We start from the raw sequence: 72,089 nt of genomic DNA on the forward strand, positions 1-72,089 counted from the left end.
AGTGTTGAACACATAGACAGAAACACATTCGTGTTTGGTGTTTTTACAACACATGTCAGAGAGCACGGGGAGAGATAATTAAAATAGTCATGAATGAAATAAGAATGTTAAGAAAAGTATATTCTATATGTTATTTTCAATGTCATTCTGTAACATTTCATTAAACTAGTTTTCCTTTCAGATCTCTGGAAGGAACCAGAATTGAATAAAGCTCCTGTTTAGATGCAGTACAGATGAAAAAGAAAAAAGATTGTTGTATATTCCGGGAGCTGCTATTGTAACAAATTTCTTTCTTTTAAATTTTCTAGTTTCTAACGAAGTTATGATTGTAAAAGGTTGGCCTCGCGTTAGATTCTAGAGCTAAAAGTTTTCAACAAGGTCGTTTTAGACCTCAGTTTCAAACTAATTAACTCTGGTGGGAAGTATGTAAGGATCTTAAGTTTTACTAACGTTTATTTTATTTTAAATCTTTACTATCACTTCTTATTTTCTACTTCCGGCCAGAATTATAAGCGTTAAGGATTTTATGCAAAGTTTGTCTGGCGAACGCCAAGTATTTAAGTGTGGCCTTTTTGCCAAGCGAAAGAGAGGAAGCAGTAAGTCAACGCAGGCCGCTTACCTTAGAAGTTACGCAGTTGCTGTTCGCCTTACAGGCCAGAGGTTTTAATCCTCTTGATAAATTAAACGTATTGTAGTGTTCACAGTCTCTGTGCTACATACGCTTCCTGTTATTATAAGGCCAATCTTCCACGTGTATTATTCTAAAGTTAAATTAGAGTCTAGTTTTATTTTGATATCTTTTGCGTTAGACCCCGAGTGGAGGGTCATTGTATTCCGAAGTACGGAAGTCATTGTATATAAAGAAAAAAAATAAAGGGTTTTGTATACCCTTCGTCTGTATCCTGTCTACTTACTACAATTAGTGAACATAGCTTTAGTAAGCTCTCTGTTCTAGTCAGGTCATTGTATGTTTCCGAAGAAGGTTAGAAGAAACATTGAACCTGATAACAGTGTTTAATACAATTCTGTCAGAGGCTTATTTAAAATAGTAGCATAATTCAACATAGCGTATTTAACGTATGCGTGTTTAATACGATAACGCAAACAGTTTATTTAAAGTAACAACCTATATAAACATACGGTAAAATTCATTTGACACAGATTATTTCTATGGTTTGAGACAGTTTTTCTTAGAAAATCCTCCACGAAACGTATCCCTCCCCTTAGGCAGACAGCCCTAGTGTGATTGGCCATAATGAACTAAACCTAAATCCTTTTTGGTGGCCACAGTTTAGCAATTGCTGCTAATGCCCAAACTTCACCTATAAGTTCTTCTTCCGCTGATAAAAGATTGAAAATAGCAAGCATAATGGGCATTTTACAATGAAAAACCGATATAGTGACATAATTGCAATTATGGAAAACCAGTTTAATGGTTAACCCATTGGTCCTAGCACATCCACAGAGAGATAACCATTTATTTTTCGTCACTGCAGAAACGCGCCAAATATCAAGACCATTATACAAATTAAGTACTGTTGGTGCCTTCATGGAGGACGTCTTAAGGAAACAGTCTCGAATTCATATTACACATGGAGAAAACTAACCACACAGCAATCCCGCTGGCCTGGGATCGGACACAAGTCGAATTCCTAGAATTTTTAGCGGTCTTAACCACTCGACCACTTGTGGCCCGTAATGCTGAAGTACGTCATTGAAAAGTTCAGTGGCCTAAGAACCAGAAAGAAGCTTCTTCAAGGATTATTATCCTTTACTGAATTTTTTTAGTAATTAGTAAGTAAATTAAGGGAAAAAAAGTCTTTTTTTTAGCATTATTGAATATATTAAACAGCATCCTTTAATAAAAACCAATTTTAAATAAAAAAAAATAACTGTTTCATTTGAATTGTTTTCTTTAACAGCTAATCAATTCCTTATTCCGCCCTTAGTATACATAAAGAATTACAACAAATATAGTGTACGACTCTTAATGAAAGTAATTTAGAAAGTTATTTTTTCACCGCACCCCAAGAGAAGTAGTCTCTTGTGGCGCAGTTGACGAGTGTTTCTCGTGACTAAAGGAATTACTTTCTTTGCTTTTTTTCTGATGGTGCGTAAAAACCTCTTCGCGTCTAGTGACAATGCTCTAAAGCGACTGAATGGGCAACGCTTCTATTAATATACTTTCCATCCGATCGGTTCCTTCTAAGTAAATCTTTGGTCCGAAGCGAGACCTTTACCACCTGCTTGCATCGATTTTCGGCAGGAAAATTCTCTTCTCTACAGAATCGCGGATTCCGTGGACTTTCGCAAGCAACGGATTACTTCTGCGAGGCTGCGAAGGTCAGTGAAAAACTTCCCGCTCTTTTAGTAAGGATGGGAAGGGAGAAATCCGACGCGACGTATTTCTTCTGGTGCTGAAACCAAAATTAGGAGATAAACCTCTATGGATGCAACCTGCTGCTTTTGTGATGGTTATCGATTGGAAGAGCCAGCCAGGTGCAAAATCTTGAGCGCCAACGTAACTCTATTTTATTCGCTTTTTCGCAACGCTAGCGCTCCTTTGGCGGGCGCTAAGCAGAAATTGCTTGTTAAACATAAACTTTATTGTTAAAGACTCTGTGTTATATTTTTGTATGCTGTGTTGAGTATTTACTTAGCAAAAGCATAAAAGTTTTGAAATAAATGCAAACCCCATACAGGTAGGGGTTTCAACTATAAGATAAGAACTGAAACCATAGAAAAAAAATTTGAAATAGGATTAAACTCTGTACTCTTGCCATCTTAAACGTTTAATAATTAGAAGTTATGACCTTTCATTTAACAGTGCTTATTATGGCTCTGGGTTTTTAAAACGAATTAAAACCAGAACCTAGTACATAAAGTGTTAGTTAAACTAAGCATTTTGCAAATTCTTCGAGGATGTTTTATTGCTGAAAGACCTAAACATGGGTTACGAATCATCGTATGTTGCTCCTTTTATTCAGCGTAGTATAAGGGGAAATTGATGTTATAACATATGGCCCCTGTAGAAGTGTTTTATGAGTATATATTTCTTATGAACTTTTTTGCAAATAGTTTTGTGAGTGTGTGACCGATACGAGCCTCCCAACCAATCATAAATTGAAAAAGGTGTATTTAAATCAAATTCTTCAATAATGTTTTAGATACAGCTTTTGATTCCTCAATGACTTTAGACGCAAATAAAGAATCATCAACACTCATTTAATATTGCCACAGACTAAAGTACATTTCTTTTCAAATTCAAATGTTAAAAAAAAATCTGTCATTACAATTTCTTTTTGTTTTACTTTTGTTAAAGAAAGTATTTTTCTTACCTAACATTTATAAATTTCTTCAATGTAAATATAATATTAAGTTTTATTTTGGGGGGGGGGTTTGGATATTAAGAAATTTTCTGCAGTGGTTTGTTTATCCCACTTGTTCAGAGAGATTCTAAAATAGTATTTGCCACTGCCATCAAATGCTATTACTATCCTCGCGTCCGCTTAATCAGCAGTGGAGCAGACCTCTTCCCACATTTTTTGATGTATTTGATTGTTGCAGAGGGTATTAATCTCTTTCCTCCTCTTACTTAGCATAAGAAACTATAAAGCTAACAGTTATTCATTTAGTGAGTTTTTGTTTATGTTCTTTAATCGATTCAACAGCGGCCTGTTACTCATCCTAATGCTGTATAAATATTGCATCACACCATCGTCATTCATGAACAGCGAAGAGAGGTTACAGACTATATATGCTTAGATATAGATTTTTCAGGTAGCTTTTTACCTGGGTAAATTCAATGGTTTTCAAACTTTCAAATTAGTTTTTTCAAAAGTTTTCACTGCCATGTCACATGAAACTAGCAGGCTTCAAATTATCTTCTAAAGACTGTGTTCTCTTCAAGTTGGCAATAGTCTTTATATTCATCAGTTGAAGCTAAGAAGTAAGTATTAGAGCTCTAGAAAGTCATACTTCAGATCTTCCTTCAGGTTCTTTGGGTGGCTAGGGAGCAATATTAGTCAACAGCATAACATTAAGTTGTAGAGAGTTCCTCACTGGGTAATTCTAAGTTACTGTTGAAAGTTAAGAATTTTAAGAACTAGTAAGCGAATAATCGCTTGAGTTCGTGTGACAGGAAACAACAGGATGGAAGGGCAAAATAACCTTTTATTATTCAAAAAAAAAAAAAAAAAAGATTTGACAGAACTCCGTCTTGGAGTTGTGCAATAAAGCCGACACTTGGGCTTGAACTTAAGAGACTAAGAATTAAACTAAACTAAACTAAAGAGGCATAGCCGAAGCTATCAAAATTCTAACCGAATTGGCCCCTGACAGAATTGCGAAGCTATCATGGGCCTAAAGTACGGCCGAGCGTGATAATAGCTTATAAAAGAGTAGCCTAAAAAAGGCGGACGCGTGCAGCCAGAATACCTGGTATCTCTCTCACTCAGACCGAAGAACTTCGCGGTTAAATATCGCTCTACGTCATTATGTATTCAGACGTGATTCTAAAACTATGTTCTGGCCGGAAGTGGTAAGTTGAAGTTAAGAATCGACAGGAAAGGAAGTTTAACTCAAAATTTAACTGTTAATAAAATTAACATAATCCTTACAAAGTAGTATGTGCCTACGATTTGAATATTGTTGACATAAAATGCAAATTTTTTATTGCCCGCTCTTCAAAAATTGATATGGTAACTTACGAGTTTCGGCTGGATATCTACAGGAAAAACAACTTTGATTTAATTATGTAATATTGTGATGGTGTGGCACCAATATGTGGTGGTGTGTAATTGATACTAAACGAGATACGCTCTAAGCATGGAAAAGAGGATCACATGTGCCCAATAATAGCTGGCCTACACTAAAATTTAGTACATTGCGCTAATAACCCTAGAAAGAGAAATGCATAAAATATTTCATTTACGCGATTATGTATAGTGCCGTTTCAATAAATACACTCGTAATTACATAACATTAATTTCTTTCATCATTCATTCATGAATAAAATCTTACTCTGGATTAATTATGGTATATAAAAACATCATCACTACAAACACAGTCTACACATGCAGCACGTGCATCCAATTTCTTTCGGATATAATCTGTTCACATCACAGGATATCGCTGTTTGTAAACATTAATTTGTTCCCACTTGCACGCGTGCTGTCAAGATATTCACGATGTATCTCATATTTTCTGTAAAAGAGATTCGTCGGGATAGCGTTCACGATGGTCAGTTCGAGCATTAGACCTCTTTCAGCTACATCAAACTTTTTGGAAAATACGCATCACGTGTTTCAATTACGACGAGGAAATGCATAAAAATGCAGAACTATAAAACCATGAGGAAATACTCAAATGATGTAGAAGATTACCACTCCGGAAACTTTTAACAACATCCAAACTTGATTTCCTTCCCGTCCTCTCCGTATTTCTTGCTTTCTTTAAGCCTCAACTGCGTCGTATCTTCTTACCCTCCATCACAGAAAGAGTGAGGGCGGAAACCCCACTCTCCCGTTTGGCGGCGTCGTCAGAAAGAGGACGGAAAACCTTTCTGCGAGAATTTATTCCCGCGTCCAGCTATCCGATGACGATTCAACTTACAATTAAATGTATGACGATTAAATCCATCAGTAATAAAATTGTGTTCTCACAAATATTAAAACCTCTGGGATTTTGTGAGGTATGTAAGAATTTCTATTTTATATATTCTCTTTCATCAGCAGTAAAGAAGAGTATTAGTATATCTTTCATGGATTTACATCTTATCAAGATTGTTTCTTTTTCTGTCATGTTGGTTCTATTGGGTATCTGTTTCTAGGGCCATTTCTATCAAGCATATGCTTCGGAATGTAAGATCGAGCATTTTATGTGGGACATTAGTCAGCAGGTGTGAAAATTCGTTCTGCGGGGGGTTCATTAAAAGATACCTTAGTGCTGTGAGACACCATTACATTTGAATGTTAAATTAGTGATTGGGACAAACCAAAAAAGGACGGAATCACTTTCCTAATCTAACTGATTTTGTTAGGAATTATAAGTTTGATATAGCATTTAAGTTGCTTCAACTTTATCAAGTTACGTTAACAGCATTAAAAACTTTGCGACTGTAGCGATTTGAATTCAGCTGAATGAAACAAATGGTTACGAAGTTCCATTGTAATAGTCCATGAAGGTATTAGAAAATTTATAGTTACCGATGACCTAAAAATAAAAACTGCCAAATGAAGTACGTGAACAGTTATAGATGATTATAACATATTGAAACATTGAAATAAGCTAAAGAGATATAAAGCAGGCTGATACAATTTGAAAAAATAACCACATGGAACTCCGAGTCACTAGACGGCAAAAAAGCACTTCAAATAATTTGCTGCAAACAAAATGGAATTTAGTGTCTTTGCTCATCCGACTCGGATTCAGTTCCAGGCGAAAGAGCTGGTTACATGGGCATTTTCGTGGTTTTCTCCATGTGTAACGCGTTTAGGAGACAGTTTCCTTAGAAATACCTCTACGAAGACATGCCTTCCCTAAGGTAGATAGCCCTAGTGGGCTTTGCCATAACCAATTAAACCAAACAAAACCAAACTTTACTCATCTGGTGAGTAATCAAAGATGCAAGGGTTGCATGTGTAACAAAATATGTCATTAAACAGCTGAATGTAAGAAACAAGAAATAAAAGACAGAACAGGGCGTATTAAATGCGTACCTTTAATTTTATTAAAGAATTACCGTTTTCAGTCTCGAAACGTGCGTATGTCATTAGCTAAATTCGAGATTTCGGGCACTTTTCCCTTGATAAGTCTGCCTGAAACCTTGATAAGTCTGTCTTGAGCTAATTAACCTTTGATTGTAATTTTTTGTATATAATTTCTTTGTCTTTAAAATGTTTTTGATTGTTTGCGAACAAAATATGATGATGTTTTTGAGGTTTTAAAAACAAATTTAGTCTTTTCAAATTTCAGTTTTGTTTTTGTTCTTTATTTAATTTAGTAGTAATTACAGTTGGTTTTTTGGGGTAAAATATAACTGTTTTAGTTTAGTACTATTGTTTTAATTTGATGTTACATGCATACTTTGGAATTGCAGTATCAAATGTACTTTAAAGCTTTAGTCCATTTTAACTGTCCTCTTCTTTGCAACGTTTTTAAAATTTGCAGGTCAATGCGAAATTTTTTTAACCAACTACCTAGTTCTCTCTATTTTTAGTTTACTGCTTTCTACTTTACAATAAGGTTTCTTAAAAGAAAAAAAAATATTCATAGTTATGGAAAAAGTCCAAAGAAAATTCTTAAGAATTCTGAAGAATTTTGAAAGGAAACTAACACATTACTAGAAAATGGAAGCGATTTCATTATGATAAGTAATTTTATGGTTGAAGATGGAATCTCAGTTATTGAATTATAGATGTATAACTTCAATGGTTAATAAAGGATAACATACTACTGGCCTGGGATTTTTTCCCAAAATTATGATTGATAAATATTTAATGGTAACTTTCGCTTACGTTCGAATAATATATTTAATGATGCAATTATTGGCATTAATCTGATAATTATGTTAAATATATCTATAACGAAGTCAAAGTACATTGTTTTGGAAAAAGAGCTAACAATATTTAGTTATTTAGTTATATTGAGTTCATATGATTTATAATAAGCTTAAAAATAAATTTTTAAGCACATCAGGCGAGACAAATCTAGTGATGCAACGAAAGTGACAGAAATAAATCCTTCTGACTCAGCAGAGTTAGTAGTTTAACGTTCCTATATTCGATATTCTAAGCTATGAGCAAAAATAATGTACAAACACAGAAAAAGTGGATTGGAGAAGGAAGAATTTTCTCACTTGGGAAAAATAAAACTGTATAGAATGGAAAGTTTGACACTTTCGAAAATTGCTTTATTTTAAGGCTTTTGACCTCTGCTTTTAATAATATATATCGCACATACAATATTTGTGTCCTACAAAATGTTTATGGAGATACTTTTAAGGGTAGACAACTCGTCTTGCAAAATAAACAAAATTAACCTTCTGTATCTATAAAAGGAGAGAATTGTAGACTTGTTATGACTGCCTTGTTTGTGGTTTTATCTTAAAAATTTCTTTATTTTACATCATTATTAGAATATAAGCATATAATGCACATACAAAGTATGTGTTCATCTAATGTTTATTCTATCGGTAAGGCGCCTTGCCAGAAGAAGGATTTTTATTATAATTTAAGTTTAGGAAAAGGAAATCTTTCACATGGGTCGGCTTGTGCGCTATAAACGTCTGGCGCCCTTAATCTTCGCATAATTGAAGAATAATTGCTTAAGCAACAGCTAGTCATACTTCACCATACCTAACGTAAGGGCTTTGAAATAACTCTTTCTGTTCTTATAACTCAAATGCATTCATGATCGTTGTTTTATCATCAAAATCTTGTTTTCAGCAATTGTTATTTCTTATGAAATGACTGTGCCTGAAATTATGTAAATCATACGAAATAAACAAAATAAAAACAATTCCTTAATAAATTTATATATAATAAGCGTTTAAGTAATTTAAGAGTGATAACGAATTTATATTTCTTGATAAGTCAAATAATTTTGTCTACGAAAATTAATGCTGGTTTTTAAGGTAAGCAACAAAATTTATGCTGTTATAAATGTTATTTCTCATACATTTGCTTCAATTTGCATTTATCCAAACGCTCGCACGCGTATGCTACTAATATGTTTCTCCTAAAAATGGTATTTACTGTATTGTTCCCATATGAATAATTAGCCAAACGCAATGACATTACTACTCCAACAATATCTGTATACACTAGAAAATTTAGTTTATTAACTAGTGAGCTGCAGTTAAGTCATAAGAATTAGAACGGAATTATATTACCCAAAAGCTGCTATCTTTACGCACCGCCTACACCCGTATTTTATAAGGAAGACTGAAAATTTTAAGAAGACTTATATTATAAGGAAGATTGGAAAATTTTCAAAATACCATGACTGAAATCAGGTATTTTGAAATTATAGAACATAACAGATTCACATTTCGCAAATACTTCAACACCACAGTGCAAACCGTTAATACAATCGACATAAAAATGGTATTAGCTCAATCATCTTAGAAGAAGTGGCTAGATTTTCAGACCGCGCTGAAATTGGGCAATCCTGCCATAATATTTCTTTAAGTAATATAATTCTTCAGCTGCAGTAAACAAGGTTCCTATTTTTGTCATGCATTCTTCTTTTTTTTTCGTAGTCCAAGTTCCTACAGTTTCTAGCAAAATCGTGATATTTTTATCGTAAACTCAGTTTTAAAATATACGCTTGTGGTATTTGTCTGCAGTGGAAGAAACAGGAGTGAAATTTCTGCAAGAACATTTTACTACAAAATCGTAAAAGCAACAGTTGATTTGAATTCATTAAAGTAATCATTACGAAACTTCTATCAGATCAGAAGAAAAATATTCCTACTTATAAATAGATTTATTGATTGAATTTCGGGATAAATACCTAACTGAAACGCAAACAAACATGCAGGTATTTAATAAATGCACTTTTCTTTCAATAATAAATCACCATTAATTTTCTTCTGTAAAATAATCAACAAACAACACAAAGGCAGTTGCTCTAATACGTTACCGCGTGCGGTCCGTACGTATTATCTAACGCGTATGCCACTAATATCTCCTTACGTATTAATCTAACGTAATTCTTAATTCTTACGTATTAATCTAACACGGTACTTACATATTACCGCAACTACAATATCAGCTAAAATGATACAATAAACTCACACTCTCAAACAAAATTTCACTTTATAAAACAGATCTACGACCAACTTTTCTAAATGCATGCCTTATTTGAAACACACCCACGCAAGCAAGAATCACGAAAACAAACCATGAAGATATTAAAATAGCTCGAAATAAAATACTACAAAAATGACTTATGCACTGTGTTTCACCGCAAATAGCATATTGCATAACAATTTAAAAATAGGACAATGAATTACAACATTCAAATAATAACTGTTTTATTCAATACCCGAGTTATCCAGCACAGAAATACCTTAATCAACACTCACATAGTTTCCTCATAATTGTGCCGGAAACACACTTTTCCCACAAACTGCCACTTGATCTGACGCTAACGTAATCACAGCGACGTCCGCTTTATTTAGTATCAATCCCCCACATATTTGAGCTTCTCCTTACATACAACAACATATATTGCCTGAGACAGGAGGCTCCTTCCCCCCCTCCGTTTAGTGTTGATCCCAAATGGCATTCTGGTAAAAGATTAAAACTGCCCATCTCAAACTATTGTATTTCAAGCAACGATGTTCAATAAAAGAAATTCTTTGGAAGTTAAAAAAAAAAAAAAACTGTGTAATATTACACAGAATGTAATGATGTAAAACTATTATTTTTCATATTGAATTCAGAAATTTTATATTAAACCATAGTTGAAATAAATGGGTTGCATTATAATCCAATAATATTTATACAAACTTGCAAAATTAATTGCATATATATTAAGACTGATCCCATCAAGTAGAAATAGTCCAATTCTAATCCCTGACGATTATAAGGAATGAATTACTAGATTATGGATTCGGTAGTGCAGTGGTAGTGAGATCTACATGATTGTGGATTCAAATCCCTGCTAAAAATGCCCCGTAGAAACCCATAATTTTTTTTTTGCGGGGAATTGGCCTACGGGTACCCGTACAGCTCTGTGGGTACCCGTAGGCCAAATCCCCGTAAAAACCCACAGACAGAAACCCGTACAACTGTACGGGTACCCGTAGGCCAAATCCCCGTAAAAACCCATAGAAAGAAACCCGTACGGTTGTACGGGTACCCGTAGGCCAAATCCACGTAAAAACCCATAGAAAGAAACCCGTACCGTTGTACGGGTACCCGTAGGCCAAATACCCGTAAAAACCCATAAAAAGAAACCTGTACGTTTGTACGGGTACCCATAGGCCGAATACCCGTAAAAAAACATAGAAAGAAACCTGCACGGCTGTATAGGTACCTGTAGGCGAAACAACCGTAAAAAACCTGTAAACAGAAACCCGTACGACTGTACGGTTACGAGTAGGCCAAATCTCTGTAGAACTGTAGGCACTATAAACAAAATCCCAGTAAAACCCCATAGCCCAAAATCAAAACTTTATATGCATATACATCCATTGGCCAAATTTCCATTAAAAATGTATATTCCATAGGTCTATGCCTTGTAAAAACCAGTAAACAAAAGCATGTACACCTATACAGGCACCCATATGCCAAATCCTGTAAAAACCACTACACAAAAATCCACAGACCAATAAAGGTACCTCTTGGAAAAATCGCTGCACAAAACCCATAAACAGAACCAATAGCATTATACCATAGTGGAGTATCTATACATAGAATCGTACATAGAAGAGGGTATCCATATACAGAATCTCTATAAAAACAATACACAAAAATAGAACTGTAAATCAAATTTCCATAAAAACATAAACCAGCAGAAGTACATAATTAGCACTGATGAAATGTACAGAACTAAATTGCGGAGAAAGCATGTAAAGTAATTTTAAATAAAACTCAATGCGAATAAATAAAAATTTTAAAATATCTAGAAGCCTACGAGCCCGTCCTTCTTAATGCACGTCAATATCTATAAACATATTACAAAATATTTGTATAAATTCTCTTTACAAAATTTTAAACTACCTTTATATAATTCTGAAAATAAAATGAATAGAAAGATAATAACCAAAGTCATGATTCACAACCATCGAATGATATATGTACATATATATATATGTAAGAAAAATAAGGAATATGCAAAAGATTAAATTAGCAGCGTAAAATTAATTTTCCTTCTCTATTCTAAAAACAGTAATCTTTCTGCACTGCATCATTTGGAGATTAATTCATGTCATATGACTCTTACATAATTTGATGTTGTAAAAGAAACTAAAACTCAAACAGCCAATAGTAATTTTACAGCAGTATTAACTATCAAAGACGAGTAAAAATGCATCGAGAACCAAAATTAACTTGGTCCGAATTAAGATTTCACCCTTAATGTAACGCATTTGCTTTTTACGCTTTGTATTAGCTGGATTGCAGTCTGTCTGCTCCTTGTTTCTTACTACACATTTATCAAAAATGTTAATTTTTGGAATAGGCATAAATAATGTGCCAACTTGTTTGTGGCTGCAACATATTTGCTGAAAGAAAAGTTGAATTAAATCTACCTCGACTGCCAAATTTCTTATTCATTGTGGATTGGAGTTTCAACATCTCTAAGCCATCAAAATTCTTGCTGTTCATTACGGATTCAGCTGCTTGTATTCGACTACAGAATCTATTACATATATATATAATATCATTTCATTTGATGGTTGCGAATCATTACTTTGACTGTATATATATTATTGATTTCATTATAAATATATACATATAGTACTGTACCTCACTGCATATATTTGTATTTCAGTTCTTTAATTGGGAAATTAAACAATTGTATTTAATCACATCAGCTTGTTTAACAATTTGATACCTAATGAGAAATGTATTGGCAAAGGATGGTACTTTCTAGCATCTGCTTAAATTTTAAGTTACCTACAATGCACTAAACCAAATTAAAAAACAAAACTAGAAGAAACCCAAATTTTCAGGAAGAGAAACATTATTAACAAGCAATCAAAAAGAATACGGGACTTGCAAATTAGAAACTTAACATAGAGTTCAAATTTAGCATACTTGCCATCCCCTTAAAGCTCGCTTACCAATGATAGTAACACCCTGCAGCTTATTATGACATGCATACACATAGATGTTTTGCGTGGAAGAAAGGATGAATCCAAGAATATAATGTAGTGAAGAAATAATAATATACACACACTGTGTCGACCCCTTATTACAATACTTTGAATGTTACCTGTATCTCTCAAAAGATAAATGAAACATGAAGATAACATATAATAAACTTAATAGTACCCAAAATACAATAAATTATATTGTAACAAAGTGAATTTTAAAAAATTTACAAGTTTCAACAAATACCAATTCTCAACGCACAGTTCGGGAATTAAGAAAATATCTCATAGCGTATAATGTTTTATTCCGTATCTCACTTTTAGTGCTATATAATCTTCCACAGATTTTATATAAATAAAATCTATAACATAATGGGTATTTATAGTATATGTAGTTCTTGATGTAAAAAAGATCAACTTTCGTACTGTAAAAATTTCATCTATGTGAATAAGTATGAATATACTCATATACACATAATTATACTAAATAACTAATTTAATGAAACTAAATTCCTATAGAAAAATGGGGAAAGTGTAGAATCGTCCACTGCTTGGCGTGTTTTTAAGAATTGCACATACTCGGTATCCATGTACACATCGACCTATTTTCACTTAAAAAACATCTCAGGATTGCACAAAAATGCCATTGTTCACTCCTTTGACTTTATTCATGTACACATCAACCTATTTTCACTTTAAAAGTCAAAAGAAAATTGACAAAAATCCAATTCCTTTTAATTTTGTACAAAGTGCCAAATAAATAAGTGGGCGATTCTGCACTTTACCCGAAAAAATATATAAAAATACTATTTACCTATATATATTAATAATTTATTATTACACAAGGTTTTTCATATATCATCTCAAGGGAACATAAATTTAATTAAAGCGATGCATTATTGGAATAAATTTGAGTCAGTGTTTTAGGTGCAAGTTATTTAGATTTTTATTGTAGAAAGAATACTTGAAATAATGTATAGAAATATTATTTTGAACCATAAAATTTCTCAATAGTAAAATTTAAAGTACTGAAAAGGTAGCTATTGTTTTTGACAGTAGATTATATAATATAAAAATACCTCACGCTGAGCATTTTCTGAAATTACAATGCTAAATGAAATTGATATAGTGCAGTATTTAGCAATAATAACTTTTTGTAAACAAATGTGGCTATATTCGCTTAATTGTAATAACAGTAATTTTAACTGCATTTGTATAAGGCTGTACAGAAGATTTATTTATATGAGTTTTCATCCGCAGAGAACAACCGGATTCCCTGTGGAAGTGATTCCGAAAATAATGTTTAAATATTACTATATTTGAAAGCAATGCTATAACAGTGCCCTTATAAGACTCATGATCCGAAAAGCTTTGGTTTTAAATGTCTCGTAAAAACTTTCAATTACTTCTGCAAAATTCATACCCACGTAAAAATTACTACACCGATTACTACACCGAAGAAAAATTACTACACCGATTATACAGCAAAACGTTCCTAAAACAATCAACTCCACAATTCGAGATAATGCGAGTTTCCTGTAGCCTGACAAAACTATGAATGATTTTTAAGTCCTGTTATTTAATTATTGTCCTGACAAATGTGCCATTATCTGAGGTGGTCATTTAAGAAAATAACCACTATATGAGGTTTCAACTAAATGTAATTTTTTTCAAATAAATAATTCATTTTTTATACTCCCAAGAGTAGTACATTTAATATTACATAAATCTTATTCGCAAATCTATTTCTATTTCAAAAGCAATTTATGAAAAACACATTTGAAATTTTCTTCATCAAACTAATAATAATGAAAATTAAAGTATGCATAAAAATGATTATATGTGTTTTAACAAAATTGCACAAAATATTTAATGTAAAAATGTGGTTCTAGTTTCATACTTGTAATAAAAAAAAAGACCAAAAAGAAAAAACAATGTAAGCTACTATGATCATCTAAATTTTCACATAATTTTAGTAGTGGAAAAAAGATTCCTTAAGCTTGTATGTCTTGTCTACCCCATTCAATAAGTAATAAACCATTAAATACTTCAATGTTTATTTCATTAATAAAACTTACCTTTTTTGCTCGCGAAATATAATTAGTACATTTTTTAAAACATAAAAAAACATTATTTTTGCTCGGCCACATCACATTAGTCGAAAAATTCAAAATTGAATCATGCAAGATCATTTTTAAGTAAGGTATGCTCAAATTTATTAGTACATAATATTCAAATGATAAAGCATCTACATGAACAAGCTTTAAAAAAGTATTTCTAAACTGTAATCAAAAAAATAAATTTCCCAAAATACAGTTTCAGTAGAATGCAAAAACTACATTTCTGCATCTGCACACTGAAACAAATTATCAAGCCTGAAATTATCACTTTTCAGTCTCTAAGCACATTGTTTTTCAGGATAAAAGTAAAGATGGAAAATCAATTTCACGCTCAGAAACTCCATTTCACAACTAGTCAGTTATCAGCAACGTTCTCTCAAACATTAGACACGATTACACGTGCATGGCTTTAGTGGTATATTCATGGTCAGTGCTGGTATTTTATTATTAATTACTAATTTCTAAACAGTAAAACATAGTAAAATTTGTAATACAGTAAATCCTAGTAAATAATATATTGCATTACTACAACCACGAAGAAAATAACACCACCATCACACAACAATAACTAAAGCGGCGCCATATTGCTTGTTTGGGAAACTTCTGAGAGTGGGGGAGGGAGGGGAAATTTTTTTCTTCACGTCAGCGTTAACAGGGAAAAAAGTTTTGCGATTGTGAATGAACTTGTTCGCGTTAAAGAGATGTTGGTTGATACCGGTGTTTATTTGTAATATCAGAAATGTAAGTGCTTATGTGTGTGTATTCAGAGAACCAACTCGTAGCAAAAACCACCTCCCTAAGACGACCGCCTCTGAAAGAGACCAGTATTTCTGAAAACATAAGTATACTTTGATATTGAATATTCCCTTTGTAAGGCGATCATTCACAAAGAAAATTCTGCAAGTGTGTCTGGTCGCCTTAGAGAGATTCATTCCGTAGATGCAATCTCCCTAAGACGACCACCTCTAAAAGATAAACGTATCTCTGAGAACGTGAGTATCTATTGGTATTGAGCATCACCTCTCTAAGGCGACCACTTGCAAAGATGAATTTTTAATTTGCGGCTGGTCGCCTTGGAGAGACCTCGTTGTGTGTGGTGTATATGATTACTGTTATTGTTTTCGAAAAAAAAATTAAATAAAAAAAATTGCATATTTAGTAAAAACCCTCTCTAAAACGACCACCTGCGTTTACAGGTTACTCTGGTGGTCTTAAAGAGATCATATTTTCATTCTGTTAATTTTATTGTTTACAAGAAGTATATTAACGTCAGATAAAAAAATAGCACAAACCCATATAAACCAACAGAAGATTTATTATTATATTGATACCAGTAAGAAAACCAGCAAAAGTCAATATAAACCTATACAAACCAGTACAAAGTTCTGCCATTGAATGTTGGTTGTATGGGTGTCAATTGATACCTGTAAGAAAAACCCACAGAGATCAATAGAAACCAGTAAAAGTCAATAGAGACCATCAAAAATTCTATAGGTACCAGTAGAAAGTTTTACTAGTTTCCATGGGTCATTTTGAAACCAGTAAAAAAAACCCACAGAGACCAACAGAAACCAGTAAAAGTCAATAGAAACCCATAAAATCTTATCGGTACCCATAAAAAGTTTTACTGGTTTCTATGGGGCATTTTTAGTAGGGATGTTAGCCTGAGTTCACGATTTTAATAAATATCCTGCTAAAGTTAAAACTCCTTGATTCAAATGGGGCTTCCTATTAACGCTGCACTTGGACAGGAAGGGTGCTTTCTATTAATCAAAGTTTGAATGCAGAGAAATGAATGCTCAGATGCGTTTCCAAATATAAAGAGAAATGACAAAAATTCTAGTCATTAAGTAGAAATCCTGAGGTTTTAATTACTGCCTTTAAAAAGGAAATTGGAGTTAGATCATCACCGGTAAAGCAGATCTTTAGTATAAACCTCTCTTGTAACTTTGACTCTGCAAAATGATTGCCTATGCATATTCTCTCGAAATGTAATTCAACTTCAGAACCTAACCGCTAAATTTTTTACACCAACATCAAGATAATAAGTACTGTTTTTGTCAGGAATTATAACTGAAAAATCTATGAAGTAATCGTCTTATCCTAGGGTCACCAACAATATTATATATATATATATATATTTGTTTGAATTGTTTGTTTGAATGGATATTTGTTCGAAAAATCTGCCTTTATAGAAATTAACGAAATTGTATAATATTACGAATTCTGGTTTATAATAGCATACGTTTTAAAGATACAGGGATATTGTTTAGTCTGTTAAAGTGTTTTACCATGAAAAATAGTTACTATATTTTAAGTTATTAATTCATAAGTGGTGACTAAGGCACTGGCATTCTGCATGTTTTTCATGAGACTTCATGTGACATAATGTACTAATCACATTGTAGAAACATTAGGGATTTTTTGGAAGCAGGCAAGATGAAAAATTAGCAACGCCTTCGCCGGGAATCGAACCACGGACCTCTGGAATACGCGCCCAGCGTGCAGACCATCTCACCACGAAGGCATGCCAAGAAGGCGGGAGAAATACGTTATATACTCCAACTTTTAAAGGGCGACTGGGGTTTTAAGGAACCCAATCGCCAAATCCTGGGTGCGGAGAATCACCATCCAACACCCTTTTAGTTCGAGTGCCACTGTAGAGACATTAGGTATTTTTTGGAAGCAGGCAAGATGAAAAATTAGCAACACCTTCGCCGGGAATCAAACCACAGATCTGTGGAATACGCCCCCAGCGTACAGACCACTACATCACGAAGGAATGCAAGAAGGCGAGAGAAATGCCTTATAACATTATGTGTTACTAGAACATAATGCATTAATATACATAATAATAACATAATGTATTAATATATATAATAATTTTAATGTATTTATAGACATAATAATAACATAATGTATTAATATATATAATAATTTTAATGTATTTATAGACATAATAATAACATAATGTATTAATAGACATATTCAGTATAATGTATTAATAGAAACTGCTGGAGGTAAAAAACGAAATGATCTTAAGATAATGTCATAGATTTTTTTAAACAAACTCCAAGAGTTTCTCAAATTTTGAATAACCTTTGAGATATTTTAAAAGCAATTAAAGAAGTTTTCATTGTTATGTGTCACGCTATTACCCTTAAATCGTTAAATAATTTAAGCTGACTACATCTAAAATTTATTTTACTGCAAGGAATACAGTATATTTATTATTTGGAACCTCATATCATTGAAAATGCTCTTTTTCGAAGAAAGCAGCTACGTCTGATAATTACATTGGGATATTCCCTATTTTCAAAAACTGCAGAACTCGCCGCCTGTAAATTTAAGACACTTTATTTTGCAGCATAACGTAAATAAAAACCTATTTTTAATTTATTACATAATACATTCGTGTTTCATATTATTCCTGAATACAAAGCATACATCTGTGGTCTCATACTAGACGTTTGCGGACCGCATCGAACCTCCCAAGCAATTCTATGCTGTTCGCGAAGCTATTTGGTGGTGTATTTAGTTATGGCAAAGCACACTAGGGCTATCTGCCTAAGGGGAGGGATGCCTTTCGTGGAGGACTTTCTAAGGGAAACTGGCTCGTATACACGTTACACATGGGGAAAACCACGAAAACGCCCATGCAGCCAGCCCGTTCGCGGGATTCGAACCTCGGACCGAACTACCAGTGTTCAGCGACTTTACCGCTCGGCCGCTGGTGGGCATCGCGAAGCTATTTGAATTATGTATTTATGGTAAGTATGGTTATTACAAAAGTTTGAAGATTTTAGGTATATGACGCCGAGTTTACATTATGATTATTTCCATTAAAAACAAATATGAATAACGCTACCATAAAATCTATAAATGGAGATAATTAATTTATAAATGTAATATAAATATTACAGTTAATTTATAAATGTGATAAAATTTTTATCCAAAGATTTGAAGATAGAGATTTTATTAAATTTTATTCGCAGTTGTCAAAAAATAAACAAGTTCAGTTACAAATATTTTCATTAAAAATAATTGCTTTGTTTGGGAATACATTTATATGTGAACAGCATGCATTTATTTATTCTCAGTTGAAAATTAATAAGAAAAGGACCCGACTGACCGATCAGCATCTGGTATCCGCGATGAAGATAATTTCTAATTATTTCACTTCAAGACTACGAACTTTATCAAATCCGAACGCCATTAAGTGTCAAGCTGTAGTAAGATATAAGAAAGTTTATAATTATTTACGTATAAGGGTGTCTGGTTTTATTTATACGTCGAAGAAATTTTTAATAAATAACAAAGAGACTAGGTTGGTACCATTAACTGTTACGTTTTGCCCCACTTGTTAAATTTTATCTGAAGACTTGGAAGGTTTTCTTAATTTGTTCATTTTTAGTTTAGAGTAACGTAAATAATTTAATGGCTAATTAAACACACTAGAATTATTTTAAAACGTATTAGTTTTAAAAATAATTAGTATAAAAATTTAGCTGTCAGGAAAATAAAATTAGAAAGTGTAACCAACAAAAATGTATTACAGGTACCAAACATCGGATTTCAGATAGAAAATAAATATAAATTTGTATTTTTTCATTTGCTATATTACTATTGTTGTTTACGTATGTATTGATAAATATTTAGTAAGCGAAGTGAAAAATGTTTTTTAAATATTTTTTACTTTATTGATAAAATTTGTCATTTTATTAAAAAAAAGTTCTACCCCGTCAGCTATTTTCAGATCATGCATTTGGCCTGAATGCAATTAAAGTTTGAAACCACTGACATACGTTATACAAAGCAGTACGGTATTCATCGAAGAGGAGTAGTTTGAACAAAGATAATGCAGTTCAACAGTTAGTTTGCTAATTCTAACGTGATTTTTTTGTCTAATTCTAACGTGATTCTAACGTAATTTTTTGTTGTTATTCCAAAGTTTAAATCATACTTTTTCTTCTATTACCAAGGATGTTTTATAATAAATTACTCTTTCCCATATTTACTATTAGAAATCAAGAGGCACACAATGCTACTAATAGCAAATAACTATAATCTAGTTTATTTTATAACAAGTCAAACTCCAAAACAAATTATACTTGAAACTACTATGAGGTATTTCTTCCGCCTTCCTAGCATGCCTTCGTGGTGTAGTGGTTCTGTAAGTTGGGCCGGTATTCCAGAAGTCCGTGGTTCGATTCCTGGCGAAGGCACAGTTGCTAATTTTTCAATTTGCCTGCTTCCAAAAAATACCTAATGTCTCTACAGTGGCGCCCGAACTAAAAGGGTTTTGGATGAGGATTCTCCACACCCAGGATTTGGCGATTGGTTCCCCTAAAAACCCAAGTCACCCTTTAAAAGGAGGAGTATATAAGGTATTTTCCCACTTTCCTAGCGTGCCTTCGTGGTGTAGTGGCTCTGCACGCTGGGCCGGTGTTTCAGAAGTCCGTGGTTCGATTCCCGGCGAAGACGTTTGCTATTTTTCATCTTTCCTGCTTCCAAAAAATAACTAATATCGCTACAGTGGCACCCTAACTAAAAGAACGTCGGATGATGAGTCTCCTCACCCTGGATTTGACGATCGGGTCCGCTAAAAACCCCAGACACTCTTTAAGAGGTGGTATATATAAGGTATTTCTCCCACCTTATTGGCGTTCCTGCGTGGGTAGTGGTTCTGCACGCTGGGCCGGTATTCCAGAGGTCCTTTGTTCGATTCCCGTCGAGGGCACTGCTAGTTTTTCATCTTGTCTGCTTCCAGTTTTTCATCTAGTTTTAAGGAACCCAGTTCCAAAGGTTTTTTTTTATTATATTGACCCTTGGAAAGAATTATTTGCTTATATTCAGGCTCTTTTTAAGAGAAACTAGCTCCCATTTAGTCCACGAGCAAAACAGCGAAACGCAAGAAGCTAGCGAGTTCTGCTACCGCTATTGGAGATCTTGAATGAAGTACCAGTATGCCCACTGGCCAATGACTGATTCCACGAAGATCATAGAAGTACTACGTTTGAGCTAATTTATGTAGCGTAGAGAAGAGTACAGAAATACAGTACTAGTGTCTTTACAGTGGGGCCCGAACTAAAAGGGTGTTGGATGATGATTCTCCTCACCCAGGATTTGGCGATTGGGTTCCCTAAAAATCCCAGTTGCCCTTTAAAAGGGGGAGTATATAAGGTACTTCTCCCGCCTTCCTAGCGTACGTTCATGGTGTAGCGGTTCTGCATACTGGCCTGGTATTCCAGAGGTCCGTGGTTCGATTCCGGGCGAAGGCGATTGCTCATTTTTCATCTCTCCGGCTTTTCCAGTTAACCTAATGTCTCTACATAGTAATGTACAGATAATGCAATAAATATGCTTGGTATTTATACAACAGACTTATTTAAGGGCTGTAATCATTGCGCTAATGCTTAAGAAGAGGCATTTTTAGCTATGTTATCGTTTTGAAACACCCTGCATATCTGTTGGCATTCCTTGAAATTAGTCTTATAAATTGCACTATATTGAAATGAAATTCGAAAGATTTCTGTATCATTTCTTTATCACAAATCTGACCAACATATAGTCATCCTGACCAGCATATTACAACATGACCTGCATATAGTCATCGTCACTAGTATTTCTCCCACGTGATTAAACATCTCTGATAATTTTAAGTGTGATATAGTACTTGACATTTTTATTGTTTCTTTGGGATAATAAACCTAGATTCAAGTAGAGAAACATTCGTTCGAAATTGGTTTGTTTTTATATCCGTAGAATCGGAATAATAAAAGACAGAGAGTACCTCGAAAAGGCTAAGGATGAGCAATTTGAAGATATTGCGTGAGCTCTGTGTAGTCGTAAAAACAAACTTCTTCGCTTAGAACTAATTAAACACTGGAGTATGGAAACAATATCTTTTAAATCCAAATTTAAGTTATTGTCTTTATGAGCGTACAACTGATATTTGGTCTCTCAAAGTAACATTTTATAATATCATATTTAATTTTAATTACCATTACATGAAAAAAGGAAACAGAATAATCAGTGCTGCGAAAGCTTCACTAATTAAGTGTTTGAGAGTTTCAGGCCCCAAGTATTGTTTAAAAAATATTTAGCTTTTAAATACTTACTTTTAAACTTAATTTAAGTAAACTATTGAGTAATTATTTTATTAATTATTTACAGCATAATCTTTGATAAAATAAACCTAAAAATGGCGACAAGTTCAGCTGACTGACACTATTTTAAAACTTTTGCTTGCAAGGCAGTAATGTTAATTTGAGGACTTCACACAGAAGCGAAATCCAGTTTTAAGGAATCCAGTTCCAAAGGTTTTTTTTATTATGTTGATTCTTAGAAAGAATTATTTGCTTAAATTCAGGCTCTTTTTAAGAGAAACTAGCTCCCATTTAGTCCACGAGAAAAACAGCGAAAACGCAAGAAGCTAGCGAGTTCTGCCACCGCTATTGGAGATCTTGAAATGAAGTACCAATGTGCCCACTGGCCAATGACTGATAGAAATACAGTTGAGCTTAATTGTATAGCTCAGAGAAGAACACACTAATAAATTGATTTGATTTATATAATGGTATAAGAAATCAAGGTAATAAATTAATTAAGAGTAATTTATCATTACGTGGGTAATGTTATATTGTTGCGTAAGAGGACTCTTAAAATTTCGATGTCTTAAGCAATAAATACTGTGATTCATGCACTGTGATTAAAAGTATTTTTAGAGTACAAACGAAATTTCGAGCAATGTCGAAAAACAACATGAAAGAGATATTCTGAATTTTACAGCTGCATGTTTTCGAGGGGCATTTTAGACATCATTGAGAAAAGTACCGCATCTATATTGAAGATGTAAAGGGTGCAACAGAAATTATGGCTACAGCTTTACGGGTTGATTGCAAAGGGCAAAATTAAGATTTTCTCAACGTCATGCGTGGCTAATAGTGGAATGTGAACTCGCAAATGCAGGAAATATGAAACAATAATAGAAGGAAGCCTAATTTTATTCACGGATTTTTACAAGACATGTAGAGACATTAGGATATTTTTTGGAGACCGGAGAAATGAAAAATTAACAACGCCTTCGCCTGGAATCGAACCACGGACCTCTGGAATACCGGCCCAGCGTTCTACCGTTACACCACAAAGGCACGCTAGGGAAGTGGGAGAAATACCTTATATACTCCCCTTCTTAAAGGGCGACTAGGGTTTTAGGGGACCTAGTCGCCAAATCCTGGATGTGGAGAATCATCATCAACAACCCTTTTAGTTCAGGCGCCACTTGTAGAGTCATTAGGATATTTTTTGGAGGCCGGAGAGATGAAAAATTAACAACGCCTTCGCCGGGAATCGAACCACGGACCTCTGGAATACCGGCCCAGCGTGCTACCGTTACACCACAAAAACACGCTAGGGACGTGGGAGAAATACCTTATAGACATAATGTTTGATATTTGCGAAAATTGTTCATGTAAATGACTACCAACTGGAATACATGATATGAAACGACGACGAAGTGTACTTACTTAAGAACTAGAAAGTTACTTAAGAACTAGCATTTACTTAAGAACATACTGGAAGTATAATTTACTTTTGCAGCAGCAGTGTTAATTCTTGCTCCGAGGTTTCCAGAACACTCAGTTTTCGACTCGTAAACAAAGTTACTTAAGAATTAACATTTACTTAAGAACATACTGGAAGTTATAATTTACTTTTGTAGCAGCAGTGTTAATTCTTGCTCCGAGGTTTTCAAAACACTCAATGTTCGACTCGTAAACAACAGCCGTTGTCCGTTATGATGCCTTTGTTGTCCTTGATGGCCATTCATTTCTTGTCAAATCTTGTAAGTATGAAATACTATTTCTTATAAATATCCATGATTAATACTTTTTCTTATTATTATTCACAGTTATTGTAATCCCTCTTTCATATTTCACATTTACTCATTGTATTATAAAAAAATTTGTTGCTTCTTCCATTCTCTGTTACCCCAAGATCTTAATACCAGTTATATTACACTCTGTACCTATGAATACATACAAAGTAAGAAACAGTTCAAAACCAAACTAATTAAACTAATTGCTGTGCTGATAACAGCAACAAGTCGTGGTAGTAATGCAAAATAAAACAAAGTAACAAATACTTTTAAAATTCATCTGATATTCAATTCGGAGAAAACGACATGCAAAAACTTAAAAACAGAAGAACAGTGGCATGCTGCAAGAAATGGCGATGGGATGCAAAATATGCGAAAACTAGATAGGAAAAGGAAATTTACACCTTCACCTTCATCAGCATAAGTGAGTTGGTGCTACGAAAGAAGTAAATAAATAAGGGTTCCAGCCTGCTCCTGAACAGTATATTACAGCCTGTAACAGCCTGTTCCTGAACCGCCAGAGACAGAAATTAAAGTTAAAAATTTTTAATTTTATAATAATTTTTAAATCAATCAACGTAATCTGTATTTTTATCAGTCCAACCCGTACAAGCGAAGGAAGCAGTGTATAACTGCATCTGAAACAGAAAAAGTAAAAAAAAAATTGCTAAGTAATAGACACACATTTTTTTGAGTAGAAATAGTCCAAAAATAAAACTTCCAAACATAATAATCCAATATTTGGAAAAACACTATCCTTAATCCAAAGTTTGGAAAATAAAACTATATGCAAATTTTAGAAACATACAGGCCAGGTTAAAAGAAATAGCATAAATCACAAACAAGTAAAAAGTGAGTGGGCCAAATCCGGAGACATGTAAAACGGAAATAAGCATATACAAAAATAAAGAAATGAATTGAAAATTTGTTCTAAAATGTATGAAATACAAAAGTAATCTAAAAATAAAAAAATAAATGAGTAAGTTCTTAAAATCTGTAACACAAGAACAACAAAAAATAGTTCAAATCTATAGTAATTAATTATATTAATTAAATATCCTATGGAATTTAAGAGCATTCGAAAACAGTTTACGTCATTTGATAACAAAGACGAAGACTGAGATGCATGTGACATGTCAACCAATGAATGGAACGAGATAGCTCCAAGAAGAGCGCCAACAATCAAATTTGTGAACATTTATTTAAAACTAATATTTATTGTTAATATTTTCTCTTGAACTGTTCATTAGTTCAGTAAACTGGGAAATTATAATAAAGTGTGATATTCCTCAACTTTCTCTTAGTTTTCATTTTATTTATTATTTTATTTCATTCTTTAAATAAGAGAGGACACTTGAAATGACACAGTAATTCGCATAAGGATTGCATCCAATTACACATGAATTACTCCAGTGAAGTACAAACAGGTCATACTGTTTGAAGAAAGTACTGAACTGCTTGTACTTGATGTATACTGCTATTGTTTCAATGATTTCGGTTTCTTCGAAACGCAACATATTTTATGGATCATAGTTTTAGTTGTTGCGTTGGTGGGCCAAATGTTATGGCAAAGATTATGTTTGGTGTATAAAATAAAATTTCTAAGATTAATTTCTTAATGAAAATACATCCGCTCGGACAAGTGGATGCTTGAGAACACATTTGTGAATTACTGCATAACTATGTGTAATGTTTATCAGAATTACTAGCAGTAGTATCGATAGTACTGATCCTGGAATTAGTATTCCAATGCGTCTGAAAATGAATGAACAGCACTATTAGTATAACCCCCGAACCACGTGTGCCAAACTGTCGGAAACACCGACTATGTCCACTTACGTGCTCGAGAAGACACTGTAAATTACCGTTTAACTTTATGTAATAGTACTGGAAGTACCGATCCTGAAATTAGTACTATAACGTGTCTCAATATGCGTGAACGGCACTATTCATATAACTTTCGAATTGTGTGTGTGTGCCATACTGTTGGAACTCTGACTATGGGCATTCAATTACATATTGAGAGAACACTTGTAAATGAGCGCATATTTTAATGTGTAATATTTTTCAGTATGGAATTGCATAATTAGTAGTGTAATGTATTGTATAATTGAGTATCGTAATACTTATTGTAATATTTTGTTAACATCATTATTGCTGACAAAGAAAATAGAATGCAATGTCTGTAGCGATGCGTGTAAATAGAAATATAATCGAAATTTAAGTTTTCCCCTTTCATTAGTATTAATATTGTTTGCATCTTATAATATTATTAAAGCAATTAGGAGTACTGTTATTGGCACTGTTACTGGCCTTACATTTATTGTACTGAGCTGTACTGCGTGCGCACTTTCAGGAGTACTAAGCGCACTGTCAGGAGTACTACGGAGGATTGTTGCACATGTGCGCACTGCAAAATTAATTTTGTAATATATTGTAACTGTATAATTAGTAATGAAATGTTTTGTCTAAATCTTTATCGTAATATTTAGTGTAATATATTGTATGCAGCATTATTGCTGACAGTCAAATAGTGTACATGGTAGTACGTATTAATGGAAAAATAAGTGGAAACTGTGTCTTACCTCTTATTAGTATTACTATTGTTTGCATCTCAAAGTATAATTAGAGCCTTTTTATTAGCATTATTATTGGTCATAAAATTGTAGTGAGCTGCACTGCGTGTGCACTTTCAGGAGCACTACGTGCACTATCAGGGATACAATGGGGCAGTGTTGCATAATGGGTGCACTGCATAATTAGTATTGTAATGTATAATAATTGTATAATTGGTAATGTTTCTATTATTCAGTTTCGTAACATACACTGTAAAGTCTATGTGCGTACTGCATAATTAGTATTGTAATGTATTGAAATTGTATAATTGGTAATGTATGAATTGTATAAATCAGTATCGTAATATATAGTGCTCTGCTGCAAAGTTAGTTTTTAAATGTATTATAATTGAATAATTAGTAACGTAACGTATTGTAAAAGTAGCATGTTACAAAAGCCCCTGTATGGCCATGTACTTATATTTTTCTCAGATATCAACAAACACTGGGACCCGGGCAGTTGGACGGCAGCGTACCCTATCGGCGGCTCTGGATAATGGCGGACGTGGTGCTGTACTGATTAACCATTAAGGTAAAGGGACAGTGCCCACGTCCTCCGTCACTTATCACTTACCTAATAAGCAAGTGAATTTCAACTAAAATCTACACCTATTGAGTTGTGCCTGCAATGACCCAAATATTAAAAATACTGGAATTATCCTTTATATAACTTATCATTCGATAATATCGACAGAGTTTTAATTACCTGTATAGTGCCAGTTGAGTTCCCGTATGAGCACATAAAAATACAATTTACACTATTGCTCACTTTATTTATTAGTAGCTACCAAGTCATTTCACTAATTTCTTGATTACATATATGATCTCCATAGTTACACCAAAATTTCCGTTAATACTTGAACCGTTAATACTTTACTAGGCACCATCACAGAGCGAGGCAAGTGCAATACTAAAGAATCTTATTCCATCTTCAAAATGAATTATAGTTACACCTACTAGATGTGGTAAACTTACGTCGAAGTATTCGTTCGTTAAAGCACATATATTATTTTCTCCAAGCACGAAAAAATTGCTCTACATTATGCCTGACGAATTTCACATCACAACACATGGCGACAGATGCGACATGCGACGGAGGACGTGGGCACCACCCCTTTACCATATGGTTAATTGGGGTAGCGGCACGTCCACCAGTATCTATAGTCGAACTTGAGGGCCACACGAGAGTCTCGCACGGGGCGCCGAAACTCAGTATCCCGAGGACGGTCCCAATGACCAAAAGCGCCCTCGCGGGATATTCTGCCATCCGCTTGTCAGAGCCTCTGTATTTGTTGTTGTATATATAGAAAATTACATGGCCTAACAAGGGTCATCACTGCATTTGCAAGCTTGGAAAGTCTAAGGCAGTATTGATAATGGCATTATTACATATTGTTGACAAACTATTGCTGCGTACCAATGGCATACATTATACATTTTACGTACATTGTGCATAAATTATATATACATTACACATACATTAATCATCATTAAATTATATAGTATTACATTTTTACATTCATTTGTATCCTTATTGGGACCAAAATTACTTAATTTGAATTACTTAATTAGAGAGTATTCAGGTGCATTATTGCATATCGTTCTTACATTGCATGTAAATCTTTGCGTTACTCACATTTGAGCCCACTACAGGCTTAAGTTGGGTCTTAATTCAGTTACATAAATATCAAAGACTCGGACGCTAGGTGCGTTAGATTTCACTTATTGCGCCTCACTGGCGTATGATAAAATATTCTATGGTACAAGGTTATATACATGCAGGGGCAGGATATGGAAACAGTAAAATGATAATAATAAAACAATTATATGTGGAGACATGCTGAAATATAACATACCAGCACAGATATCATAGATACATTACACATACGTTACATGAAAATCAATAACTAACATACTACTATATCATAAATACATTAAATTTTTCTTACGTAAACATTAGTGACTTGGATACTATGTTTACATTGGACAGACATTACATAGATATCACAGACTCAGACGCTGTGCATTAAGCTTCACTTATTGAGCTACACAGGCACATATTAAGGTATTCTATGGTACAAGGTTATTATACGTGCAGGGGTAAGTAAGGCATAGAAAACAGTTAGATAATAATGCATAAGACAATCATATGTGGAGACATGCTGAATTATAAGATACAAACACAGATATCATAGATACATTACACATACGTTACAGGAACATTTATGTCTAAAATACTATACCTACATTAAACATGCGTAGCCTAAATATCAAAAACTGAAGGCACTGATTGCATTAAATATTCACTTACTGCACCACACAGGGGCGCGTTAAAATAATCTATGTACATAGTTATTTACATGCAGGGGTGAAACTTGTAGAGAGTTACATAACGATTATGGACACGTTATATATACATTAAAACTATGGTTACATAAAAATTAGTGACTGAGATACTATGTTTACATTAAACAGACATATATCAAAGACTCAGATGCTGGGTGCATTAACTTCACTTATTGCGCTACTCAGGCGCATGTTTAAATATTCCATGGTACATAGCTATATACATGCAGGGAAAAAGCATGGAAAACAGTTACATATTAATGCATAATACAGTCATATGTAGAGACATGATTAAATATAAAATAGAAACACAGATATCATATATACATTACACATAGATTACATGAAAATCAATGACTGAGTTACTTTGTCTACATTAAACAGACATCATATATATATCAAGGACTGAAACTCTGGTTGCTTTAAAACTTCACTTTTGTTAGAATATTCTATGGAACATAGTTATATACATGCTACAATATAAAATACAGACCCTGATATCATGGGTACAGTAAGCATATGTTACATAAAATCGGTACAAAAAACCATTGGACAGTTATATGAAGAAACCATGCTAAAATGTAAAAACATACACAAATATCATAAATATAAAAAACATATACTGAGTACAATCAATGCTTTAGACGCTATATTTGCATTAAGCACACGTTACATATAAATCAATGACTGGAACACTGGTTGCATTATAGCTTCGCTTACTATGTTGGAGTTACACATGGTGACAGATGGACAATACCCGTCAAACACGTCTTTAGAAAGACATTGTCTTTCCACAAATGAAGCTATTTTCTTGTAACTATAGTTAACAGCTGGCAGTTCTGTCAGATTTTACTTTTACAAAAAAAAAAAAAAAAAAAAAAAAAAAAAAAAGGATAAATTTTGTAGAAAAACTGGAATCTGAAGATTTCGACGACACTCTCCTGCTTACAACGTGCGAAGGAGAAGTGGCGGCGAGGACTAGGCGAAGATGAAACAATCTAGAAATATTTTTCAGCCATTAAATAACTCTTTTATTTACACTTACTACACTTATTTACATTCTTTTATTTACACTTTTATTTACACTTATTTACACTCTTTTATTTACTCTTTTATTCTATTTCCGATGTTTCAAATAAAAAACGCGTGTTACCTTGCTTAAGTCATATTTTTCCTCAACAAGGAAGCCATTCTTTTGCTGGCCATTCAACTAGTTGACATGCTGCCAAATCCGTGTAATTTTCCTTGCATTTATGGATTTATTCGAGCAGCTTTCAGTCAGAAATTTGCGGAGATAGATTACTTGCTTCATGAAACTGGAATCTTTATGTTACGTATATTTTAAAAGTTTTACTTAATTTAAAATTTCGATCATTATCCTATGCTCTTAAAAAAACACACGAAACTATTGTTTCTGTAAAATTTCCTGTACATAATAACTTCAAATTTCGCAGTTTGATTCATAAGTATAAAGTCACTTTCTTCTCCCAAGAAAAGTTTTCTGTTGGTAAAAAGATGAATAGAAATTTGAAACTCCTCAAGATATATATCATAGAGTGGTGTTTCGTTTCGAGCGAAAAAAGTATTTTTTGAGCGTTGGATGGTGTTTTGTGAATTTCAGCAATTTAGTTTCAAAATATAAATTTATTTTCAGCTATTATACTGTCAGCTGGAAATTTCATATTGCTATTTTTTTTACATACATGTGCATAATATTTAAATCATAGTTATACCACTGCCTGCGTTTTTAGCTGAAAACTAGTTTTGTTCATAAAATATACCATTTTTAGAATAATTTAGAATAACTAAGAGTAGACAGAATAGTTTCAGAATCTATTGCAACAAATAAACACTGAAATACAAGGCCCGCGGCCACAAATTAGAACACAAAATTAACCATGAAATTGCCATTCTAAAAACAAACGATTAATGAAACAAAACGAAACACTATGTTATATCATCACATATTTCAATTTCTAAAATTTGATGGGTGCAACACACATAACTGGGAATAGTATACAAATTTTATGTAGTATACTAGGTAAACGTGTCAGAATATAATACCGTATAGGGAACAATATTGTATTCTAGTGCAAATAAATGGCTCGTGTAAACGAAACTATTAAATAAACTGGCTTCTTAAATAAAAAGCAGTATTTATTTAACAAGTCTGAAGGTCTTTTGAAGACTCAGAGATTTCAGCTGGTGTACAAAGAGGAAAAAAAATAAAACAAATTTGTAACTAATCTGACATAAACTAGGCGGGTGGCCACCCGAAAATAGTAAGAGAACATTTACTTTCTACACATAATTTTCAGAAACATTTTTTGAATTACTACTTAGCATTCCGACCTGGAACCAATGAAGAAGGAATTAGTTACATAAATACATTTTTCCAAACTAATAGAATCCAGTTATCACCAGTTATATATAGTACTATTCGGTACTTAACAGAACTTTCGGTGAATTCCGTATTTGATGAAATCTGCTCTTAAGACGCTTCGTATTTTACTGTTTAAATTAAAAACTGTTAAGGTCAGTTAGCACCGGATTATTAGGGTTTTCAATTGCAGTATAAAGTATTTGCAATATTTAAAAATATAAATTTTTGATTTTTCTAATATTATAATTAAACATATTTATAAATGTGCCTGTTAGTAATGGGTTTGAGATTAATAATTTCAACATTCTTAAATTTTCAAACATCTTAAACACAAAAACAAATGAAAATAGATACTTGGACTAATTGTTGGAGGGGACCTGGAGACATACTATTTGCTTTCCAAAATTAGATAGAAGACCCATCACAGAAATGTTTACCTTTCCGACTTTGACTTCTGAAAAGATAAAAGAAACGTCGCTTAGCAAATTTTCTTGTGGTAAACCAGGTGAAATTCTATGAAATTCTCCTACCAACAAGGCACTGGCTCTGTTTCCCTCCGGCTTCATTCTTCCATAAAGAAACAAAACACGTTTTTTTTCTTCGGCGAGGAACTCCCAACTTTTCAAACAAGAAAAAAAAAAAAAAAAAAAAAAAAAAAAACAAGAGGATCCCCAGACTCCTGCAAACAAAAGTTGTGGTGCCTTTATGGGATGCGTCGACAAGGGGGTCTACCAGAATTCAGCAGAAATCATTTCTTCTTCCACCTTCCAAGGTATCTATGAAAATTAAGCAATTACAACATTAAATATCAATTAAATTATTTAGCAAGTTACACAACAAATCATTGTTGTGCATTAACTTACAATGCATAATGAATTTATGAATTTAATATTCGTGTACCAATTCTTAATGCATTAAATATATTATCATTTAAACACGATTTTTCTCTTGAATGCGATACATTTATGAAAAAGCTAGTGAGAAGGATTGTTCAGCTATAAAGCGAGTTTTTTCTTCCTCAGGCTACTAATCCCTTCGGGTCTTAGATCTGGGAACAGCTGTGGCTCCCCCCCCCACACCTTACCTTTCAAAACTGTACATGTGTCTCGTTCTTGGGTGGCGATAAAAATTCGGTTTGTCTGAAGTAGAAAATTGTCTGATTTGTTTATTACTGCCGCTGTAACAGCTCTGACAGAATTACAGTTAAAAAAATTTCTCAAAATTTTGTGTGAAAATAGGATATGTCACATATAAAAGGGAATTCATAGTTTTCTTTGAAAATTGGCTGTAAATTATTACCCTTTTCTCGTTGGAAACAGTTTAAGAAAAGTATTTGAATGGTAGATATTATTTTATGGCTAATTCGAGCTAGTGGTATATTTAGAAGCTGTCCCTAATTTTAAAGGAGCAGGTTTTAAAAGTTGTTGCACGAGAGGGAAGAGGAGTTTTTCACCTTATTGCAAATTACAATAAAAAGGGGCGAAGAGAGAGAGAAAGAAGTAAGGCTTTAATCGCCCTGGGGCCGGCAGCGGTTGGCGAGGCCAGTTTTAAAGGACAAAAAAAAAGGTTTGATTTCGGTGCTTCTTCGCAGCTTACCCGGTCATTGTGAACTCACTTGTATGAGAGTAATTAAAGGGTGACTATTGCTCTTGTCGCCAACAAGACGGGTATTTTCTTAAGTGGTCTGCAAATCTAGTATTCTCGGATAATCTGTTTGTAGCTGCGACGAATAATCTTCATAGCTGCTGTAGTCACTCTGAAAGTATGTGCTCTGTTCTGAGTAGAATCTTATAGGCTAAAGTCTGGACATTTCTAATATTTGTTCGGTAGCTTAAACTACTGACAGATGGTGTGTATTTAATTATGGCAAAGCACACTAGGGCTATCTGCCTAAGGGGAGGGATGCCTTCGTGGAGGACTTTCTAAGGGAAACTGGCTCGTATACACGTTACACATGAGGAAAACCACGAAAACACTCATGCAGCCAGCCCGTTCCCGGGATTCGAACCTCGGACCGAACTACCAGTGTTCAGTGACTTTACCAAACTACTGACAGAAAATACTTGATTACTCTAAAGGGTGCGTGGAGCTTCAAAAATTAGACTTGTATCTGTAGAAAAGATATCAAAAGAAAAGGACTTCTGTCTAACGAGTTTGCGAACGACTTATATAGTCTCACTTTCTTTAGTAGCATAAACTCATGACCTCTAGAAAGAATAAATCCAGAGAAATAATCCTCTTGCCTTATACTGCAGACAGACAAATTCAGAAAAAGGGTGTAAATAGCCCTTTTATTTGATTCACAAAGAAGTAGCAATGACCCAGTTTAAATTTATACAAGCCAACACTTCTGGCTTAACTTAAACAAGTAATGTTGAAATAAAATGAAATGCTGAATTAAAATGAATTAGCCGACTACTAATCTAACCGGCTAATTTAATCTGACATGTAAATGGTGGGTGAAAAGGAGGGCGACAGGAAAGTTACTTTAATTCAAAGTTTAGCTATTATTCAAACTTAAATATATAAATCCTCACAGTTTAAAAACGATCATTTCTATTACCGTATTTCCCTGTTAATCTTAAGAACTGTGCGATAAGCCTTTGCATATTACAGTCTTGGACCCTATTTAAGTAGATCTGGGAAACACTGTGCTTATCGGACGAGAACCATCAATTTCATTTATGAACTCTTGTATTCTGAGCATGAGAGTGATTTATTTTCTTTATTATTTAATTAATAGGATTTTGAAAAGCAAATTTCTGAGTTATGATCAATCGTTTTTAATGTTATATGAAAATCTGAAATGGTACTTATTACTAAATTAATAACTGAGAAAATGAATTTTTAAAATATTAAATTATTATTAGTTATACCTTAAATTAAATTAATAGATGATGGAAAATCTTAATGTTTCATACAGGAAAATATCACTTATTTAATTAGTATAGAATATCATATCAAAGAATTTAAATTAATTACCAGTTGTCAGAATATGAAATTATTGTCGCATTACTGGGTGAGGAAAATTTGTTTATCTCTCAAATTTAGTTTTAGATGTGGATTTTAAATTTATGAGAGCTTCTAAAATAATGTTCAAGTAGGGACCTGTATGTAGTTACCTTAGTTAACAGAATGTGTGCATTAATTAAGAATTGATAAAGGTATTGTAATTGTAAATGTTTGTTTTTGTTTATTTAAATAGTGGTCTACCATGTCCCCTCATGTGATCTTTCGAGAAAATATAGATCTTCTAAAACTAACCTGGGTAACTTACTGCGGTGAAGATGTGGAATTAATTATTTATGTGTATTTGAATTAATATTTTGTTTGAACTAATGATTGAATTCCTTCTTTTGTGGTTAATCCTTCCCTCGAATTTTGAGGTGTTATGTATTTGTATTTCAATGAAGAGAGTTTTACCTTTAAAGTTTAGCAATTATTGTATTGAGTTTTACTTGTTTTCAGAAAATTTAGAGGAAATACTGTAGAGTCATTAGGATTTTTGAAGCATAAGACATACAAATGTGCAGTGTCCTCACCGGCACACGAACCTGATCCTCTTGAATACGCGCCGAGTGTGTTAACCGTTACACCACGAAGGCACGCAGAAAGGAGGAAGAAAACATTTCAGAATTATTTCAAAGATAGCGTTTTTAGAATTTGAAAATTAATTGCCTTTTCGCATTTTATTGAAAAATAATCTTTTTAACTTTATGGCAAAACACCAGGGAGTATATTATCTTATTTCAATCTCAAAGGAATCAACGATTTGAGCTTTGAAATAATATAATTTACTTTACAAAGATGATGATTTATGTAATTTAATTTAATTTCAATCACCACTCTCTAGATTTCAGATATTATGTGAGTTATTTTAAAATAATTATCCAGCACCAGTTGTTTTCAGTTATTCAACAGTAAGCTTCAAATTAAATATATTCAAAACTTTTAAAACTATTTTTTGACGTAACAACTACAACAGTACAGCAAATGAAAAAATATAATCGAAAAGAATTAAAATATTTACAACATCGCTGCCTTCTTAAGGGCTGCACGTCCGGGCAGTGCAGTTCTTAAGGTCAGAGGTGACTAGTTGTCATTGCCGGAATGAGGCGCAAGTCTGTCATTAATGCGCTAACTTAGATTTAGAAGGAGTGCTTTCCATATGCACCACTACGTCGTTTGGAGGTTTTATCACACGGTAGGGCCTTTCCCAGGATGTCTGTAGCTTGGGAGAGCTCCAGCAAGTACTTGGGAGAGCTGTGGGCATGGTTTCGTATCTCGTCTACATTCTTTCGGCGGCTGTGCTGATTCTTCCATTAGCGAACACCTGAACGTCCTCTAAACGTGTCTGCAGATCTTTCATGTACTGATCAGGCAACGAAGGCATGTCGAGCGGTCGTCAGAAGAGCAGGTCACGTGCAGACATACATCACGGCAAAAAATCATTTGCGATGGATAGAAATCAAGTTACTCTGATGGACGGCACTTCCATATGCTAACAGGAATATAAGCAGTTTTTGGCCTAGTCCTGATAAATCTCGTATATAAATAGAGACAGATAATATCGGCTTGTTCGACTGAATCTCCTCACCATGCTGTCAGATTGTGGATGCAATTGAATGGTTTGAGTATTCTCTATTCCGAGAGCTCTAGAAATATGGAAGATTTGAAGTTTGCTCCTTAGTCATAATGAATATGGAGATGCATATCAATTCATGAAATCTGTGTCTTCAGTCGGACTTTCGCAACAGTGGAAGCTTCTTGATCAAGGATGATATAAGCTTCACGCCACTTACTAAAGTACTCCATGACAACTAGGATGTACTTGTTATCCTTAGTTGTATAATGTGAAGCTCCTAGAATGTCAAAGTAATCCTCGTTTTCAAATTACTGCAAATGTCTTTCTGAATGTGCCTCAGCATTCGCATGCGAAGTTCCTGTACCATGTCGAATTTTCATGTCATTTTAATATAATTTCTACATCTACCTAGCCACCTGACCCTCCACATTTCTGAAATTATGAAGTCAACGTAATAACACATGGTCAGTGCAAAATAAGAAATTCCGCCTGTAAAAGAACAGTGGTGAAATTTCTACTTCCTTGACGCTAACACTTCTTTCCTGGTGATACAGATACAGTAATTTCTTTCTCGGTTTTAGACACTTTTATTAAAAAGGGCAATGACATACCTCTTGGCCATAAATTTCTTGTTAAAGAACAGCTTCAATTCCTTCACTGCTGGCATTGGTATCGAGAATAAAGTCCTATTTCCGTTAGGAATAAAACAACACAGAAGAGGAGGTCAAAGAAAGCATTCTTTAGGCTAAGAGTCTCCAACCTTTCACGCCCGAGGGCCACATCAATAAATTCACAAAGAGCCGAGGGAAACATGTCTGTCAAAAAATAGTGCAGTCAAAAAATTTATGTAAAAAAGTAAGTTTTGTTGTACAAGACTACAATTGATTCTAAGCAAAGAGATAGTGTTACCGATTTGCATATATATACATTGGTCCCAAAACGTCAAATGGAAATTGAATTAAAATTTTTAAACTTTTTTTAAGTATGAAAAAAGGTATGAAGATGATTGTACAGAACGATGTTAAAAAATGCAAAAAACTTACATTACTGGTGGGTAATGGTAGTTACTTTAGTTTTAATGTGAAATTTGACATTGTTTTTGCTTGATCAAAGCTTCAATGTCCGGTTTAATCCGTGTTGTTGCAATTAGTAAAGTTTCCTTCAAATGTCTGTCTGTCAGCCGTGTTCTTGTTTTTGATTTTAGGAATTTCATTTTACTAAAATAAGTTCACATATGTAGGTACTTCCAAAGACAGAAGACATAAACAGGGTATGTTTACGAATTCCAGGATACTTGTGTTCGGTCACGTACTTCGAATAAAAATAAGGTAATGCAGGATTTTTAAGGAACTTGCATTTTACTGCAGAGTCACACTGTAGATCTATAAATTCTAATTGAAGTTCAGGTGGAACACATATTACATAAGATAAAGTGAAATTTTTCAAAATTCTTCATTTTCAGAAAATTTTATCTCAAATAATATCAGACATGTCAATAAAATGTTTTAAATATCAAGAATAAGAGAAAAAACTTTTTTTTAACGACAAAAGCTGACAAAGCAATTTTTCTTGACATCAAAGTTTTTTTAATTCTTCAAATTCAAATGTGGGGCCACTAAAATGCCTTCAACGGGCCACGGGTTGAAGACCCGTAGTTTAGGATTTCAAATTTTCTTGACTTTCTTCAGTCCACGGAAACGTTTGCTTTGCGTCTGTCAAGGCCTTGCGATTTGCGAGAAACATTTGACAATGTTCTGTAATAAGTGTAGAGATCGAGAGAGCTTCTTACTGATGAATGTCTTGAGCGTGACACCAGTCCCGAACAGCTTTAATTTTCTTAGGATCTGTGTTTACACCTTCCACAGAGATAATATGACCGAGATAGATAAATAATTTACAATTCAAAGGACAGAGCTTCTCATTGCCTTCCCTAAGGTTTTTAGTATTTTTCGGATATTTTTCAAACGTTCTTCCGAAGTACATCCAGCAATAGTAATGAAGTCGAAATACACAAATCATGCTTTGTACGATAGTCCCTTCAGAGCTTTCTCAGTTACATGTTCAAATGCCGCTGAAGCACTGCATACTTCAAAAGGCATTACTTTAAACTGCAACAGTCCTTATCGGTAGTAAAAGTAATCTTGCTGCCGATCTTGAGGGTCTGGTTCCATTTTCCAGTAGCCGGTCTTTAAATCTAAAGTGAAAAGCCATTTCTTGTTAATGTGTCTAAGGTGTAGTCAATTCGGAGACACAGGGTAACTTTCTTTCTTCATAATATCATTTAGACGTTTGTAGTGAATACAAAATCGTGTAGAGTAGTCTTTCTTCCTAACTAAAATGTTAGATGATGCCCGAAGTTTCGATAACTTGTTTCTTGTTTTGCGAATGGAAGACGCCTTGGATATTGTTTGAATTCTATCCGCTGCTGTGTCACATTCCTTTAACCAGCGTAATTAGGCGAGGTTGAAAGACATCTTTAAATTATATTAAATGACTTTTGGATTGAAGCTGTTAAGTCCATTCAATCCTTTAATTCAAACGACTTCTACTTCTGATCGACAAACCTTCTTACAATATTTATCGCAGGAGAACTAGAAGAGATTTCTTCTCCTTTCGTGAAAGTACGGGGCCTGTCACACTTATTTTGGCAATTATGGCTAGCATATTTTCTATTTCTAATTTCAAAAGGGGAGCAGCAATTGAAAGTCATTTCGAACGTGTAGTTTCCTTCGGGGAATCAGTGATCCCCAAGACTGCACATTCCGCTTTTTGGAAGGGTTTGCTGCAAAATCAGTATTTTTTCATTAGAGGTATGAAATTCATTATTCCAATCATGTAAAAGGAATCTGTACTTCTTTAAATGTTATGTCCGAGGATGCATAGATTGGTTGTTTTCGGCCACATCTCTCATATGCATAGGATGAACATTTGATAGTCACAGTCATTTTTCCATGCATTGACTTTTTTCATTTCTCGATTTGTAGATTTAAGGATGGAACCACGTACAACAGGGGACCGTTCAACTCAGGTCGCAGATTAATCACGTTTTCTGTGATGTCTACTATCATGCTGATGCAAAATCGCAATTTTCTCCTTCCATGCGTAGTACTTGATCTCCGCTATGAACAGAAGATATTTGAAGAACGTAATTTCCAAGCTGCTCTTTCGTCATAATTTTCATATTTTGAACTGGAGGGCGCAAGGCACTATTTTCGTAGATGTCGTTCCGCATTACAATTCTGGCATATTAATTTATGCTTATCATTACTGCATTTCGTCTTGGGTGCTTCCATCGCTCCAGTATTATCGCCATTTACGCAATCGTTTTCAGCATTGTGTCTTTTGCCGTGCAAATACCCACTGCAGAACTCCTTGCTCCTCTTCTGCACAATCTCAACTTTCATAGCACAGACGAGACTACTCTTGAAATCTCCTTTGGCTGCTATTTAGAGCGCTTGTTTAATTCAAAAACGCTGCTAGCATCCACAAAATACTGGAGACTCAATGTGTCTTTAGTTTCTCTGCCGCTGCACAGAAATCGTGAGTTAACTTTTCGATGTCAGTTGCCAGTTCTTGAATGATTTCTTCTGCTTTCAAGTCTTAAGCTCCAGTCTGTGGCAATCCCTGAAAAATGCTTTTTCATACCACAGTTCTAGGACATTAATTAACGCGTAGACATCCGAACGTTTTTCGGCTGGAAACGTTTGTAAGATGACCGTTGACTTTTCTTCTAAATATGTTGCTCGATTTAACGGTTTGGTAACAAGGTCCCACTAATTTTAATGAAAAATCACTTGAAACTGTTTTGTGTGAAACTGTGTCCCAAAATGACCGTCCCCGTCATATGACGCTTGCGACATGTCGGTATATGACGGGACGAAATAACTAAACCTGAATGCTATTCAAAGTAAAATGAACCGGAATGTTTAAAGCAGGTAGGGCTGGTACATTGTTTATGGATGAAACCGGTTCTACAAATTTCTGTTGTAATTTTGGAATCTTTTTCTCCAGTCTCTTGTTCACAGATATTTCTCAGGTGATTTTCGTGATTTCTTGATTTACAGTCTTTATCTGTTTCTAACTTTCTTCTGTTCATAGCACAAACGCCTTTCCTTTCAACTTTAGTTTAGCTGGGGCAGCTAATTAATTATCATTTTAATTTTCTTTATTTCCTAAAAAGACCCAATCCAATTGATCTTATGATCAAGTTACAATAGGGGTAACAGTAATCGTTTTCAATTCTGTTGTTTCCTTCATCATCTCAAAGGCATTTTCTTCGCTAAAGTTCTTTATTTCCGAAGCATTTTCGTCCATGGAATTCTTCATCTCGGCTGCATGTGCGTCTATCAATGTCTTCACCTCAACGGAACTTGCGACGATCCTTTCTGTTATGACTTAAAGCTGTTCTTCCGTTCTTCTGGTTATCGGCGTTCAAAGAAACACCAGTTATCACCGTCATACATCCTGGTAAGGACCCTACCGTGTGTTCAAGATGCTAAATGACTTAATGGTGCGTATACAGAGAACTCCTTCTTCTGTACCCAAAGTAGTGCAGTACAATATACTTGAGCCTTATAATGGTAAAAAAAATTAGTTACCCCTGATCTTGAGAATTTTCACTGGCCGGGAGGCGGGCGTAGTCGTTAAGGAGGAGGCGATATTGTAAATAATTCTAAAATTGTTCTTTAGATCTTGTTTATTTCTTTTCGATTGCATTTTTGATTTCATTAATTGTTGTAGTATTTTATATTCTTTTACACTTTATTTTTTAGAATGATAATGTTGTGGTTTATTTTGTCTTTAATCAAATGGTACTTTTCCGTTTCGCCGCCGCAAATCTCGCCAAGCAGACTTTAATGGCGACAACACACAGTATACACATAAAACATTTTAACAAATGTTAGTTCTAATAAATTTTTATTTTGAAGGCATTAAAATTTTAATATCGTTAAAATTTTTAAAAAGACAATAAATAAAAATGATAAATTTGTAAAAAGACATTAATTTAAGAATTTACTATGCTTTCATGGTACAACATCCTGATTCGCTGGTTCATATCACGTGATCCCAAGTGATCTCATCTCACGTAAACTACGCTATAAAAATCTAATTCCCTCAGTAATTATCTACATTAATTTCAAGTTAAATCTTAATTCGGAATACAAGTTTAAATGCAAGAATTATTTCAGTTCGTACGAATATTATATAAAACCGCAGTGCTTTACTTCGCTAGTGCATTCTCATTAGAATTGATAAATTTAACCCTTGCCTTTGCCTTTTCTATATTTTCGCCTTCGGGTGAGCAGTGTGATTGCATCCTAATTGACTTAATTACCGCAAATGGCCTTAGGGCATAAAATTGAACTATCTGGTAAAAATTCTATGTAATTATATGCCATTATCGAAGGATATAATCAATCTGATAAAAAAATGGCTGCGACTTGTTTTGAAAATGAGGCGTGAGAGGTTGCTAGTGAGGATAATCCGTTTGGCATCGGTCGTACCATTTTTGGCGACTTTATCGCTTGTGCCGGCAAAACAGAAAAGTACCAACCAATTTGTGGCCAGACCTCTTCTATTAAAGCGTTCTTTTGTTGCATATAATTGTAGACATTATAATTCTATGCAAAAAATAAACATTTTAATATGAGGCAAATGACCAAAAATTAAATTAAACACAAAATAAACCATGAAATTTCCATTCTAAAAAGAGTAATTAAGTAAAATAATAAAAATACTACAAAAACTCAAATGCAGTCAAAAACAATTACAATATCATTATTCAATTTTATAATGACCGAATAGCTCTCTAATTGTTTTCTTAATTTTTTTTACGTCTTAATGGCACATATAAGCAACTTTTTACTAGAAAAACAATGACGAAGGCTTGCGTTTCCTTGGTCAGATGGCTAGTCAATGGCTGAAAGATTAAGTCTGCTAAGCACTAACAGTTAGAACCTATACATATGCAAGAATGGGCATATGTATAGGCTCCTTTCTTCCGTATATGGAATATGAATACAGGGTTGTGTTACTTAAATAGTCCTTCCAGAAGGCATCTCTTTTATTAGGCAGTCAGTTACTATAGACTTTGCCGTAATGAATTAAACAAACATTCATACAAGCCCTTAGTCAGGTAACTCTTAAGGGATACATTATAACAAAGCAGTTTCCTATATACCATTGTGCCATGCTATTGCGGCATTCGTTTCTTTTTTTGATTAAAAAATGTTTATCTGAAATGTAAAGAAACCTAATAAAAATCTTGTATCTAACCCATTACAGTTAAAACGCTTTTAGAAATCGTCAAGCGGACAGATACTCCCTGTGAATCTTCTAGTTCGGTTCAAATTCCCTACAAAATGCAAGCAGACACAATTTCCTTGTTATACTTTATTTTTGCACCATTAGTTCTGAAACTAAGCCCCAACAAGTACAATAACATGCCGACTAAAAAAATAGCTAAAATAGATCCGGAATACAGTGAAGATAATTCCGCTTAAGCCTCGACTAGAACTCGGTATCTGAGAGCTCTGACAATATGTATTTTTCTTATCTATTATTGAACAAAATTTCCGGCTGTCATAACGCATGCAGCAGATATACTCTATCTCAACTGCAGTATTATTAAAAACATTTGTTTTCTTACTTTCAGTGCTAATATGTCTGAAATCTACCTGCTATGAAATTTACTTTCTACAATGTTGGCATACCTTAGCGCTGGCAATCAAAGGATCATAATAGTATTTCAGTTCTTTATGCTAATGTTTTCTCTTTAGCTCTAGCATCAAACAAAATCTGCACATATTCGTGGATTTTTTCTGTTGAGAATTTCTGCGAAATTTTGAGAGCGAAGTTAAATTTTTTTAGAAAAAGCAACAGGACGCAGATGAATGCTTTGTAGTGTGAATGCAGTGAATCTTTATACCATTGTAAATTATATTTACCTGAGAATAAAAATGTCTATTTTATTCATTGTTTGCAGCTCTTTTGCTTATTGCAACAGTAATCTTCCGGTAACTGGGTATGTTTTCTTAGAGCTGTACGTCACTGTGTTTTATAATTATTAATTTTTCTTTCATTCAGTTGCTTAAATTAACCTCAAAAGTTGATGCAAAATGTACGCCTATAAATAATCATTTTCAGATAATTATCATAATATGTGAAATTTTATTTACGCAAATGTAATACCTATTTAAACACTACACGTAGGATTTAAATACATTTCCATCGATAAATATAAATCGAATTTATTTTCATTTAAAATAATTTAGTTATTTAAAACAAGGATAGCATTTTTGCGATTTTAGACAAAGACATCAGTTACTCAAACACGTTCAACACTAACTCCAAATCAGTTAAGTGTAGTCGATAAATACATCTATACAAACACAATTTAAAAAGTGAATGAATAGTGAGCCATTGAGACGTTGACAAATAATCTCAAATTTGGCGATCTCCAACACTGTCACAGCTATCGAAGCGTAAACATCCCGGCCACCGTTGAATGGATTTAACATTCAATAAGTGCAATGTAACATAATTTTTGAACTAAAAGTATACAATTTAACAGTTTCAGTTTCAATATTCACCTGCTGTACTGTGTCTAGCAGCTATATCAAAAATGGTCATATTTGAATATTAATCATTAAAAATGCGTACGTTTAAATTCCTTTACACAATAAATTATAATACGAATAAATAACTTATTTAGAACAAATATAAGATTGAAAATATTTTAATTTCTTTTTTAAATATACTTTGCGAAGGGAATGCTATCTTTGATTTTTACGTTTAACATAAAATCATCCGTCAAAGTCAACTCCTGCGATTGTAAATCGGAAACGTAGAGTAAGTATTTCTAGTTGAGATTTCTTATTGATTTTTCTGTTATCACAGGTTCATTGCTTACACAGGTGAGGCAATTATGAAAAATTTTTTTAACGAAATTTCTCCTATTTATGGACCAAAATTTTGGATTTGTATAATGCAAGAGTATTCTGGGTCAGTACGAAGATAGTTTTTGTAAAAGGATCCCAGAATCAGAGAAAGTATTTTATTTTTGTCAAGTAAAATAATTTGGGCCTTTTAATTAAAACTACCATTCGAATGTTGAAGTCGGTCACCGACTCCAAGGACTCCAGTTCATCACAACACAAATTTAATGATTTCAAAATGCTTTTAGCTGAGACAGGTTTACCATTTTCGAATTTCCCATACTTACACTGGAATTTAGACCGTTGAAGCCAGTGTAAGATAAAGTTTTTTTTCCAGCTGTTATTCTTCATTCCTAACAGACCAGTTACACTAGGGGTCTTCAACCTTTCACGCCCGAGAGCCACATCAATAAATTCACAAAGATCCGAAGGCCACATGTCTGTCAAAAAATAGTGTAGTCAGAAAATTTATGTAAAAAAGCGAGGTTTGTTTTTCAAGACTACAATTGATTCTAAGCGAAGAGATAATGTTACACATTTGTATATAATATATATATATGCATTTGTTCCAAAAAGTCAAATGGAAATCGAATTAAAAAGTTTTGCAACTTTTTTAACTATGAAAAAAAAGTCTAAAAATGATTTTACAGAACGATGCTACAAAATGCATTTACAATAAAAAACATTTACATTACTGGCGGGAGATGGTAGTTCGTTTAGTTTTAATGTGAAATTTAACATTGTTTTTGCTTGATTAAAGCTTCAATATCCGGTTTAATATGTGTTGTTGCAATTCGTAAAGTTTCCTCCAAATGTCTGTCTGTCAGCCGTGTTCTTGTTTTTGATTTTAGGATTTTCATTTTACTAAAAAGCTGTTCGCACATGTAGCTACTGACAAAGTTAGAAGATATGAAGAGTGCATGTTTACGAATTCTTGGATACTTGTCTTTGGTCGCGTACTTCGAATAAAATCAATTAATGTAGGATTTTCAAGAAACTTTCATTTTACTACAGAGTCACATTGCAAATCTATAAATTCTGTTTGAAGTTCAGCTGAAACACTTCCTACGTCTACTGAAAATGGCGAGGAGAACATTCTCATAAGAACTTCATTTTCACGAAAATCGGAAAATCTGCTTTTGAATTCCTCTTTCAAATTTGAAATGCAGTGTACATAATTACTTGAATTCCATGTTGTTGAGTTCTTTACACACTCCATCAATTTTGGAAAGTGAGTGGAATTCTTGTTTAGCAACTGACTTTTACACAGAATTAATTTTGTCTCAAAAGTTTTCACAAAGTAATAAAGATTATGAACAAGTAGATCTTCTCCCAGTAAGCGGTAGCTCAAATCATTGAGATGACCTGTAATATCGACAAGAAGTGCAAAGTGTCTCAACAATTTCTCCTCAATGAACTTGTGAATAGATTTCCCTTTAAATTCTATGAATTGTTAAACTTCGCTATCTGAAGCATCTTTCCCCGGCGATCACTCAACTGCTGAAACTGCCAGTGATTAAGTCCTTTAGACCGAATAAAATTAACCACTTTTACAGCAAAGATAAGAATCTACCCTTTTTATGGAATTGAGATTTTATGCGTAGTCAAATGTTTTATTTTTTAAATTGCATAAGATATTTTTAAGTGAAAATTTTAAAGTTAAAAGTGATTTAAGTGAAAGTTTTAAAAAATGCGTCATTTTCAGAAAATTTTACCTTAAATAATATCAGGCATGTCAATAACATGTTTTAAGTATCAAGAATAAGAGAAACAAATAGCTGACAAAACAATTTTTCTTGAAATCAGTTTCTTAAAATTCTTCAATTTTTCTTCAAATTCAAATGTGGGCCACTAAAATGCTTTCAGCGGGCCACTCGTGGCCCGCGGATCACGGGTTGAAGACCCCTAAGTTAGACGAACATTGCCATTCTTATACTTATTCATAAACCTATAAATAAAACTTGGAATCCTAATTAACGCAAAATAATTTTTAGTAATTCAAATAATATATGAAAACACTGCATTATCATTCACAATACAGATCAGACTATTGTTCGTTGCTTGCTTAAATTCACAAGTATATTCATTGGCATCTGTCACAAGTTCCAATATGCAGGCTTTTTGTAAATCAATGCATTCATAAAGACATGATCGAACTTTCCACTATAACTACCAGCGTTGAATCTGATCGCGAGCAAGAACCCTGGATATAAGGTTATAGAATTTCATTTTCTTGGGTAGCATAAATTAGGTAAAAACTCCGAAAACTGAAGCGACTTATCACTGTGTCTTGTAAAGTGCAACAGAGACTGAGGAAAGATGCAAAATACCATATTATGTAACTCGTGTTTACAGGCACTGCTCATGCTTATAGAAAGAGTCAGCATTTGTGTCTTAAATCAAAAGTAACGAATTAATTAAATAAAATGTAAGTTAGTCCAACGGCGACACAGACACAGAAACTCGCAAGTAGACTCAAACCTAATATCGGCGTGGTAAGCCTAATGGGAGAATAACTCAAGTCCGTAGATACTGCTCTCAAGAGAATCAATTAGAAAACGGGGCCTTCAGTAGACGAGACATGTTATGATTTTACCTTCTAAAACCTCCCTTTAAATACTATGTCTTTTATACCTCATTTTAATACACGCGAACTTGAAATTAGCATTATGGTAGAAAAATGGAAAGCGAGAAATACAGCAAAGATAGTTAACATTAAATAGCTGGTTAGTAAATCTAAATAAATCCTTCAAGGTCAGCAGGATTATTATACAAAGTTGAATTTTTCCAATGAAATTATTTATAAACTCTTGAATAGCTGATACTCTATTACTCACAAAGGTTTTCAACTCATGTACAGATTTTATCACCCATGCAAACACAGTAATTGATTCTGACCGTTTAATCGTCCTTGACCTCTAACGTTTTATGGCTGTAGAACAGTTAAATGGCATCCATCTTGCATAAACTGCATTCCCACACGCTTCATTAGATTGTAAAGATTATGTTAATTTTATTAATAGTTAAAGTTCCTTTCCTGTCGATTCTTAACTTCAACTTAGTACTACCGGCCACAACGTAGTTTTAGAATTACGTCTGAATACATAATGAGGAAGAGCGGTATTCAACCGCGAAGTTCTTAGGTCTTAGAGAGAGAGTTGCCAGGTATCCTGTCTGCACGCGTCTGCCTTTTTTAGGCTACTCTGTCGTAAGCTATTATTACGCTCGGCCGTACTTTAGGCCTTGATAGTTTCGCAGTCATTTAGCGTTAAGAGGCCAACTCGGTTAGAATCTTGATAGCTTCGGCTATATCTGTTTAGTCTAGATTAGTTTTAGTTTAATTCTTAGCCTCTTAAGTTCAAGCCCAAGTGTCGGCTTTTATTGTACACTCCAAGACGGAGTTCTGTTAAATCTTATTTGAATGATAAATGGCTATTTACCATTTCATCTTGTTGTTTCCTGTCCCACAAACTCAAGCGATTATTCGCTTATCAGTTCTTAAGATTCTTCATTTTCAAATGTAATTTAACTTTTACAAAGTGAGGAACTCTACAAGCTGTATCCAAAAACGCACGTATATTTATATTATTGTCATGGGGAAAATATGTTGAAATAGCAAAAATTCCAATACTCGGAAGCTGAGAGAAAAGCTTTATCCATTTTATTTCAAAAGCATCCGATAGTGGTGCTTCCCAAGCCAAATGAAACAGACAAAGACACTGCAAAAATAACTTTGTCACAACTGAAGCTTTTATACCAATGAATCAATGATTTAACAACTACCCAAAAAACAGTTTATTTCGTACGCGTGTTCCCAGATTAAATTCCCACATTGTGGAAAAAACAGATATGATGAGGGCTCTTCAACGCACCTAACGTTCTAATAGCTTTCGTGCTGTTAGAATCATGAAAGGAACAATGCTTGTTGCTAGAAATGTTATTGCAAAGAAGCCATCATTCGGCGTCCATTTATGAAGCATAATGTTTTCCGTATTCCAACAACTGGAGCAACTGAAGCTTCAAATTGTTAGTAAGTCGCTCGAACGCCTGCTTTTCTTTCCTACCTGGTGCTTTCCCCCATCCCGTTAGAGCTTGGCTCATTGGTCAGAAAGTTGTTGAATGACATGTCAGTAATTCTTTTGAAGTGTTTAAAGTAGATCTTTTATTTGAATGCACCTTCCCTCTTCTTTGTTTAATGTCAATGTTTAGCTATTGATGCTTCTGTCCTAAGGAGAAACTACACAACATGGATAAAAAAAAACGCGCAAAGATCTCCAAGAGAGAGCTAATTACTTAAGTAGATTATGGTCAACGCCGTAGCATTCTACTTGCCATGTAGAAAAGAAATCCATTCCAACAAAAAACTGTATATTCAGATGCGTTTCATATGTTTGAGAGGAACAGAATTTGGCCTCTACGAAAATGTTGTAAAAAAGGTGGCCAGTATGAACATCGTCCAAGTAAATATTCGTTCTAGCAACTGCTGTGGCCCTTGACAGTACTTTTTGCTCATAATTGCAAAACTGCTTCAGTAACCTTTTTGTGAAGTAAGAAACACTTGTTCTATTTGCAACAGCTTGTAAGAACTCACAGTGTTTCAGTTAAGTGAAAAATCAGTGAAATACTCACATTTAGGTAATTTCGAAATTTCTAAAGGCATTTTAAAAAGTTTTCTTTACTGTTTATGAATCTTTTGAAGACCAATAATTAAAATAATATTAGCACTGATATAATAGTATTAGCTCATTAATGTGAATATTAACAAGCAGCCACTTACGTCCATCACGTTCTGTGTTCTCACAATTTGAAAGGAAATAAATCTTATAAATTTTAGGTGGAACACTTGCAGTGTTTCTTAGAAAATTGAATTTATTTATCCTTTTATTAGTTAATATTTTTCGAATTAATTAAAATATCCCTCCACTGTAGAAATGTTACAGAAGTTGCAAACTCATTGGGGCCCATATATATAAGTTTAGATGCTTCAAACAAAGATTTTAGAACTAGAAACTTGGTTGTTAATAATGGATATTTCCGGACATCAGTTACTAATGTGCAAAAGTAATGAGACCGATTGATTTACTGTTGTACAAAGATATAAATTCTCGTAATAACATAAATGTTCTAAGCGACAGAAATATAATTGCATATTCTATAGTGCCCATACATTAAAGTTTAAATGCTCCAAAATGCAGATTTTAGAACTAGATAGATGGTTGTTAATGATGGAACATTATGTTAATGATGGAATGAAGGCCAATGACGCTTACTATTTGCAACCATGTATAATATAAAAATACTTAAAAGGACTTAATTCCTGATGTTTATTCAATTTGCTTCTTATTTACCAATGAACAAATGCAGTCTGTGTCTTATCTGTATTTTCTTTTACTTAACTAACCCTTACACTTATGTTATTCCCTTACACTTATGTTATTCCCTTACACTTATGTTAGATGTGTAATTACTTCCAAATTAAATATTTGCCACTTTGTTCCCTGAAATGAGCATTTTTAACAATGTATAGTTCATTTTTAGTTGACGGACGTCACTGCAATTACATTCTATTACTATACCTGTAAATAAAATATTATTTGATTGATTATTTACCTGCAATACATTAGAAGTTTAATTTTAGTTGAACGTTAGGTGGTTACTTTGTAGAGTCTTTAGGCATTTTTGAAGCAGAGGACGTGAAAAATGTGCACTGTCCTCACCAGGACTCGAACCTGGACCTCTCGAATACGCTCTGAGTGTGCTACCATTACAGCACGAAGGCATGTTGGAAGGAGAGAGAAAAAAAACCTTATAACCATGGAGGCAAGAATAAAAGGAGGTGCCAACCTTGCTCTAGGACTGATGCAGGGTTTCCAAACTTTGGTGACCAAAGAAGGTGTTTTCTTGTTTACGTGCAGAGCAAGGATGCTCTGAACAGTATTACAGCTCTTTGAACTGTTGTGCAGTATTTCGACACTGCACAACAGTTCGATTTGAACACGGCAGTTCCACACCAGTCGAAAATCGGGCCCACTTCTGCATAAAAGAATTATTCATTGTTAGGTAGGCAGTAGTAATTTGTATAGTTTAATGACATTTACGAAAAAATTACATCTTGGTTTGTTTCGATAAGTTGCAACATTGATTTTGATTATGAATTTTTTTTATAAAATTCTATATTACTGGACTGCAAAAATATAGATTTTAGCAAAATGTTTATGTTATGCGTCAAGAATGAAAAATAGCTTACGGTACCTTTAAAATGTCAAAATATCGCAAAAATATAACACATTTTAAAGCTCAGTTTCTATATAATGGTATAAGCGGAAAAATGTGTATACTTCTTTCCATGCCCTTGACAGAGTATTCGCTACTTTTATTTTATGTTCCAAATATCGAAATGTTTTAAATAAAATACATTTTGTATCCTGCACATAATACTGTAACATGTACTTTTTAAAATTTTTATGGGAGAGACTTAATAGTTGCACATTTTAAACTCATCATTTAATTTTTATATAACTGAAAATTAATCACTTTGGGTTTAATAAAATGAAATTACCACCAATATATAATATCTAATTAAATATATCTAAATCTAAATATATCTAAATTTATAATGATTGTAAATATTATTTAAATAAAATAACCTTAACATTTAACTGTAAACATAAATTGAAATTCTGTTGACAAATACGTTTATAAAACTATTCAGGCAAGAATTGCTCGTATTGGAAAGCAATCTGTTAAAAGGTGTTGTAAAGCAAATTCTGTGAGATTCATACTTAAGAAAATAGTGAAAAAGAATTTTTAGAATATGTATTGTTGAAATTAAGGGTAAAAAATCTCTGATAAGTAATGAAAAGAATTTTTATTATTTCCTTATATTTTATAATAACTCAGTTACAGGGTTTAAGTAATATTTTTTTAACTTTTTTAATTCTCTATCAGAAATATTCATAGAAGTTAAGTACATGGAAATGATAAGCAATATTTAACGTATTTTGGCTATTAAAATAAAAGGTGCTCTAATTTTAAACAAACCGAACAGAGCATTAATTATAAATTGACCCTGATTTTTGATTTAAAAGAAGCCTCAAAAGCTAAAAAAATTATCTCATATTTGAGAAAGTATTTCAGGAAGAAGCTCTATAAATAGAAAAGAAATAATGCGTAATTTTAATGTTAAATTCAATAAACAATGATGCTAATTTTTGTAATCCTTAATCAAATAAAATCGAATTACCCTATTTTTTTACTAATGTAATTAACGAAAACTTGTGAAAACATTTCATTCAAATTAAAACTCTTCGGAGCAAATTGTTCTGGAAAAATGTATAGCATTTAACTCCGTTCAGGATGAAATGTTTTTCAGACATCTATTCTTTTCTCATACCTAAGACTCTGAAATATTATAGGGAAAGAAAATATATACAATTATACGCATCTTTATGACGTAATTACAAAATGATTATATCAGATCATGTCAAACCCATTGATTTTTTTTAATGGCAAGTCATTGAATGTTTTGGTCTCCACGAGGGGATCGTCACTGCTGCAAAGCAGTTCATGGGGAAAACGAGTTAGCACCACGCCTCTTATTTCCTAACTTCATGCTTATAACTTCTTTTTCCCCTTGTTTTTCTTTCTGTATCAGATGGGAGTCTCATTCTTTCGGACAAAATTGTTTCTACGGATACATTTTTGTGTCTTATTTAAAACAAAAAGTTTATTTTTCAAGCATTTGCTGAGATAATTGTACGCATTATACGCTGAGGTAATATATACATGGAAATATCTGCATGAAAGTTTCATAGTAATCTGAAAACGTTTTCTATTTCTAAGTACAGATAGAGTTGTTGAACACGAATATCACTAAATTTTTAATACAATATATAACACTGAATATCAGGAAATACTTAGGTATTGTACTAAAATCAAAATCTAATAAGATGAGAAGTTTTCTGAAAGAGTGTAAGGCCAGTCAGAGACACAAAAGGATAGGGATAGAGGCTAAATGCTTGTGTTCCCTGTAAATGATATGAAAATAAACCGTTTGTAGCCCTATATTTGCGATTTATGATAAAGGTTAATTTCTACGAATACTTTTATTTGTTACAAGAAGTTGCTTTCGCTTTCATGAAACACTTAACGCGTGCTTTCATGAAGAACCATTAAGTCGGTAAGTGATCTTAAGTAAAAACTTTCCGTTGTCTCAATAAGTTGATGGCAATAGTACTAGCCTCACGCAAAGATATCATACTAATGATGCAAAAAGTAAAGCAACAAGCGTAGCTCATAAAAATGACATCATAGGTATTTTTAAGACTAAGAATTGTATCAGTATTTGGAATATCTCTATTTTGAAGCACAGCAGAGTTTTCGAATTGAACGGAAAGTAGAAACTGTAGTCCATAGACGGTAGAAACTGTAGTCCATTGAACGGAAAGTAGAAACTGTAGTTTAGTCAAGATAAGAAACATAAATTTTATTCCATACAGTATAATTAAGTTACAGGATTGTTTAATAATAAATTACATCGAATTGTATTTAATGGAAACTTTAACTCATTAATATGTAAACGTACTGGTTCCTGTTGAAAATATTTCTACTTTAAGATTAATTTACATTTACATTACTAGAGGATGGCTTGCAATAAAAACAGAAGAAAAATAATACCAGACTTTTAGTAGTAATTAAACGTTATCCATTCAAATAATTTTATAAACGCTAAATAGACTAAAGCAACAGAATATTGAGACTATTTAATACTCCTTCATATTATTTAATTTTTCTTTAAGAAATTTTTTTTGAATATAGAAGTTTTCAATCGTAGAAAGTTCACAGTATTACGCGTTATACGTTTATTGTATTTGATAAATACAGCGAAACCTTTACAAGAGGATGAAAAATCTTATTTTTTGCCTCAACTGAAATGCGCTGCAATAATTACAAGACAGAAATCAGCTACATTTTAGCATGAGAAAATAAGAGAATATCTATACTTCATACATTAGTGACTTAAAGTAAATGGTTAAGTTACATTAAATTCTTTCTCTTTAGAACTAAACTCATTAGTCCTCCAGCGCGTAAAGTAATAAGGCAAGAATACACCCAGATAAAAATCCTATTTTAATAAGAGAGTTTCAGCTTTTCAAGTAAGAACCACCCACTGCATTAATGGAAGAAAGAATTCGAAGTCAGGAAGGCAAACATTTGATACAAACAAAAAATGTGAACAGAAGACGTGAAGATTTAAAGATGTAAATGAATTATGAGCGCCTTACAGAATATAAAAAGCAATTTAATAAAAACTACAAAGATATGATTGATTTTACAGTATTCGTACAGTTAAATATTAAGTAAAATGAAGATTTTTAAAAGTTAAAACGAAACAATAGCTAGACTGTAGTTTTCATGCCTAAGATAAGTACGCCCTACATAAAACTTGCATTTCTAAAATACTACATAATATCTATAGAAATAAAAATATTGTTAGTAGACACCAACCTATTTCGAAAGAAAATGTAAATACTCTCGGTGAAATAATACACATTACAAAAATGCATTCATCTCCAAATATATGATGACAAAAATGTAAAGAAAATGTTAATTTTGTGTTATTTCTACAATTAATTAAATGTTAATTAGATGTTAATTTTCTATTCTTTTCTACCGATGGAATTTGTAATATTATTTCACTTAGTTCTACTTTGTTACAATTAGAAGTTTACCATTTTCCGTATATTCAATTTTAGGAAAATGTAATGGCCTTACAATTTATGAAGCAGAGCCATTTTCATATGCATTTCTGCTCTCCTAAACTGGATACACGCATTTAAACATAGAAAGTTTCCGCATGAAACGTGCATAGTAATTGGGAAACGGCCTGTGATTTACGTCAAGAGTTGTGATAAAACTCTTGGAGCCAGTCCTCGCTGGACTCTTAATTGCACGGATTAGATGCACGATAGGTTTCTTTCCTTAATATATTTAATTAGACAGAAAAAGTAAATTTTGATTCACAAATATGGGACAATTTTCAGCAATTTTACGTTGATTCATAGACACACTCAGCTGATAAATGTTTATTAATGTTTAACTATGTTTAACAATGTCCAACACTTGAAGTATTGGGTTCAGTGAAGTGTTGATTACTATCATGAGTTCATTTATTTTGTCAACTTTGATGCTCATTATTGGAAAAAGTTTTATGTTATGCTGTAAATTAAAGCTATAAAATAATTGATAGAACTTCTTTTTATTTTTATTTAAATTTGTTATTTAATTTCGTTTCTTGCTTAGAGTTTTCTTTAGCACTATTAGCAGTCAGTAAAGAAGAGCGTAAAGGTTAGACACTGTTTTATAGAATTTTATAATACTATTCATAAATACATTCACGCATATGTGTGCTATACATTCACATACGTGTTTCACATGTATTCGTGGTGCACATATGTGCTGCAAGTATATTCACGTACATTCAGACAACATTCACATAAGTGCGTGCAATGGTTAATAGTTAAGTCCTCACTTATTATCTAAGATGAGAAATGACTAAGATGAGAAATGAAAGATGTGTAAAAATGTTTTCTAACATTTTCTTACTCAAGAACAGTCCAAATCCCATGTAACCAGCAGGAAACTGAAAGAATTACTCTTCTACAGAATTTTCTATTTCGGAAGTCATAGTGTCTGCATGCAGGTATGTCTCTAGTTATGCACTGAAATACGCGTATGCGGCGTATCTCTTCCAGAAGCATTAGTTTGGAGCGTCTTAGTCAAAAACCATACTGTAATGGTCTGAAGTTGGTGGTTTAAAGATGATTAGTCTTGTACTAAGAATATTTCGTGCACCTTATCTAGGGCTGGAAGTAGGCAGATAGTATGTAGGGGGAGTGGGCACTGCGGGTCTTTGTGTTTTAAAAAAGAAAATCCCCTTTGCCTGATTTGAAAGATTTTGGGAAGAATTTGTGCTTAAACAACCGGTTAAAATATCGGAGGAGGAACGAAGGGTGAAAACTATATGCAATTTTGGGAATAGTATAATCCAGGCCCTCAGGACTCCGGACGTTTCTCTTAGATAAGATGTGGAAAACTTGACTAATCTCCTAGTTTATAAAGGGGATGTTACCTGGTGTCAAGGGGATATAGACTTCGTCGTCCGGATCTTGCTCGGTCCTCCAGCGATACAGTTTCCTCAAATCGCTGAAGAAGCTTTATTAGGCCTACCACTGTTAAAGGCTCTTTTCCATTTTTCACATTTTTCTGAAGTCGTAATTTGTGCAGTGCAACAGTCGCTGATTCCTGGTTCGTGTAAAACGATTTCACCAACAAATCTTTATCTTTCCCACTCAGCATCCCTGTTCACTTACATGGCATGCAATGGAGAACTAGTTATGTCACTGTCATTGTCCTCACTCAACAATTGGCTTCAACTTCTGAGAGGTTTTGCCAAACCATAGGCAAATCACTTTAGTAATAACTTAAAAAGATATACATTGATACATCTATCATCCGGAGGCGTGAATAATTTCAAGACCGCAGTCTGTCGATTGTGGCTTAAGAAGTGGCGAAAGTCGTGAGTTCAATAAAGTTCATGCAAGCAAGTAATTAAAAAATGGTAATATTAAGTCTTAAAATAGTTCGAATAAGGAGTTTAATTTCATGTGCAAATAGTTCGTAAGAGAGAGCACTTTTGGGTCACGTGATAACCTGAAAATCATTTAAGTTTTCTGTCAATAATACACTCATGTCCATAAATTAAGAATAATTCGGAGTCACACGGAAATCGAACTCTAAAATAAATATATCACCTATAAAATCACTACACACATCTTCAAGAATCACATGCAAATTTCAGGAGGTAACCAGATGACACCGATGGTACGTCACAATGACAAGAGTGTAAGAAAGTGATATATAAGGAATACAGGCAAAGAAGTAAAATTGTTCGCCGGCGCTTTATAAGCATTTCAGTGCAATAACCGAATAGTTATGACACAAAAGACGCATTTGGATTATTTTTTACGTGGTAGAATTATCGGCCGTCTGGAATGTGAGCGTACCCAACTGGAAGTATCAGACGAACTTGGAATTGCCCAGAGTGCCATCTCCAGGCTTTGGCAACGATTCCAAGATGATGGTAATGTGAGTAGACGTTACAGCACAGGTCGTCCCAGAGTTACAACGTCGAATGAGGACCGGTATTTGGCAGTTACTGCCAAAAGAAACAGGCGGAGCACAGCCTCAGACCTGTCTCGTCAGCTCTCTTCAGCCACTGGTACGGCAATTTCAAGGCAGATCATGTACAGACGCTTAGGGCAGATTGGTCTATATGCTCGTAGACCTGCCAGATGCGTTCCACTTACCGCAACTCACTGTCGCCTGCGGTTAGCCTGGAGTAGAGAGTATGCATTGTGGACATCGCAACAGTGGGCTTGTGTTATTCTCGCCGGACTTTCATATGGAGAGCTCCAGGTACCCGTTACCACCAAGAAAACATCATTGAACGACACACGTGCAAACATATAGCATCCTTTTTGCTCTTTACCTTTTGTTTAATAAATAAGCTTTACAAAAAAGTCAAATTTGTTTTGCTTCTAACTCTTCCTTTGCCTGATTTTGCATTATCCTTAATTTATGGACATGAGTGTAAAATGCAAAATGATGTGATTTTGGAAATAGCAGTCACATTCCACAGACATTTATCAACGCCGTGGCCTTATCCCACTGAGCTATGCTTATTGCGTGAGTAAAGAGCATAAGTATTTATAATCGCCTGTCTCACTGCATATTTCCAACTAAGTGCTTCAGCGCAATCTCTCGTCTGTTTTGTGAATTTGTTTCTTATCTTAAAACAATCCTGTGACCTTTCAATGCTAAACATGCAAACCGTTTTTTATTTTGTTTATTGTTTCGGGTTATAAGAGTTTTTACGGAATGTTTTGCCCAAGAAACAATGTTGAAAATGCTAGATCATCTTAGAAGACATTCTTTTATCGTATCTGGACAAAGTTTTATCGTATCTATCAAAAAGCAGTTGCTTTCTTTGAATGTGAAGTGTTAGTAGAGAGAAGAGAGAAAACATTCGAGCTTTCTACCTGAAATGATTTGCTTGAATTTCATAAGAAAAACTGACTTAAGAAACATATGACATAAGAAACATATGTGTTGCAAGTATATTCGCGTACATTCATACAACATTCACATAAGTGCGTGCAATGGTTAATAGTTAAGTCCTCAGAAACTTGAAGGCCATTTTTTGACATCTCGATGAATTCTCAGATTGAGGATGAAACTCATTGCTGTAAAACTGTTCCCCTGTAGTCCGACTAAAACAATTACTGAGAATGTAGTTTTAATGATATAAATTTTGTTTTTGTATCTTTAAAGCACTAACTTCTGTATTTCAAGGTACTTAATCCACTTTCGTAATTTCTTTCTAAGCTAAGTTTGATGGATGTCCTTATATCATAAGCTGTTATTCTGGCAAAGGAAAGATAACCGAGACTTCTTGCTCACATAAAATACAATTACATGCGTCAAGATTTTCATGCTCATTTAACTTGCTAATACTGCAAACAACCAATACCTATGTCATTCTTCGCTGTGATAAGCCGGTTTCCTTTCTAAAAATATTCGAATAGAAGGTTTAGAGAAAGATAGCAAAATTTGCATTTTTAGTAACTTGAGTCACTTTTCTGAGTGTCAGAATCTCTGAAAATGCAAAGCTGAGCGAATATGATCTACATATGAGAAGCACAAATGTCATACGAAGATGTTGTTAAGCTTGATCTTTAAAATCTCCAAAGTAAGAAAACGTAAAGAACATACCAAATACGGGACATAACAAATACGGGAACTGACCTTAATGAGCAGACGGTTTGGTTTGGATTATTTGTTTATAGTAAAGCACTCGAGGGCTGTTTGCCTAAGGGAAGAGATTCCGTAGTGGAGGCCTTTCTAAAGGAAACTGGATCGTATACACGTATATATGAGGAAAGCCACGAAAACGCCCATACAACCAGCCCGTTCACGGGATTAGATCTTCAGACAGAACTACCGGTGTTCAGCGACTTTACCGTTCAGCTGCTGGTGGGCCCGATGAGCAGAAGGTCTTGAGTAGAAATCCCAGTTAGAACCGAGGACTTTACACTAACGGTTGCAAGAAATTTTTTTTTCCTCACCACGTGTCTTCGTGGTGTAACTGGAAACGCATCCGGCTAGCATCGGGAGGTTCGGAATTCCAATGCTTATATGGGCATCCCTAATCTGCTTCGAAAAATACTTAATCCCTCTTCACGTACATCTGAGAAACCTTTAAAAACCCTGGCCACCTATACTGTCTCTGAAAGTTTATGGGGTATAATCCCAAACTAAACACAACATGGAGTTATAAACGTACCGGCTGCATAAAATTCTGCAGTTAGAATATAAATATTATTTAGGTCATATTATCAAGGTCTAATATTTCGAGCTTCTTCCTTAACAGATCTTGAAGAAATGTTACAATAAAGTGTGTGATCTTAAAGGAATATAAAAGTAAAGTAACTTACCCGCAAAGGATGACAATTCAAATAATACAAATGAATTAACATTTATTAGATCTTGACATCATTAAATTTTGAATCAGTACCAGCATAAATTAAGTAGATATCGCCGATATATTAATCCTACCAATTTGAATCCTAACCTCTCGTACGAGATATGCGTAATATTCCAATCAAAGTAGATCTCATTCTATCAACGTAAAGCAAAGCTTCGTGAGAAAAAAAAAATTAACGGCGGAAATTGAGTTAGCTGGTTATCCGAATATATTTTTGAAGAAGCACAAGGCGAGTTTTAAATCATCCGGAAAGAGGAGCACGTGCACATGAAGTCTTTTCGAAGATTTTTAGAACCCTGGTAGAAAATTATCAATTATCAGCAGTTGTTAAGTATATAGATTTATTTATCTTCAGTTCCAATTTCTTTACTAGAAGGAAAACCATGACTCTACATCCATCAACGGAGATGGCAGACGCAGACACACACACACACACACACACACACACACACAAAAAAAAAAAAAAAAAAAAAAGAACAAAAATGGCGCACACGTCAGCCTGAGTGAGGACATCCAGAAGGCCGTCCTACACCTTCGGAGCCCAACAGCAGAAGGAAGAGAAACCGGCTGTAGCCATCAATTTCGCCTTTCATTCAGCGGTCGCAGTGAACACACTTGATGTTGAATAAATGTGGAGGCTTGCCTGCACAACAGAAATTATCCAGAAAAGCTTACTACTTTGGTTACTTTGTGGGTACGTGCATAATGATCGCAGCAGGGTTCCTGCCATTGAGACGTAGACAAAAACTAGGCCATCACATATCTATGTACTGCAGAGAGAATTATGGATATATTTCCAGAATATTTCATTAAACATCTATCTTGATTACTGAAATAACAAATTTATACGGGGTTAAGTGGAAACTTTATAGCTGGCAGAGTATTAAAATAAATTCCACGCAAAACAATTCTTTTTATTCTTATCTTATTATTATTATTAAAAAATATTATTTGATTACCTACTGAAGTTAAATTTAATTTTTTGGATTAAAGGTACGCTTTTAAACCATCAATTCGGCACAGAAAAGCAGTTCTTCTTTTTTAGTTAGAGAATTAAAATCGCATTTGCTTTTCTTGTACTGAAATGTCCTTTCTTCCCTTATGTTTTTTGCAACATGAATTAGAGCCATTGCATTATTACTTGAAGGCTATTTTTGAAACCGAAAGTAATGTGTCGCAAGCCAAACGTACAATTATGAGTTTGGTTTCATGAGAGTTGCCTTAAATGTTATTGTTCTTTCGGATTCTACCACTAAATAATTATTTAGAAGAATTTCTCTTTTGAAAACAATACATTACGCCTGGTAAATTGATTTTAATGCAAATGTCGCAAAACAACTGGCAACTTCTCATATTTTTGAAAGCTGGGTTCTTCATCTTTTACTTTTATAATGTGGTTTTGTGATAATACGTTAATACTAAAGCGCTAAAAACGTCCTATTTCATTAACAGGATGGCACGAATAGGAAGTAAACGAAAATCATTATTTAAAAAATCGTTTTACGAAACATTTCAAGAACAGTAGTTTTGAATACGGTGAAACAGATATCATCATTTTTTGAAACTGAAAGGCTATACTTTTAAAGAACTTAGAACTTTAGTAACAATATACTGTTACATTTACAATGTTTCTTCCGTATAATTTCGTCCTTTATGGAAATATGGACATTCCAGTAAAAACCTAGCAAGAATAAAGCAGTATTATCTTGAATTAATTTTATTTTAGTAGAAATATTTTCAGTAATTTAACGCTATCGTCTTCTTATCTGCAATCAAAGCACTAACTCAACATTTCCTTCATCAGCTGCAACGTTTCTTCAGTGTCCATTTTGCTTTAACAGAAACGTGTTTCTGCGATTGAACACAATGCCTTCTACGACTGAAATTTGAATAACAACTCAGCGTTGCCTTAACAGCATCTTCTCATGTGTGACATCTGAAAATGAAAGTGTTCAGTCATTTAAAGAATGTTTAAAATAGACGTCATATAGCAGTATCTTATTCTCCCTCTCTGTATTCTGTATGCCTCGGAACTTAATTTGCTGATGGGTTATACTAACGTTTATCCTGCTTATTAATAAGAATACCGAAGCTGAGTTCGTTTGCCTTAACCGTGTGAAATTAAGAGTTTGTCAGTTAATGTATGAAAGGAAAAATTATTTCAGTTAGAAGAGAGTGAGTAGAGTGAAGAGAAATTATATTCATAGTAAAAATTTGTTGTAAAATTAGGTTTTGCTTTTTATCAAAATAAAAGATTTTATAATTTCTCTTTAGATAAAGCATTACGAATTTAAAATTTTAAAGTGATATGTTTTATAACTGCTCAGGTATAATTTAGGTATATCTTTAAATATAGTATTAAAATCTCATTTCGAAGATTAATCGTATTCTATTATTTAATGGCTTAATGAAAGGTTTTTCGCAAATGATTAAGAAAAAGCTTATACAAATGTATTTTAGCTATTATATCTTCCGAAATAGGTGTGTTGTCATAACAACAAGAACACGTTTTTCGGAAAAGATGATAGTTAACAAAACTCATAACTGAATTTATGAAATATTTATGTACTGATATATTTTGCGCGTTCTTTCTTTGCAGTATTTTGAACGTATATAAATTTTAGATATTTCTGATTCACCTTTTCGTGTAAAATAAGATATTAGTAACTGATGGATTAATATTTGCGTTTTCTTGTTTTATATAATATATACTACATATATAAAATGTGGGTGTTAAATTTCTAGTATGTAAGGCAGCTGATGTTCAAAGATGTACAAATAACTTAAATGGCAAAACCATGAGTTGTATTGTGTATTTAAGCATTACTTATTGTAACGTTTAAGTATAAACTGCTTTATTTTCAGATATTCTGATAACATCCGTTAAACTGTGAATATTCTGAGCTTTCAGTTCTCTAGAGAGATGTTGTATTCATCGATTTGTCCTCTTCAAAAGGATGAAATCTGGCATTCATTTGTTTGTTATACAACACTTACTTTGGGAATGGATCAAATGGGAAAACTTTTTTTCCAAATCTATCACTAAGCGATCTTTGAAAACCTTATAAAATCAAAATCGTATATTTTACCAGAATAAATAATATTTATGAAAGCTAAAATATTTGATAAAACTAAGTGATCGATGGAAAGTTTGTTGAATGGTTTTCTACAGTATACACAGAAAAATGTTTTAAGGTTTTTCCTTTACAAATTATCATTTTTATCTTTAAAATACAATAGCTTTATAAAAGTATCTGTCTCAGTATAGAGATCTGAGATGTTTAAGTTGCGATTGTTTCTATTCGTGAAAACGTGAAGATATTTTATTGTCGGCAGTAAGGATAAACTTGTACATATAAATACAGGTTACGGCAGTTCTATATTATCAATCCTTGTAAACTTTATAATGAAAAAAGTAGTTTTCTGCAAATTTACAATTACTTATGGTCCCAGGAAGGATGAAAAATCCTTCTTTAGATGTAATTTTCTACTTAGAAGAAAGAGAAAGTAAAAACTTATAATTTATTATTTCTCAGGAGTAAAACCATTTTAAAAACATGACTTAATGATATGATTTTGATATGACATGATTTTGAAAACATGAACCAGTATTAAAATATAGACCAGTGTATTCTACCATTCTAAAAATCTTAATATTTAAAGAAGATAAGAGTCTCGAAGACATTCTGTAATTAATATCTGCGATTTACACTAAAATTTAAACCATGCATTTCAAGTAAATAAATAAATAGATTGCAGATGCTATTTTTTATAGTAACAGCATATATAAATTTCGCGTCCTCAATACAAGAGACATTTCTGCTGCTCATTTACCAATGAATTTTCAAAAGTTTTTCTATCGTGATATTGTATATCAAGAGATATAGTTTTGTAAATTATAAAAATAGTAACTGAAGGATTGAAATTGCACACATTCGATTGTCAATTTTCTGAAACTTTTCGTTTTTAAGAATATTTTATCTAAAATATGAAAACAGTATCTACATAATCTTTCCCAATATTAAATCTGAAATATCTGATATTAAAATTATCAAAATTGCAAAATGTGTTCATTAAATAATAAATAAATTTAAATATTTCTATTATATTTTTTGCTATAATTATTTCCATATACAAATACTAGAAGTGATACGAGCTGAGCTTTATTCGGAATATATACGCAAGCAAGAAAATAATGTTAATTTACAGCTGAAGTAAATTATGTTATTAAAGAAATAATAATCGGCGATTTTCACTACATCGCTTTAAATATATTCTAGCAAATTATACTTCATGTAATTAACTTTCAAAGATTTTCTTGTGATATTTCATAGCAACGCCTAAGCTAATGCAGAAAAATTATTAAAATAATGAAAAAAGTGTTACACTGTTATTAATGTAATCGGTTTAGCATAAACATAGATACAGGAGTGGGCTTTGTATGTTACCTGTGAAACAAGTTTCCTTGCGTAGTTTGAGTATTAACTGAAAAGTTATGTTCAGTTGCTGCTCTAATTTCGATCTGCCGTAGTAATACTCCAAACTTACTCTATAGATGAGACCGACGAAAGCTCGTAAGTCGGATTCGAGTAAGCTGGGATCTAACTATGCACACTGATACATGTTGATTTTAATTAAATAAAACCATATTAAAATAAACGTGCTACATATAAAACGGAGTATTTTCCTTGCAGATTGTGTGACAAAGTTTAACCCACTATTCTGACTACTCAGTTCATAATTATAAAGCTAAATTAATGTAGAAGCAAAATATCAAACTCGGTTCTTCGCTTTTCCGTTTCTTTTTTGTAGCAAAGACTAGAACAGTTCTCTATATAAACTCTGTATATAAACAGGAGGGGGAAGAAACACTGCATTGTACATAAACACAATTATAACCTAACTGCCATTTTCAAAGAGATGTGGGGAATTTTACATCATTTAGCATCCCGCATTTTTATGCATCAAATGGACAAATAATATGCTTTAAAACGCATACTATTTCTTAAAGCTAATTTTGATTTAAAATCAAATTAGTATTTCGTTTATCAATATCTTCTGTTTTATTTATAGGTTCAAAAGCAAATTAGTTACAGCTATAAATGTGTAAAATTAAAGCAAGAAACCACGACAGTTCGAGTTCCTGTAAGTTACGATATTGCAATATACGTAATTTGAAACGCACATGTTCGTAATTTGAAACGCACACGTTTACACATGAAAAAATAAAACAAGATAGTGTATATAAGAAAATAGATGCAGAAATGTTAATTATCTTTAAAAAAATGGCGCAGTACAAAACGTACTCAAATCTATGTAACGCAAATATTTAAAATTTTACATGCGTGTCTAAATAAAATAAGTAATAAAAACAAATGACCGCCCGGTGGCCCAGTGGCGAGCGCGTCTCGCAGCTGCACCACAGGTCCGAGGTTTAATCCCCGGACTGGGCAAGGTTGACTCAGCCATTCATCCTTTAAGTGGGTCGATAAAATGAGTACTACGTTCGCTTGGGGGCCAAACACCGGGGGCCCTGCGACAAGCTGACCACTTGCCCGGGCATATGCTTATGCAATCCGGGGCCCAAAGGTCAAGAAAGCACAAAAAGGGCACTGCAGACCGTGAGCCACTAGGGCTATTGCGCCACTGAGTTTAGTTTTTTAAATACATACAAATGTTTCCTGGTACAAATTTCAAACGCCAGTGAACATAAATAGCTAATTAATTCTATGCATATGTAAATATGTGCTAACACGTCTTTGCAGTTAAGTGAAATTAACTAGTTCTATAACAGGCAATTTTAATTATAAAAATCGAAACAAATGTAGCAATTTTTAAACTTTCACAGTGCCATCAATTAATGCTTAAAATTTCATTTCTGGAATTTTATATTTTAAAACAATAGTGAAAACATTTAAAAATAATAATGCTTTTTTATTTACCTCCAAATGCAAACAACACACATGTAAATAAATGCTTATGCACATACAAAATTACCAAAAATCAGAAAACTAAACATACTCTAGCTAAAAAATTCAGCTAATTATGCCAATTTCGTTTGCCAATGGTATGTGAAACCGGAAGCAAACATATAATTTAACAAATTAATTTATTGATTTTTTTTCTGCTGTTACATATTTAAGTAATTTAACTTTTAAATTAGAATTGTTAATAATTCGCCTTAAGTGCATAAACGTTTTCCCAAGTGTCAAAAGTCATTATTTAAAGCTTTCATACGTTTTGACACCTTCCCCCCCGAAAACAATGTATCCTACAAATAACCTACACATCTGTTTTTGTTTTTAATCCAATAAACGTACTTGAAGTTTTAGATGCGTTAAGTACATCGCTTTAAATATATTCTAGCAACTACCTAAATCTACTTATTTCGCATTCTAGCATTTACCTAAATCTACTTATTTCGCATAGATTTATATGGAATGCATATTGTGCATAATGCTGAAAGGCACTTCATTATTAAAGAATACAATTACTACTTATTATTTCATTGCTGCAATAAATGGCTAATATTTTGTATATGGCACGCAGATATTATGTTTGCTAAATTTAAAAGTACACGAGTGATATAAACACCAAACATAAGAGATCTTGCAAATTCCAAAAGAATTCAATTTATTTTCGCTGGTGACACTTTCAAAAATCATATGTCACAGCCGCACATTTCGTAGCAATTAACAGTTTCTACTGGATTTGCTTAAGGAAGGCTATTCCGAAACCATATAACATAATAATCAAACATACGAATGAATCTGCTAACAATTCAGTCTGAGGTGCTTCTTTTCATAACTGTAAACGAGCAGGTTACAGCTTTTAGCACACTTATTATACTGATTCCTTTTTTATATGACAATTATTTCGTGTTAAATGGCGTCATCAAGATCTGTTCAAGTAGTGTATAAGGTATTTCTCCTGCCTTCTTAGCATGCCTTCGTGCTGTAATGGTCAGCACGCTTGGCGCTTATTCGAGAGGTCCGAGGTTCGAGTCCCGTCAAGGGCACTGCTCATTTTTCAGGTCTCCAGCGTAAAAAAATACCTAATATGTTATATATGTTTTTAAGCCACAAACTAACTTCATTTGATCATATGGATAATACCATAGAGAAACTAGAGAATTATTCCGAGATACTTATTAAGTCTTATAAAAAGGCAAGAAATGCTGATTAACTTTCGACTTTACTAATTTTGGGAGAGTTGCCACTGTTCTCTAATTCATTTTGTAATGAGAGTTTGCGGATTTTTCTTGCAAACACTCACATTAAAGCTAAATGTTTGAAAAATCTACGTAAATACTTATCTTTCTAAAGCGAAAAAGGTAGTTAAATTTAAATGTTTTATCTGTTTTACTGTTGACTCTATTTTATACCCACAAACAAGCTTAAAAATTGGATGCTAATAGATAAAATATCTTTAATTCAATAAGCACAATACATACAGAGCCTGTTAGTTCATTATGAGAATAAAGTAACAGTTTACATGGCATAAAAAGGAGTTTAAATGTGTTTGGACTTAATAATATCCGAGAGCATAAAACCATTGAGCAGCGGTAGTTCCACCTGGTTCGAGGGCTGGCTGAATAGATTCTTAAGGCTGAAATAAATAAACTAAAATAATTAAGTGAGCCCAAGTCGACTAAATGTCCACCAATAGAAAAAGGAGTGATATGCAATATATACAAGTGCAGACGTGCAAGGAGCAAAACATAGTTTGGGAAATTTAAGTCATCCATGAGGTTAATTGTTTAAGGACTTCTTTATCTTTGCGGAGTATTTAATATTTAGATAAAATGAAAGCTCTAAAGTGATAACAGGTAGTAGCTTTGTTGTAAAATTCTGCGTTAATTTTATTGAGAAATTTGTCAATTGTTTTTTTTTTATGTCGTCATGAAGTTTTTGCTTGCTCACTTAATAATGTACATGTGAAATAATACAAAGTTTTCTATCTGCTGAAGTTTGAGTAAGTCATTTTTGGTAAAAGTTGCCCATGATGGCGACGCATAAGCAAACATTAACCTTACTATGGAAATATAAATTAGTCGCTTCTTTCTTAAAGTTCAATTTCGAGTACTTGCGAATTGTGGGAAACAGACAGTTAATGACTTTGGTTGCTTTTTGTCTAATGTTATCATATACCAATTTAAATTGAGAATCAGATTGACACGAAATATTTAGCTTTACGTACTTTCGGAATAATTTCGTCAAATAGAACATTTTGTTTCTTCGGTAACGTTTTGGTGTACTTTTTACGAATAGATAGAAGCTATTAAAATTTGAGATTTAATGGGTACTTTCCATTTTGTGAAACTATCTTCAATATTTAGAATTAGTTTTTATAGTTTTATGATTGCATGCTTTGCATTGGCCGACATCACTGAAAATGAAGTGTCGTCGGCGTAGCATCTCATAAAATATTCTGGTTTTTAAAAATCAATCAAGAAGAATAAGTAGAGGATATGACCCATAATTAAACCCTGAGGAACTTCAGCCATAATCTATCTGAAGTCCGAACATGTACTGACAACAGCAACTGTAAATTTTATGTTAGTAAAAACATAATCAAAAGCATAATTTCACGACTGAGATTACTCCATATTAATTCAGAACGCAGAATATTAGTTGTTGGCCCAGATTTAAATCTCCCAAATGAGAGTTTTCGTTTATCTTTCCATACGTAACATGAGTGCCAGCTATTTTCACTTAAAACATCCTCTATGAAGGCATCTCTTCCCTTAGGCAGGTAGTATTCTTAATGCCTCTATGAAGGCATCTCTTCCCTTAGGCACGAGTGGTTTGACGTGTACAGAAAACATAACATTTAAATGCATTCGCTCAGTTCTGTGAGCCTTTGAATAACTAAAGTAAAGGATGTAGAGTCATTAGGTTAATTGGAAGCAGAAAAGATGAAAAATATGCAACCGTCTTCGCCGGGAATCGAACCACGGAATACCGGCCCAGCATGCTGAACCATTACACCACGAAGGTACGCTAGGAAAGTGGGAGAAATACCTTATATACTCCCCTTGTTTAAAGGGCGACTAGGGTTTCAGGGGACCTAGTCGCCAAATCCTGGGTGCGGAGAATCATCATCCACAACCCTTTTAGTTCGGGCGCCACTTGTAGAGTCATTAGGTTAATTAGAAGCAGAAAAAATGAAAAATATGCAACCGCCTTCGCCGGAAATCGAACCACGGACCTGTGAAATACCGCCCCAGCCTGCTGAACCATTACACCACGAAGGCACGCTAGGGAAGTGGGAGAAATACCTTATAGGGAAAGCAATATTTACTCTCTTATCCTGTTCGAAACCTTTGGTACTGATTTACACAGTTTGATACGTATTAGTAAAAGAAAATAATAATCATAAAAGAAATCTGAAAGACTTTCAGATTTTATATTACGCTCAAAGTGGCGTTTTTTTAACGTTTTATGTGTTACCTCTATTTATTAAATATAATGTTCTTCGCACCTAAACCATTAAATTCAATTCAACAGCAATATCACAAAATAATTTAAAAATGAGCATATCTTTAAAATTTCCGATACACAGTATCGCGCACGAGAGATAAAAATATTTTTACAGTGTTGCCACTGCTCGCTTTGAAATCGTTGAGTTTGTTAATACAAAATTTGTTTAAGTGTTGCAAAATATGAAATCGATAATAAAACAAATTCTAAATTCTAAATTAGGACTTCCAGTTACCCATATTCGGTGGAGGATTATGTTATTTAAAATTCGATGGCTCTAGGTACCACTGTTTTATCACAATGCGAGAAACGTACATACATTTTTTCAGATTATTCATTATTTAATTTCTTTAAATATAATGCAGGGCTCTAATATTTGGTGGCAACAATTTGAAAAGTAAACCGACATTTATAGTGAATCAACGCAAAATGCAAAAACGAAATTAATAGTCCTTTTGGACTAACGACTTTGGCCAAGAATGGCCAAATATTTACAGCTATCCAAAACCATGCTACAGTGAAAGAATACAGAGGCTTTTCGGACATTTTTGGACGAAATTTTTCATAGTTACAAAAATATGATACCAAAATTGTGTGTTTTAGATATTCTTTTTGATAATCCTTATTCTTCACTATTTTTCTACACGGTAATTTTCAAGACAGTAAAGCCTTTTGCAGTATCGGAAGAGGTAATTTATATCGTTCCTCTTGAATGGCTTTCAAAAGTCTTAAGAAGGGTTGTAGGTCAATGTTTGGACAATCCTCTTTCTAATGTCCCAGAATTGTAAGATTCCATGGGTGATATATCAGAGGATTTAGTAGGGGTATGAGTGAAAGGTATGGCCTTGATACCCGTTTGTTGTTCCATTTATTCAAGGAAATTAACAGTGGATTCTGACGTGTGGTTGTTTGCTTTTCCCTTGATGCAGGTTTACTGATTCATGACAATATGGGTAAACAGAAGTTATTTCATATTTGTAAACTGGGTATCAGATATGTTCCTGATTATATGTATAATTGATCTCACAAGTTTTCTCCACTCGTTTTATTTTTAATTTGCCGTTATATGAAAAACCAGCAACAATCATAAATTCCTTTGAAGAACTTCCTTTGGGTTCTTTGTGGATCATGTTTTAAGATTTTTTCTCCCCTTTGATAATAATGAATGGATCTCATTTTCTAGTACTCATTTAAGATTCATTTTTTAAGATTCAAATCAGCATTAGTCATTTTGTTTGTAGTTCATAATGAGCATTTTAATGATTTTGCAATTGTCCTTTGAGTTGGCGGATTTCTTTTTAACATTTAAGATCTTACCTTTGCAACATTCCAAACATTCTGTTTTATCCTTGGATATGTATTTGAAACAATTTTTCCCTTTGAAGCCAAACTTTGACGTTTTCATTTTCCTTTCTTGTTGACAATATTACCTATCGTAGTTATAGCTATTGAACTACCATGGCTTTTACAGTGTTTTTCAATAACTAGATACGGATAATTTTCTTCGAAAAGAGCACAAACATAGCCTTCCATCCACTGCTTCTTTAAAAGCGCCATTTTGCATGAAAACAAAACTGTCAAACAGCAGACAGTAATTTATACTTTGAAAAATATAGTTGCAGTTAATGAAATGTTTTCTAAGCAGGTGATTTGCTTTTTATTGCAAAGCAAATTCGTCTAAAAATGTGCGAAAAGCCGCTGTAACAATGCTTGTTATTTATTTGAATTTGGACGATTTAAATATCTATATACATTTAAGATATCTGACTTTAAAGAGTATGGTGTTCATGTTCATAAGTTTCAGGGCAAAAGTACGAGTGATATTTTTATCCCTGTTCATGTTAGCACAAAATTTACAGGAAAACGTGCAAGACTTCTGTTTCCCTTGAAATTAAATACTTTATTTTAGTAGCCCTAAAATTAAAAGACTCCAAATTAAAAAGCACCCATTACCGCAGATTTATTAATTTTCTCAATTGAATATATTAAAGTATTTGTAACTAGATCCGTAATCAGAATAGTCTTTAAAATATTCGAAAGTTTTACTTTTGGCGCTCACGTTTGGCGACAGGCGAAGAGGGTTTCGGCAACCCTGAATGCGATCGTCTCTGACCGGGGACGTACCCAATATTCGGCACCTGACTTGGCTGCGGAACTCAGCACTCGATCGCAAGGCAAGTGTTTTCTCTCTTCTTTGTGCAAAGGTCATTTGCAAACATTCGGTGCATTGCTTTCTTTTGCTTTCACGCGCGCTTTGGCATTTCCTTGCAATTGCTTTTTTTTTTTTTTTTTTTTTTTTCTCAAACTCAAGCTATTGTCATTTCTCAGTATGTATTGCAGTGAACAATTTTTTGTGAGTTTAAATTTTTATTATAATTACCATTTATGCTGCTATTTTTATTATCGTCGCAGATTTTCAAGTTTAGTAAACAAGAAATAAATAATTGCAACAATTAAAATACGTATTTTCCTTTTTGGATTAAACTTAGCAACTTTGGGAAATCTGCATTTTCTTAATATCAATTGCAAAAATTGTAAAATGAATGTTAAGCGTCTCTTACCCGTTCGTCATAACTTATTAAATTACCGCGAAGACAAAGTTTGAATGCTTTAATATGGAACACGTTTCCTGAAAGTTCTTATTTTTGAAAGAAGACTCTTTCGCAGGAAGAAAGTCACTAACATGATATGCTTGGTGCAACGACTTGTTACTCTGTTTCAGTTTATAAGTTTTGTGCCATTGCAAAACAAAGAATTATATGTGATAATTAGCTAAGAGGTATAAGATTATTTATAGGTTAGTTAAATGTTTAGATAAAAAGGAAAATTTTAATTTTCTTTACTATCATTTCCTTTAGCTCAGTATTTTTAATTTAATTCTGAGCAAATGGTTTATACTTCAGACAAAAACTGAAATACTCCGAAGTTTAATATTACGTACGATAGATTTCGTAACCTGGATTTATTTCATTGACTTATGAGTAAGCTGATTTAAATAACACATTTCTGTAAATGGTAATTATTTTTCTATGTGTAGTAGAAAAATAAGTCAAAGTGTTTTCATACGTCCATGTAGTATGTTTTATAGGTAAAGGAAGCAATTTATTATAATTTGATAAATTATCTTAAACTGCCATTGTTGTTTGATAAAAATATAAATATTATGAAAAACGGATGAAATTCCTGTCTAACCAATGCCGTTTATTTAATCATGATAACTTTGATACTTATGGTCCTGAAGTCCGCATTTCCAGTTGAACATGCGAACAATGAACACGTTGAAATATCTTAATAAATTTAAAATTCTTTCATTCCGCTGCATGGCTGTGAATGTTGTATAACATGTAATTTAGCTTTGAATCTATATTAATAATCATTCAGATATCAGACTTCTTTCTATATTTTGTGAAATGTAAATAGTATTTAGATGAAAATTGTATTTCAAAGTATTATTTCAGGAATCGAAGATAGGTTAGCGTGGTAGTTTAGAAAATGTTTTGAATTTTCTAATGCGAAAGAACTTTTAAGGAGAAAAACACGCTGACCTTAAATTATTTATATTTTAGATGTTGGCTGTAAAATGTAACATTTAATTTTCAGTTGTGGTTTATTAAGCATGTGGTATCTTCAGAAAGGGTCCATTTACAAATTATACTTTAATATATTGATAACATTTGAAATATAAGCTGAAAAATTTTGAACTTCAAGAGTGCCTTTCTTTCATCTTTTATGTAAAATTTGTCAATATGAGCTATTATATATTATTTGAATTTATTATCATATAGGAAATAATTTCGTTCATATTTTGAACCAGAAGGCCATTTAGCAACATTTTAGAGCTTAATTTAATTTTCTTCTGTATTTGAAACTTCTCTAAGTAATGCGCTTAGCGGTTTTCAGCAAAAAACATAAAAGTCCATAAAAAGCATTGCAAAGAAATAGGAGAAACAATTATATTCCATTTCGTAGCTAATAAGATTACACATAATGGCTAATAATTTTACATTGTTACTAGATGTTATATACACGTTTAAACAAAGTTGTAACTCTTTGCACAAAAACAACTTTCAATCTTGGGATATTTTAGAATTTTTTAATTATTTTTATCGTTATATATTTGGGAGATATGTTTAAAGAAGCTTTATATCAGTTATTCATAAATTCAACAATATTTTAACAATTTATTTTATACCAATTAACTTCTAATATTCCTTTTAATTGATATCGATTTTGAAGCATAAAGGCCCGTAATGGATATGCTTCTTTAAAGGAGTTTAAAATCTTTCCATTTCCGAAAAATATTACATATAAA

This window comes from Stegodyphus dumicola, chromosome X2, assembly GCF_044657685.1.
Source record: "Stegodyphus dumicola isolate Sdum_Otavi_A_Nest chromosome X2, ASM4465768v1".
Classification (NCBI taxonomy): domain Eukaryota; kingdom Metazoa; phylum Arthropoda; class Arachnida; order Araneae; family Eresidae; genus Stegodyphus; species Stegodyphus dumicola.